Source organism: Ambystoma mexicanum, chromosome 1q (assembly GCF_040938575.1).
Source record: "Ambystoma mexicanum isolate Mex_15411 chromosome 1q, UKY_AmexF1_1, whole genome shotgun sequence".
Taxonomy (NCBI): domain Eukaryota; kingdom Metazoa; phylum Chordata; class Amphibia; order Caudata; family Ambystomatidae; genus Ambystoma; species Ambystoma mexicanum.
The window spans coordinates 380,953,480-381,025,568 of record NC_090922.1 but is presented as its reverse complement, the minus strand read 5'-3'; positions in this window follow the sequence as shown (position 1 = coordinate 381,025,568).

Below are 72,089 nucleotides of genomic sequence, written 5' to 3'. Positions count from 1 at the left end.
CCCGCACCCCTGAAATACATGTACCCTGCTGGGACATGACCAGGGGTGCAGGGTAGTCCCCTGTGGTGTAGTCTGCCTGCAGTGGCCATGGAGGGTGTAGAGGGAACACCTGGGAGGACCCACACTGCCAATTCACGTGCAGGACTCCCCTGCACCCCCGAAATACACGTACCCCACTAGCACAGGGTCTATCGCGTGTGAAACTTGCCCGCACCCCTGTAATACACGTATCCGGCTGGAATCGCGTGTGGAACTTCCTGAGCACCCCAGTAATACACGTAACCTGCTGAAATCGCTTGTGGAACTTCCCGCGCACCCCTGTAATACACGTACCCTGCTGAAATTGCATGTAGAACTTCCCTGCACCTCAGAAATACACGTACCCTGCTGAAATCACGTGTGGAACTTCCTGCGCACCCCAGTAATACACGTACCCTGCTGAAATCGTTTGCGGAACTTCCAGTGCACCCCTGTAATACACGTACCCTGCTGAAATTGCGTGTAAAACTTCCCCGCACCCCAGAAATACACGTACCATGCTAAAATCGCGTGTGGAACTTCCCGCACACCCCGGTAATACAAGTACCCTGCTGAAATTGTGTGTTAGACATCCCTGCACCCCCGAAATACACGTGCCATGCTGAAATCGCGTGTGGAACTTCCCCTGCACCCCTGTAATACACATACCCTGCTGAAATCACGTGTTAGACATCCCCACACCCCAGAAATACACGTACCCTGCTGAAATCTCGTGTTAAACTTCCCCACACCCCGCACCCCAGAAATACACCTACCCTGCTGAAATCGCGCGTAGAACCTCCCCGCACCCCCGAAATACACGTTCCCTGCTGAAATCGCATGTGGAACTTCACGTGCACCCCTGTAATACACGTACCCTGCTGGAATAGCGTGTAAAACTTCCCCGCACCCCAGAAATATATGTACCCTGCTGAAATTGCGTGTGGAACTTCCCGCACACCCCTGTAATAGACGTGCCCTGCTGAAATCGCGTGTGGAACTTCCCCACACCCCAGAAATACATGTACCCTGCTGGGACATGACCAGGGGTGCAGGGTAATCCCCTGTGGTGTAGTCTGCCTGCAGTGGCCGTGGAGGGTGTAGAGGGAACACCTGGGAGGACCCACACTGCCAATTCACGTGTAGGACACCCCTGCACCCCCGAAATACACGTACCCCACTAGCACAGGGCCTATCGCGTGTGAAACTTGCCCGCACCCCTGTAATACATGTATCCGTCTGGAATCGCTTGTGGAACTTCCCGCACACCCCTGTAATACACGTACCCTGCTGAAATTGCGTGTAGAACTTCCCCGCACCTCACAAATTCATGTACCCTGCTGAAATCATGTGTGGAACTTCCCGTGCACCCCTGTAATACACGTACCCTGCTGAAATCGCGTGTAAAACTTCCCCGCACCCCAGAAATACACGTACCCTGCTGAAATCGCGTGTGGAACTTCCCGCACACCCCGGTAATACAGGTACCCTGCTGAAATTGTGTGTTAGACTTCCCCGCACCCCAGAAATACACGTACCCTGCTGAAGTCGCGTGTGGAACTTCCCGCGCACCCCTGTAATACGCGTACCCTGCTGAAATTGCGTGTAGAACTTCCCCGCACCCCCGAAATACACGTGCCCTGCTGAAATCGCATGTGGAACTTCCCGTGCACCCCTGTAATATACATACCCTGCTGAAATCGCGTGTTAGATTTCCCCGCACCCCAGAAATGCACGTACCCTGCTGAAATCGCGTGTTAAACTTCCCCACACCCCGCACCCCAGAAATACACGTACCCTGCTGAAATCGCATGTGGAACTTCACCCGCACCCCTGTATTACACGTACCCTGCTGGAATAGCATGTAAAACTTCCCCGCACCCCAGAAATACACGTACCCTGCTGAAATCGCTTGCGGAACTTCCCGTGCACCCCTGTAATACACGTACCCTGCTGAAATTGTGTGTAAAACTTCCCCGCACCACAGAAATACACGTACCCTGCTGAAATCGCGTGTGGAACTTCCCGCACACCCCGGTAATACAAGTACCCTGCTGAAATTGTCTGTTAGACATCCCCGCAGCCCCGAAATACACGTGCCATGCTGAAATCGCGTGTGGAACTTCCCCTGCACCCCTGTAATACACATACCCTGCTGAAATCACGTGTTAGACATCCCCACACCCCAGAAATACACGTACCCTGCTGAAATCGCGTGTTAAACTTCCCCGCACCCCAGAAATACACCTACCCTGCTGAAATCGCGCGTAGTACCTGCCCGCACCCCCGAAATACACGTACACTGCTGAAATCGCGTGTGGAACTTCACGCGCACCCCTGTAATACACGTACCCTGCTGGAATAGCGTGTAAAACTTCCTCGCACCCCAGAAATATATGTACCCTGCTGAAATTGCATGTGGAACTTCCCGCACACCCCTGTAATAGACGTGCCCTGCTGAAATCGCGTGTGGAACTTCCCCGTACCCCAGAAATACATGTGCCCTGCTGGGACATGACCAGGGGTGCAGGGTAGTCCCTTGTGGTGTAGTCTGCCTGCAGTGGCCATGGAGGGTGTAGAGGGAACACCTGGGAGGACCCACACTGCCAATTCACGTGTAGGACTCCCCTGCACCCCCGAAATACACGTACCCCACTAGCACAGGGCCTATCGCGTGTGAAACTTGACCGCACCCCTGTAATACACGTATCCGGCTGGAATCGCCTGTGGAACTTCCTGAGCACCCCAGTAATACACGTACCCTGCTGAAATCTCTTGTGGAACTTCCCGCGCACCCCTGTAATACACGTACCCTGCTGAAATTGCGTGTAGAACTTCCCCGCACCTCAGAAATACACGTACCCTGCTGAAATCACGTGTGGAACTTCCTGCGCACCCCAGTAATACACGTACCCTGCTGAAATCGCTTGTGGAACTTCCCGTGCACCCCTGTAATACACGTACCCTGCTGAAATCGCGTGTAAAACTTCCCCGCACCCCAGAAATACACGTACCCTGCTGAAATCGCGTGTGGAACTTCCCGCACACCCCGGTAATACACGTACCCTGCTGAAATTGTGTGTTAGACTTCCCCGCACCCCAGAAATACACGTACCCTGCTGAAATCGCGTGTGGAACTTCCCGCGCACCCCTGTAATACGCGTACCCTGCTGAAATCGTGTGTAGAACTTTCTCGCACCCCCGAAATACACGTGCCCTGCTGAAATCGCGTGTGGAACTTCCCGTGCACCCCTGTAATACACATACCCTGCTGAAATCGCGTGTTAGACTTCCCCGCACCCCAGAAATACACGTACCCTGCTGAAATCGCGTGTTAAACTTCCCCACACCCCGCACCCCAGAAATACAGGTACCGTGTTGAAATCGCGCGTAGAACCTCCCTGCACCCCCGAAATACACGTACCCCGCTGAAATCACATGTGGAACTTCACGCGCACCCCTGTAATACACGTACCCTGCTGGAATAGCGTGTGGAACTTCCCCGCACCCCAGAAAAACATGTACCCTGCTGGGACATGACCAGGGGTGCAGGGTAGTCCCCTGTGGTGTAGTCTGCCTGCAGTGGCCGTGGAGGGTGTAGAGGGAACACCTGGGAGGACCCACACTGCCAATTCACGTGTAGGACTCCCCTGCACCCCCGAAATACACATACCGCACTAGCACAGGGCCTATCGCGTGTGAAACTTGCCCGCACCCCAGTAATACACGTATCCGGCTGGAATCGCGTGTGGAACTTCCTGAGCACCCCAGTAATACACGTACCCTGCTGAAATCGCTTGTGGAACTTCCCGCGCACCCCTGTAATACACGTACCCTGCTGAAATCGCGTGTAGAACTTCCCCGCACCCCAGAAAAACACGTACCCTGCTGAAATCACGTGTGGAACTTCCTGCGTACCCCAGTAATACACGTACCCTGCTGAAATCGCTTGTGGAACTTCCCGTGCACCCCTGTAATACACGTACCCTGCTGAAATCGCGTGTAAAACTTCCCCGCACCCCAGAAATACACGTACCCTGCTGAAATCGCGTGTGGAACTTCCCGCACACCCCTGTAATACACGTACCCTGCTGAAATCGCCTGTTAGACTTCCCCGCACCCCAGAAATACACGTACCCTGCTGAAATCACGTGTGGAACTTCCTGCGTACCCCAGTAATACACGTACCCTCCTGAAATCGCTTGTGGAACTTCCCGTGCACCCCTGTAATACACGTACCCTGCTGAAATTGCGTGTAAAACTTCCCCGCACCCCAGAAATACACGTACCCTGCTGAAATTGCGTGTGGAACTTCCCGCGCACCCCTGTAATAGGCGTACCCTGCTGAAATTGTGTGTAGAACTTCCCCGCACCTCCGAAATACACATGCCCTGCTGAAATTGCATGTGGAACTTCCCGTGCATCCGTGTAATACACGTACCCTGCTGAAATCGTGTGTTAGACTTCCCCGCACCCCAGAAATACACGTACCCTGCTGAAGTCGCGTGTGGAACTTCCCGCGCACCCCTGTAATACGCGTACCCTGCTGAAATTGCGTGTAGAACTTCCCCGCACCCCCGAAATACACGTGCCCTGCTGAAATCGCATGTGGAACTTCCCGTGCACCCCTGTAATACACATACCCTGCTGAAATCGCGTGTTAGATTTCCCCGCACCCCAGAAATGCACGTACCCTGCTGAAATCGCGTGTTAAACTTCCCCACACCCCGCACCCCAGAAATAAACGTACCCTGCTGAAATCGCATGTGGAACTTCACCCGCACCCCTGTATTACACGTACCCTGCTGGAATAGCATGTAAAACTTCCCCGCACCCCAGAAATACACGTACCCTGCTGAAATCGCTTGCGGAACTTCCCGTGCACCCCTGTAATACACGTACCCTGCTGAAATTGCGTGTAAAACTTCCCCGCACTACAGAAATACACGTACCCTGCTGAAATCGCGTGTGGAACTTCCCGCACACCCCGGTAATACAAGTACCCTGCTGAAATTGTGTGTTAGACATCCCCGCACCCCCGAAATACACGTGCCATGCTGAAATCGCGTGTGGAACTTCCCCTGCACCCCTGTAATACACATACCCTGCTGAAATCACGTGTTAGACATCCCCACACCCCAGAAATACACGTACCCTGCTGAAATCGCGTGTTAAACTTCCCCACACCCCGCACCCCAGAAATACACCTACCCTGCTGAAATCGCGCGTAGAACCTGCCCGCACCCCCGAAATACACGTACCCTGCTGAAATCGCGTGTGGAACTTCCTCGCACCCCAGAAATATATGTACCCTGCTGAAATTGCATGTGGAACTTCCCGCACACCCCTGTAATAGACTTGCCCTGCTGAAATCGCGTGTTAAACTTCCCCACACCCCGCACCCCAGAAATACACCTACCCTGCTGAAATCGCGCGTAGAACCTGCCCGCACCCCTGTAATACACGTACCCTGCTGGAATAGCGTGTAAAACTTCCTCGCACCCCAGAAATATATGTACCCTGCTGAAATTGCATGTGGAACTTCCCGCACACCCCTGTAATAGACGTGCCCTGCTGAAATCGCGTGTGGAACTTCCCCGTACCCCAGAAATACATGTGCCCTGCTGGGACATGACCAGGGGTGCAGGGTAGTCCCCTGTGGTGTAGTCTGCCTGCAGTGGCCATGGAGGGTGTAGAGGGAACACCTGGGAGGACCCACACTGCCAATTCACGTGTAGGACTCCCCTGCACCCCCGAAATACACGTACCCCACTAGCACAGGGCCTATCGCGTGTGAAACTTGCCCGCACCCCTGTAATACACGTATCCGGCTGGAATCGCCTGTGGAACTTCCTGAGCACCCCAGTAATACACGTTCCCTGCTGAAATCGCTTGTGGAACTTCCCGCGCACCCCTGTAATACACGTACCCTGCTGAAATTGCGTGTAGAACTTCCCCGCACCTCAGAAATACACGTACCCTGCTGAAATCACGTGTGGAACTTCCTGCGCACCCCAGTAATACACGTACCCTGCTGAAATCGCTTGTGGAACTTCCTGTGCAACCCTGTAATACACGTACCCTGCTGAAATCGCGTGTAAAACTTCCCCGCACCCCACAAATACACGTACCCTGCTGAAATCGCGTGTGGAACTTCCCGCACACCCTGGTAATACACGTACCCTGCTGAAATTGTGTGTTAGACTTCCCCGCACCCCAGAAATACATGTACCCTGCTGAAATCGCGTGTGGAACTTCCCGTGCACCCCTGTAATACGCGTACCCTGCTGAAATCGTGTGTAGAACTTCCCCGCACCCCCGAAATACACGTGCCCTGCTGAAATCGCGTGTGGAACTTCCCGTGCACCCCTGTAATACACATACCCTGCTGAAATCGCGTGTTAGACTTCCCCGCACCCCAGAAATACACGTACCCTGCTGAAATCGCGTGTTAAACTTCCCCACACCCCGCTCCCCAGAAATACAGGTACCGTGTTGAAATTGCGCGTAGAACCTCCCCGCACCCCCGAAATACACGTACCCCGCTGAAATCGCATGTGGAACTTCACACGCACCCCTGTAATACACGTACCCTGCTGGAATAGCGTGTGGAACTTCCCCGCACCCCAGAAAAACATGTACCCTGCTGGGACATGACCAGGGGTGCAGGGTAGTCCCCTGTGGTGTAGTCTGCCTGCAGTGGCCGTGGAGGGTGTAGAGGGAACACCTGGGAGGGCCCACACTGCCAATTCACGTGTAGGACTCCCCTGCACCCCCGAAATACACATACCCCACTAGCACAGGGCCTATCGCGTGTGAAACTTGCCCGCACCCCAGTAATACACGTATCCGGCTGGAATCGCGTGTGGAACTTCCTGAGCACCCCAGTAATACACGTACCCTGCTGAAATCGCTTGTGGAACTTCCCGCGCACCCCTGTAATACACGTACCCTGCTGAAATCGCGTGTAGAACTTCCCCGCACTCCAGAAATACACGTACCCTGCTGAAATCACGTGTGTAACTTCCTGCGTACCCCAGTAATACACGTACCCTGCTGAAATCGCTTGTGGAACTTCCCGTGCACCCCTGTAATACACGTACCCTGCTGAAATCGCGTGTAAAACTTCCCTGCACCCCAGAAATACACGTACCCTGCTGAAATCGCGTGTGGAACTTCCCGCACACCCCTGTAATACACGTACCCTGCTGAAATCGCCTGTTAGACTTCCCCGCACCCCAGAAATACACGTACCCTGCTGAAATCACGTGTGGAACTTCCTGCGTACCCCAGTAATACACGTACCCTGCTGAAATCGCTTGTGGAACTTCCCGTGCACCCCTGTAATACACGTACCCTGCCGAAATCGCGTGTAAAACTTGCCCGCACCCCAGAAATACACGTACCCTGCTGAAATCGCGTGTGGAACTTCCCGCACACCCCTGTAATACACGTACCCTGCTGAAATCGCCTGTTAGACTTCCCCGCACCCCAGAAATACACGTACCCTGCTGAAATCACGTGTGGAACTTCCTGCGTACCCCAGTAATACACGTACCCTCCTGAAATCGCTTGTGGAACTTCCCGTGCACCCCTGTAATACACGTACCCTGCTGAAATTGCGTGTAAAACTTCCCCGCACCCCAGAAATACACGTACCCTGCTGAAATCGCGTGTGGAACTTCCCGCGCACCCCTGTAATACGCGTACCCTGCTGAAATTGTGTGTAGAACTTCCCCGCACCCCCGAAATACACGTGCCCTGCTGAAATTGCGTGTGGAACTTCCCGTGCACCCGTGTAATACACGTACCCTGCTGAAATCGTGTGTTAGACTTCCCCGCACCCCAGAAATACACGTACCCTGCTGAAGTCGCGTGTGGAACTTCCCGCGCACCCCTGTAATACGCGTACCCTGCTGAAATTGCGTGTAGAACTTCCCCGCACCCCCGAAATACACGTGCCCTGCTGAAATCGCATGTGGAACTTCCCGTGCACCCCTGTAATACACATACCCTGCTGAAATCGCGTGTTAGATTTCCCCGCACCCCAGAAATGCACGTACCCTGCTGAAATCGCGTGTTAAACTTCCCCACACCCCGCACCCCAGAAATACACGTACCCTGCTGAAATCGCATGTGGAACTTCACCCGCACCCCTGTATTACACGAACCCTGCTGGAATAGCATGTAAAACTTCCCCGCACCCCAGAAATACACGTACCCTGCTGAAATCGCTTGCGGAACTTCCCGTGCACCCCTGTAATACACGTACCCTGCTGAAATTGCGTGTAAAACTTCCCCGCACCACAGAAATACACGTACCCTGCTGAAATCGCGTGTGGAACTTCCCGCACACCCCGGTAATACAAGTACCCTGCTGAAATTGTGTGTTAGACATCCCCGCACCCCCGAAATACACGTGCCATGCTGAAATCGCGTGTGGAACTTCCCCTGCACCCCTGTAATACACATACCCTGCTGAAATCACGTGTTAGACATCCCCACACCCCAGAAATACACGTACCCTGCTGAAATCGCGTGTTAAACTTCCCCACACCCCGCACCCCAGAAATACACCTACCCTGCTGAAATCGCGCGTAGAACCTGCCCGCACCCCCGAAATACACGTACCCTGCTGAAATCGCGTGTGGAACTTCCTCGCACCCCAGAAATATATGTACCCTGCTGAAATTGCGTGTGGAACTTCCCGCACACCCCTGTAATAGACGTGCCCTGCTGAAATCGCGTGTTAAACTTCCCCACACCCCGCACCCCAGAAATACACCTACCCTGCTGAAATCGCGCGTAGAACCTGCCCGCACCCCTGTAATACACGTACCCTGCTGGAATAGCGTTTAAAACTTCCTCGCACCCCAGAAATATATGTACCCTGCTGAAATTGCATGTGGAACTTCCCGCACACCCCTGTAATAGACGTGCCCTGCTGAAATCGCGTGTGGAACTTCCCCGTACCCCAGAAATACATGTGCCCTGCTGGGACATGACCAGGGGTGCAGGGTAGTCCCCTGTGGTGTAGTCTGCCTGCAGTGGCCATGGAGGGTGTAGAGGGAACACCTGGGAGGACCCACACTGCCAATTCACGTGTAGGACTCCCAAGCACCCCGGAAATACACGTACCCCACTAGCACAGGGCCTATCGCGTGTGAAACTTGCCCGCACCCCTGTAATACACGTATCCGGCTGGAATCGCCTGTGGAACTTCCTGAGCACCCCAGTAATACACGTTCCCTGCTGAAATCGCTTGTGGAACTTCCCGCGCACCCCTGTAATACACGTACCCTGCTGAAATTGCGTTTAGAACTTCCCCGCACCTCAGAAATACACGTACCCTGCTGAAATCACGTGTGGAACTTCCTGCGCACCCCAGTAATACACGTACCCTGCTGAAATCGCTTGTGGAACTTCCTGTGCAACCCTGTAATACACGTACCCTGCTGAAATCGCGTGTAAAACTTCCCCGCACCCCAGAAATACACGTACCCTGCTGAAATCGCGTGTGGAACTTCCCGCACACCCCGGTAATACACGTACCCTGCTGAAATTGTGTGTTAGACTTCCCCGCACCCCAGAAATACATGTACCCTGCTGAAATCGCGTGTGGAACTTCCCGTGCACCCCTGTAATACGCGTACCCTGCTGAAATCGTGTGTAGAACTTCCCCGCACCCCCGAAATACACGTGCCCTGCTGAAATCGCGTGTGGAACTTCCCGTGCACCCCTGTAATACACATACCCTGCTGAAATCGCGTGTTAGACTTCCCCGCACCCCAGAAATACACGTACCCTGCTGAAATCGCGTGTTAAACTTCCCCACACCCCGCACCCCAGAAATACAGGTACCGTGTTGAAATTGCGCGTAGAACCTCCCCGCACCCCCGAAATACACGTACCCCGCTGAAATCGCATGTGGAACTTCACGCGCACCCCTGTAATACACGTACCCTGCTGGAATAGCGTGTGGAACTTCCCCGCACCCCAGAAAAACATGTACCCTGCTGGGACATGACCAGGGGTGCAGGGTAGTCCCCTGTGGTGTAGTCTGCCTGCAGTGGCCGTGGAGGGTGTAGAGGGAACACCTGGGAGGACCCACACTGCCAATTCACGTGTAGGACTCCCCTGCACCCCCGAAATACACATACCCCACTAGCACAGGGCCTATCGCGTGTGAAACTTGCCCGCACCCCAGTAATACACGTATCCGGCTGGAATCGCGTGTGGAACTTCCTGAGCACCCCAGTAATACACGTACCCTGCTGAAATCGCTTGTGGAACTTCCCGCGCACCCCTGTAATACACGTACCCTGCTGAAATCGCGTGTAGAACTTCCCCGCACCCCAGAAATACACGTACCCTGCTGAAATCACGTGTGGAACTTCCTGCGTACCCCAGTAATACACGTACCCTGCTGAAATCGCTTGTGGAACTTCCCGTGCACCCCTGTAATACACGTACCCTGCTGAAATCGCGTGTAAAACTTCCCTGCACCCCAGAAATACACGTACCCTGCTGAAATCGCGTGTGGAACTTCCCGCACACCCCTGTAATACACGTACCCTGCTGAAATCGCCTGTTAGACTTCCCCGCACCCCAGAAATACACGTACCCTGCTGAAATCACGTGTGGAACTTCCTGCGTACCCCAGTAATACACGTACCCTGCTGAAATCGCTTGTGGAACTTCCCGTGCACCCCTGTAATACACCTACCCTGCTGAAATCGCGTGTAAAACTTCCCCGCACCCCAGAAATACACGTACCCTGCTGAAATCGCGTGTGGAACTTCCTGCGCACCCCTGTTATACGCGTACCCTGCTGAAATTGTGTGTAGAACTTCCCTGCACCCCCGAAATACACGTGCCCTGCTGAAATTGCGTGTGGAACTTCCCGTGCACCCGTGTAATACACGTTCCCTACTGAAATCGTGTGTTAGACTTCCCCGCACCCAAGAAATACACGTACCCTGCTGAAATCGCGTGTTAAACTTCCCCACACCCCACACCCCAGAAATATATGTACCCTGCTGAAATTGCGTGTGGAACTTCCCGCACACCCCTGTAATAGACGTACCCTGCTGAAATCGCGTGTGGAACTTCCCCGCACCCCAGAAATACATGTACCCTGCTGGGACATGACCAGCGGTGCAGGGTAGTCCGCTGTGGTGTAGTCTGCCTGCAGTGGCCGTGGAGGGTGTAGAGGGAACACCTGGGAGGACCGACACTGCCAATTCACGTGTAGGACTCCCCTGCACCCCGAAATACACGTACCCCACTAGCACAGGGCCTATCGCGTGTGAAACTTGCCCGCACCCCTGTAATACACGTATCCGGCTGGAATCGCGTGTGGAACTTCCTGAGCACCCCAGTAATACACGTACCCTGCTGAAATCGCTTGTGGAACTTCCCGCGCACCCCTGTAATACACGTACCCTGCTGAAATTGCGTGTAGAACTTCCCCGCACCTCAGAAATACACGTACCCTGCTGAAATCACGTGTGGAACTTCCTGCGCACCCCAGTAATACATGTACCCTGCTGAAATCGCTTGTGGAACTTCCCGTGCACCCCTGTAATACACGTACCCTGCTGAAATCGCGTGTAAAACTTCCCCGCACCCCAGAAATACACGTACCCTGCTGAAATTGCGTGTGGAACTTCCCGCACTCCCTGGTAATACACGTACCCTGCTGAAATTGTGTGTTAGACTTCCCCGCACCCCAGAAATACACGTACCCTGCTGAAATCGCGTGTGGAACTTCCCGCGCACCCCTGTAATACGCGTACCCTGCTGGAATCGCGTGTAGAACTTCCCCGCACCCCTGAAATACACGTGCCCTGCTGAAATCGCGTGTGGAACTTCCCGTGCACCCCTGTAATACACATACCCTGCTGAAATTGCGTGTTAGACTTCCCAGCACCCCAGAAATACACGTACCCTGCTGAAATTGCGTGTTAAACTTCCCCACACCCCGCACCCCAGAAATACACGTACCGTGTTGAAATCGCGCGTAGAACCTCCCCGCACCCCCGAAATACACGTACCCCGCTGAAATCGCATGTGGAACTTCACGCGCACCCCTGTAATACACGTACCCTGATGGAATAGCGTGTAAAACTTTCCCGCACCCCAGAAATACACGTACCCCGCTGAAATTGCGTGTGGAACTTCACGCGCACCCCTGTAATACACGTACCCTGATGGAATAGCGTGTAAAACTTTCCCGCACCCCAGAAATACACGTACCCCGCTGAAATTGCGTGTGGAACTTCCCGCACACCCCTGTAATGCACGTACCCTGCTGAAATCGCGTGTGGAACTTCCCCGCACCCCAGAAATACATGTACCCTGCTGGGACATGACCAGGGGTGCAGGGTAGTCCCCTGTGGTGTAGTCTGCCTGCAGTGGCCATGGAGGGTGTAGAGGGAACACCTGGGATGACCCACACTGCCAATTCACGTGTAGGACTCCCCTGCACCCCCGAAATACACGTACCCCACTTACAGGGCCTATCGCGTGTGAAACTTGCCCGCACCCCAGTAATACACGTATCCGGCTGGAATCGCGTGTGGAACTTCCTGAGCACCCCAGTAATATACGTACCCTGCTGAAATCGCTTGTGGAACTTCCCGCGCTCCCCTGTAATACACGTACCCTGCTGAAATCGCGTGTAGAACTTCCCTGCACCCCAGAAATACACATACCCTGCTGAAATCACGTGTGGAACTTCCTGCGCACCCCAGTAATACACGTACCCTGCCGAAATCGCTTGTGGAACTTCCCGTGCAGCCCTGTAATACACGTACCCTGCTGGAATAGCGTGTAAAACTTCCCTGCACCCCAGAAATACACGTACCCTGCTGAAATCGCGTGTGGAACTTCCCGCACACCCCTGTAATACACGTACCCTGCTGAAATCGCCTGTTAGACTTCCCCGCACCCCAGAAATACACGTACCCTGCTGAAATCACGTGTGGAACTTCCTGCGTACCCCAGTAATACACGTACCCTGCTGAAATCGCTTGTGGAACTTCCCGTGCACCCCTGTAATACACCTACCCTGCTGAAATCGCGTGTAAAACTTCCCCGCACCCCAGAAATACACGTACCCTGCTGAAATCGCGTGTGGAACTTCCTGCGCACCCCTGTTATACGCGTACCCTGCTGAAATTGTGTGTAGAACTTCCCTGCACCCCCGAAATACACGTGCCCTGCTGAAATTGCGTGTGGAACTTCCCGTGCACCCGTGTAATACACGTTCCCTACTGAAATCGTGTGTTAGACTTCCCCGCACCCAAGAAATACACGTACCCTGCTGAAATCGCGTGTTAAACTTCCCCACACCCCACACCCCAGAAATATATGTACCCTGCTGAAATTGCGTGTGGAACTTCCCGCACACCCCTGTAATAGACGTACCCTGCTGAAATCGCGTGTGGAACTTCCCCGCACCCCAGAAATACATGTACCCTGCTGGGACATGACCAGCGGTGCAGGGTAGTCCGCTGTGGTGTAGTCTGCCTGCAGTGGCCGTGGAGGGTGTAGAGGGAACACCTGGGAGGACCGACACTGCCAATTCACGTGTAGGACTCCCCTGCACCCCGAAATACACGTACCCCACTAGCACAGGGCCTATCGCGTGTGAAACTTGCCCGCACCCCTGTAATACACGTATCCGGCTGGAATCGCGTGTGGAACTTCCTGAGCACCCCAGTAATACACGTACCCTGCTGAAATCGCTTGTGGAACTTCCCGCGCACCCCTGTAATACACGTACCCTGCTGAAATTGCGTGTAGAACTTCCCCGCACCTCAGAAATACACGTACCCTGCTGAAATCACGTGTGGAACTTCCTGCGCACCCCAGTAATACATGTACCCTGCTGAAATCGCTTGTGGAACTTCCCGTGCACCCCTGTAATACACGTACCCTGCTGAAATCGCGTGTAAAACTTCCCCGCACCCCAGAAATACACGTACCCTGCTGAAATTGCGTGTGGAACTTCCCGCACTCCCTGGTAATACACGTACCCTGCTGAAATTGTGTGTTAGACTTCCCCGCACCCCAGAAATACACGTACCCTGCTGAAATCGCGTGTGGAACTTCCCGCGCACCCCTGTAATACGCGTACCCTGCTGGAATCGCGTGTAGAACTTCCCCGCACCCCTGAAATACACGTGCCCTGCTGAAATCGCGTGTGGAACTTCCCGTGCACCCCTGTAATACACATACCCTGCTGAAATTGCGTGTTAGACTTCCCCGCACCCCAGAAATACACGTACCCTGCTGAAATTGCGTGTTAAACTTCCCCACACCCCGCACCCCAGAAATACACGTACCGTGTTGAAATCGCGCGTAGAACCTCCCCGCACCCCCGAAATACACGTACCCCGCTGAAATCGCATGTGGAACTTCACGCGCACCCCTGTAATACACGTACCCTGATGGAATAGCGTGTAAAACTTTCCCGCACCCCAGAAATACACGTACCCCGCTGAAATTGCGTGTGGAACTTCACGCGCACCCCTGTAATACACGTACCCTGATGGAATAGCGTGTAAAACTTTCCCGCACCCCAGAAATACACGTACCCCGCTGAAATTGCGTGTGGAACTTCCCGCACACCCCTGTAATGCACGTACCCTGCTGAAATCGCGTGTGGAACTTCCCCGCACCCCAGAAATACATGTACCCTGCTGGGACATGACCAGGGGTGCAGGGTAGTCCCCTGTGGTGTAGTCTGCCTGCAGTGGCCATGGAGGGTGTAGAGGGAACACCTGGGATGACCCACACTGCCAATTCACGTGTAGGACTCCCCTGCACCCCCGAAATACACGTACCCCACTTACAGGGCCTATCGCGTGTGAAACTTGCCCGCACCCCAGTAATACACGTATCCGGCTGGAATCGCGTGTGGAACTTCCTGAGCACCCCAGTAATATACGTACCCTGCTGAAATCGCTTGTGGAACTTCCCGCGCTCCCCTGTAATACACGTACCCTGCTGAAATCGCGTGTAGAACTTCCCTGCACCCCAGAAATACACATACCCTGCTGAAATCACGTGTGGAACTTCCTGCGCACCCCAGTAATACACGTACCCTGCCGAAATCGCTTGTGGAACTTCCCGTGCAGCCCTGTAATACACGTACCCTGCTGGAATAGCGTGTAAAACTTCCCCGCACCCCAGAAATACACGTACCCTGCTGAAATTGCGTGTGGAACTTCCCACACACCCCTGTGATACACATACCCTGCTGAAATCGCGTGTAGCACTTAACCCCACCCCAGAAATACACGTACCCTGCTGAAATCGCGTGTGGAACTTCCCGCGCACCCCTGTAATACGCGTACCCTGCTGAAATTGTGTGTAGAACTTCCCCGCACCCCCGAAATACACATGCCCTGCTGAAATCGCGTGTGGAACTTCCCGTGCACCCGTGTAATACACGTACCCTGCTGAAATCGTGTGTTAGACTTCCCCACACCCCAGAAATACACGTACCCTGCTGAAATCGCGTGTTAAACTTCCCCACGCCCCACACCCCAGAAATACACGTACCCTGCTGAAATCGCACGTAGAACCTCCCCGCACCCCCGAAATACATGTGCCCTGCTGAAATCGCTTGTGCAACTTCCCGCACACCTCTGTAATACACGTAACCTGCTGAAATCACATGTTAAACTTCCCTGCACCCCCGAAATACACGTACCCTGCTGAAATCACATGTGGAACTTCACGCGCACCCCTGTAATACACGTACCCTGCTGGAATAGCATGTAAAACTTTCCCGCACCCCAGAAATACACGTACCCCGCTGAAATTGCGTGTGGAACTTCCCGCACACCCCTGTAATGCACGTACCCTGCTGAAATCGCGTGTGGAACTTCCCCGCACCCCAGAAATACATGTACCCTGCTGGGACATGACCAGGGGTGCAGGGTAGTCCCCTGTGGTGTAGTCTGCCTGCAGTGGCCGTGGAGGGTGTAGAGGGAACACCTGGGATGACCCACACTGCCAATTCACGTGTAGGACTCCCCTGCACCCCCGAAATACACGTACCCCACTAGCACAGGGCCTATCGCGTGTGAAACTTGCCCGCACCCCAGTAATACACGTATCCGGCTGGAATCGCGTGTGGAACTTCCTGAGCACCCCAGTAATATACGTACCCTGCTGAAATCGCTTGTGGAACTTCCCGCGCTCCCCTGTAATACACGTACCCTGCTGAAATCGCGTGTAGAACTTCCCCGCACCCCAGAAATACACATACCCTGCTGAAATCACGTGTGGAACTTCCTGCGCACCCCAGTAATACACGTACCCTGCCGAAATCGCTTGTGGAACTTCCTGTGCAGCCCTGTAATACACGTACCCTGCTGAAATCGCGTGTAAAACTTCCCCGCACCCCAGAAATACACGTACCCTGCTGAAATCGCGTGTGGAACTTCCCGCACACCCCTGTAATACACGTACCCTGCTGAAATCGCGTGTTAGACTTCCCCGCACCCCAGAAATACACGTACCCTGCTGAAATCGCGTGTGGAACTTCCCGCGCACCCCTGTAATACGCGTACCCTGCTGAAATTGTGTGTAGAACTTCCCCGCACCCCCGAAATACACATGCCCTGCTGAAATCGCGTGTGGAACTTCCCGTGCACCCGTGTAATACACGTACCCTGCTGAAATCGTGTGTTAGACTTCCCCGCACCCCAGAAATACACGTACCCTGCTGAAATCGCGTGTTAAACTTCCCCACGCCCCACACCCCAGAAATACACGTACCCTGCTGAAATCGTACGTAGAACCTCCCCGCACCCCCGAAATACATGTGCCCTGCTGAAATCGCTTGTGCAACTTCCCGCACACCTCTGTAATACACGTAACCTGCTGAAATCACATGTTAAACTTCCCCGCACCCCCGAAATACACGTACCCTGCTGAAATCACATGTGGAACTTCACGCGCACCCCTGTAATACACGTACCCTGCTGGAATAGCGTGTAAAACTTCCCCGCACCCCAGAAATACACGTACCCTGCTGAAATTGCGTGTGGAACTTCCCACACACCCCTGTGATACACATACCCTGCTGAAATCGCGTGTAGCACTTAACCCCACCCCAGAAATACACGTACCCTGCTGAAATCACGTGTGGAACTTCCCACGCACCCCTGTAATACACGTACCCTGCTGAAATCACGTGTAAAACTTCCCCGCACCCCAGAAATACACGTGCCCTGCTGAAATTGCGTGTGGAACTTCCCGCGCACCCCTGTAATACATGTCCCTGCTGAAATTGCATGTAAAACTTCCCCGCACCCCAGAAATACACGTACCCTGCTGAAATTGCGTGTGGAACTTCCTGCGCACCCCTGTAATACACGTACCCTGCTGAAATTGCGTGTAAAACTTCCCCGCACCCCAGAAATACACGTACCCTGCTGAAATCGCGTGAGGAACTTCCCGCGCACCCCCGTAATACACGTTCCCCGCTCGGCGTTTGCTGTTTGCCAGCCCTGTATACTGGTCCAGGGTTAGCGCAGCCCTTTGCGCTGAATTGTGAATTTTGATGGCTTTTGCTTGCGCGAGCGTGTTCTTGGGGGCGTAACTGGCGCTGCTGCAGGGTCGCTGCACCACTCTGCACCACGGCTGGTTTTGTAGGGTAAAATCCATGAATACGCTGTGCGCGGATATCGATTTCAGTGCACGCGGCTGGCGCAGACATTCGCACGCGCGCACTGTGCGCAAGCCGTGTGCGCCACTTTTGTGTGAAATTCTATGAATTACCCTGAAAGTGTCCATGTCCACTAGGTACCGGCTATGTGGTAACGTTGTTTGAAATTGGCATAGATTTGAAAGGGAAAAAAATGTGCTTCTGGTAATATGGCCATAGGGTTCTATCTTTGCCTTCTGCATGCTGCCATGGAATGGGACGAGGGGCTTTGTACAGAGCCATGCCTTCCCTTTCCATGGTGGCCATCTTGGAAAAGGATTTTCCTTCCTACAGCAGAATGGCGTGCATGTCCTGGTGTAGGAAGAAACATACTTTTCTTTTAGCATCGCAGGTTACTGCTTTGGCAACACAGGGTGCTAATGGACTTCATACCCCATTGCAGGGGCTGGAACGGGGGATTAAGTTCCGGAGCTCTCATTATCTGCGCTTGCTTCAATTGGCCCGATAACTTGGCTTGGCGGGACCTTATCCCCTGTTCCAGTCCCTAGAACTGGGGATGAACACCACATGATTCCCACTAGCATAACACAAAATGTTAATGAAAATAATGGAAAATCTTATTGAGTCTATGTACTTTACTGAGAAATGTAAAGTAGATGGAGTCTATAAGATTTTTGTTTTGTTTTATTTTTTAAATGTGAAAGGTGGTTCCTGAAGGAACCTTTTCTGTTGTTTTTGGATTTGTTTTGCTTTTTTTGCAGGAGAATTTAGAACGTAAGGTGGGGAGGGAAATGAGAGAAGGGATACGAAGCACTGATATGAAGGGGCAGGTGGACAAGGGAAGATATTGTGCGTGTTTTACATCTAAGGTAGGGGTCAGTGTTTCTCATGCTCCTTAATTACAGCTTCAAAAGCACTTCAAAATGGCTTCCCTCTGCAGGGTGGTGTGTTGCAGTATATACAGAGGACTGTTGTCTTCAAAAGATATGGATCAACATCCTCTTTTATTGCTTGCAAGGTAGCTGGTGGGAGTTTGTGTCCCACAGACGTAGGCTCTGTGGTTATAGTATTGGTTGATGAAGATGAGATGGAGGAAGACAGCCTACTAGTTGCTAAGAAGGGAACAGCCTTTCTGAGAGCATTGTGGTGGTTGGAATGGTTGTGGCGGTGCATGGAGGTGGTCCCGTAGGAGTACTGTCCAGGTCGTCCGCGACTGCACTCAGTGCATTTCACTTTGGTAGCTTCAGCCTTTGGCACATTCCCAAAAGTGGTAAATAACTGCCACACCCATCATTCTCTCTTGTTGCTAGAGGTAGGCACTTCCTCTACGTCAGTCTTCTTGGTCCTCTTCATTGTCTTTGGAAGTACTGCACTTTTTTTTGTGTAAGTCCTCCAGCTAGTGGTGGTGGTGGCTCAAGGGGAGGAGGGATGACAATCTTTTAAGTGTTCAGCAATTGCTCTATTTTTGCGTCCAGGCTGTTTATTTTGTACAGTGTTTGTTTCATTTTCTATGTGCCCATGCACTTGTGGAGGAGCTGCTGCTTCTGGGGCATTTGCTTCATTTGCTGTATGTACTGTTAAAGAAAAAAATATCTGTCAGGTATATGTGAAGCAATGGGGGTCGTTACGACCTGGGTGCAAAGGGATACCGGGCACCGGTAATGACACCGGTGCCGGTAATCCCTTTGCGCCCTATTCCGAGGTCCATTTGCTGGTCCCTCCCTTAACGCCTGGTTTTACCAGGCATTAAGGACGGGACCCGCAAAGGGATACCGGGGTCAATAACGGTACCGCAATTTACGGTACCGTTGTTGACGCCTTCCCCCTTCCCATTGAGCCCTATGGGGGCTCAAATGTGAATGGGGAATGGCTTTTCAAATGGGGATTTACCGGTCCTGCCAAGGTCAGAATAGACCAGTAAGCCCCATACCACCAGGTCGGTGGCGGTACTGGTGGTGGTCAGTCATAATTTCGAAAAAATAATGTTGAATGACAAAAATGTAAAAAAAAAATGTTTTAAAAAAAATGTTGAAATCCGTTTTTTTAAATTATATATTTAGTTTGGGGTCCGGGAGTAAAAAAAATTGGTAAAACAAAAAAATAAATTAAAAAAGGGGGTTTGGGGGGGAACCCCCCCACCCCCCCCATTTCGAAAAAAAACGTGTTTAAAAAAATGTTGACATTTTTTTTTTTGACATTTTTTTTCTCAAAAAAATGACTTTCAACATTATTGTTTTCGAAATTATCACTATAAACCGTCACCGGTATTGGTGCTAGTCATGGCGCTCATAGCGCCATGACTAGCACCAACCTCGGAATGAGGGCCACTGTCTTCACTCATTTCATCACGAGGGAAATTCTCTTCAAGCCATTCTAGGGTGCTTTCCATTTCTGAGTAAAAAAATGAATACTTTTTTTCTCGTATTGTACACTGAATAAAATGTGCAGTTATAAGAAAAAATGTAGTGCACTTACCCCATACTAGTACAGTTCTGCTGTCAGTAATTTGTAGTTGTCCCGCTAACAGTTGCTTCTCAGTTTGTATGTAAAGCAGCACTGAGGTAATATTGTTGGAAGCACAGGTTATTTTTCTTGTTGGTACATTCCATTATGTTGCATACCCTATGCAATTGCTCTGTTGCTTTTATAAGTACAGAGTTTGTAGACCTACTTCATTTATCCTTCTAATTCACTTAAATGTTGCTCTTTCTACATGTTCAGTGTCTTTGCTGAATGGTACAACAATGTAAGAGAACCCCTGAGCTTTTGGGCAGTTTGGATGCTACCCGAGGTCCTCATACAATCATATAGTCCGCAGACCCTGGGGCTCAGCATGGGGCCGGGGGTTCAAAATGTTGTATGGTACATCTATACAAATTAAGGGTATCCTGGTAAAAACCTATGAAATTCTGTAAAAAATAAAAATGTTAAAGGGATGATTTCGTTAAGTTGCGCTAATAAATCCTATCAAATTCAGTGAAAAAACTTTGTTAATGGGTCGGTATGGTTAAGTTGTGCTAATAAAAACCTATTAAATACAGTGAAAAAACATTGTTAATGGGACGTTATGGTTAAGTTGCACTACTAAAAACCTATCAAATTCAGTGAAAAAACATTGTTAAAGGGACGTTATGGTTAAGTTGCGCTACTAAAAATCGATCAATTTCAGTGAATAAACTTTGTTAAAGGGACATTGTGTTTCAGTTGCTCTAAGAAAAACCTATCAAATTCAGTGCAAAAACTTTGTTAAAGGGACGTTATAGTTACTTTGCACAAATAATAACCTATCCATATTATGATTATTACAAGTAAACCCGAAAAACCCCAAGCAACCATAACTCACGCCACCACTGTGCAATGCTTAGACTAACACCCATGATATCAAAGATGACATCACAAATGGCATTGATGACATCACTGATGACATCACATGTCTGGCTCCCTCTTTTTTTTCTTTACTGACATATCTAGGCAATGTGGTTTTCTACACTAAGAGTCAGCAACTAAAAATTCAAAAGGTACTATATTTGTAGACCTTACCCTTCACATATGTTTTTACACTACTTTCCTTAGAGTACAGTCACATCATATGATACATATGCATAGGGGAAGAAGCAGGCTTGAAACACAGGAATAATTTCTGTGCATGAAGATAATCAGTAAGGTTATGAACACTTTCTGGTAGTACTGCTGTTTTTTTCTTACTTTACTTTTCCTGTATATGCTCATATTTGCATACGTTGCTCTCAAACTACTTTTCTTAGGGTCCAGTCACATCATATGATACATATACATAGGGGAAGAATCAGCCTTGAAACACAGCCATCATTTCTGTGCATGCAGATAATCAGTTAGGTTATGAATACTTTCTGTTAGTACTGTTGCTTTTTTGCTTACTTTACTTTCCCTGTATATGCTCATATTTGTGTCCGTTGTGGTCTCTTTATGTTTTGTCTGTAGTAATATAATTATGTAGTGAGTGGGGCTTTATTAGCTACTTATAACATGCTTCACAGTATGCAAAAACTCTAATACGAAAGCATTTATGATTTTACTATCTAACATGGCAAGATTATGTATATTCCACCTCTATGTTGTATGCTGCACACAATGACTGTGTTTCTACATGAGTAGGTTCCTATACTGGAAAGAACTCCATAATACAATGCTGTTTATAGCAATGCATTGTTTAATGAACTACATTGCTCATGATATTTATCCCAATGACCTCTGACACTTTTTAGCCACATTACAATAAGAATCACTTGTAGATCCTTTTCATGAAAAGTAAATGCATATGTTATGTGATGCCTTAGTAGTGCAGAGTGGTCGCGCGAGTTATGGTTGCTTAGTTTACCATAACTGGTGAATTTCTGGGGGTTTTCGGTTTTACTTGTAATAATCATAATATGGATAGGTTGTTACTAATGCAACATAACTATAATGTCCCTTTAACACAGTTTTTGCACTGAATTTGATAGGTTTTTCTTAGGGCAACTGAACCATAACGTCACTTTAACAAAGTCTTTTTCACTGAAATTGATAGATTTTTAGTAGGGCAACTTAACCATAACGTCCCATTAACAGTGGTTTTTCACTGAATTTAATAGGTTTTTATTAGAGCAACTTAACCATAGCCTCCCATTAACAAAATGTTTTCACTGCAAATGGGCAATTACCGAGATATTCCGGCCCACCGGACACAGTAATTGCCCTTTCGCGGGTACCTGAACCGATACATCCCCATTCCCATTTGAGCTCAAGGGGAATGGGGACATTGGATGAACTGGCACCGTCTACAATGGTGCCGGTGCATTCGACTTGCTGTGCTGCGGGTGCCGCTCTGCCCGGGCTGACAGGCACCCGCGAGCACAGCTCGTAGTATGGCAGTACGCTAGCAATGGTGCCGATAGCGCTAACGTCACTGTTGTTACCTTACCGCCATACTTGTAATGAGGCCCATTGTGTCCCAGTGGATGTATCAGAAGGTGTGATTGTAGAGATGGATGGTGTGGATGTTGCAGTAGTGGCTGCCATTGAAGATGTCGACGCCATTGCAGGTGCTGGATATCATACAGAGTTAGGCCAATGAACTTGTATCTTGGGTGTTCATGGGCCTTCCGATAATCCTCATCCACCTCATCCCAACGGACAGAGACCAGGTGCTGGATCATGATTGAGGTAGACAAGTTCTGTGATGGCACAATACAAGGTCCAGAGCAAAGCAGCTTCTTACAGAGCTTGCACTACTCCTGTTTGATTTCCTTGGGCGAATGGTGTGCCTCACGAGGTGTAGGGACAATGGAGGGCAACAAAGGGATGGAGTCATGAGGAATTTGCTTTCAAAAGCTCTTGGACTTCATAGATAATCTGCTTAGTATCAAGGAAAAAAAGCAATGAGATAAGGTAAGGAAGTTGTTGTTTGGTGTGGTGAAGGCATGCGACTGGGCCCACCAACCAATCAGAAGGCGCAGTTCATATTCACATCAACGAAAAGCATGCCATTTGCAGCTGCGCATACAATCCACACAATTTGATTGGCTGCAGGCGCATGAGCGATTACATCATTGTGCCTGGGGCAGCCAAGTGAACGCGCAGCGCCACCTGATTGGGTGATCCTGTATACACGGCTACGAGTCAAGTGTTGCTGCATAAGCGAAGAGTGCAATTTGATTGGCCAATAAATTATGCGTGAATATGTCAGCATGACTGGACATTGCTGTGTTAATGTAACTCGTGCATTGATTGGTTACCTGGTGATTATGTGGCTATACATCTTAGCCATGTAGACAAATCACGGCATCTGATTGGCTTATGGGCATAGCCGTGGGTATTCATCACTCCCAAAGCCACCTCCCCTGTGAGCCTCTAGGAACTTTTAAAGAGCAGTATGCACCTTTTCCCATTCCTTTCTTACCATCCCTTATTCCTATGCCTTTGTCCCGTCATCTGTAGTTTATGTATTTTTATTTTAGCTTAATTTTTTTTTTACATTTTTCATTTTAAGTGGCAGATACCTTTTTGTGTTTTCTTTTTGGCAGTTTTATTTATTTCCTCCCCGGTCCTGCATTTGAGTGTGTCTGCGACCAGCAGTGATAAGGATGTGGTGTGGGTATTTACTGCCTCATCCCCATGGAATAAGCAGTTTGCAATGAAAACTGTCTCTTGTAGCTGCCAGTATTTCAGATTGAAGAAGTAAGAAGGAGGCTGAGGAAGTACAATGTGTTTTCTGTGGGAAGGTGTTGCAGAGAGGATCTTCCAATAAAAGTTTGAAAAGCTTGGGCACCTCCACTTTTATTCAGTTCTGCATCTGTGTCCATTGGGACAAAGTGGAGGACCCCTACAAGTAGGCCCATTTTCCTCATATGGTCCGAGCTCATGGTCCACAATCTGTGCGACATTATATGCCGGCCGAAAACACTTCTGTGTCATCAACGTCATCTGGTACTGCCTCTTCACTGCCTGTCACTTCTGTTGCTACTGCCTCTATTCCATCCACCACCACCCAACCTCATCCAATCCTGCCTACACCTGATCTGCAGCAGTGCAAATTAATGTTCTCTGAAGGCCACAACTGAATCATGGTGGGAGATGCCACCCTAGATGGCAGGGCACAGGTCATTGCTGAACATCAGGCCAGCTGCCACCACTAGGCATTTTTATTAAGTGGCAATTCCCCGCCCCCCCCCCCCTCTTTTTGTGAAGAAATGAAACCCCCAAAAACATTAAATTAAAAAAAAGTTCCCTTTTTTACACCTTTTTATATGTGTCAACCCTCATGTCCTGCCCTTCCCAGTTCAAGACTCCTCCTTCAATCACACCGAAAACAGCCTTTTAGGGGTCAATTCTTGTTAAAAAAATGTTTTATTAGAGAACACAAACTGTTTAAATGGATGAATAATTATTCGATCATCCATTTAATACAGTTTATGTGAGAAAAGTGTCATATATGCAATATTTTTTTATATCTTCGGCTACAATGAATGTCTGTGGGCTAAGTGAGCCTTTTCCATAAAATATAGCTGTGGTTATGAATTGATGGATTAAACAAAATTATTATATATCTGTGTGATAGGTAGTCATTTTCAGTGGCACTCATGCTAACACTTATGTGTAGCCTAAAAATAATCTACTGTGCAAAACAACATGAAATCAAAATACCTCAGACATATGTTTCATTGTGAATATTATTGTGTATATTATTTTCTTTACAATGCTAAGGTATGCCTATATGCTCAATGATATTGGTTACTTACAAATATTATTGTTTAACACATTTTAGATCAACATAAAGAATAAACTCATATAATCGGAACATCCTGTACTTTCTTCAGGCTGCTGCTCTTCGGCATCCTCATTAAGTGTTTCCTCCGCTGTTGGATAATTATCTTCAAGCAAGCCACTCTTGGTAGTTCTCCATTATGGAATAAGAGCAAAAAACTGTTTCTGTCACCTCACTTGTTAGAATGTACAATGGAAATACATTACCTGATAGAAGAAGTTGGGATTCTCTGCATTTACTTTCTGATTGGGAACTTATTGTTTCTAAAGTGGGCAGCTGTCAATAGGAAGTCAAGTAGCTCAGCTGTTCTTCAGGTATTGAACCTATAAAACAATGTCATGTTTTGAGTGACGTTTCTATGCACCTATAAAAGTGGAAGTTTTATTGTCTCATAATCATAAGTGTTTTTCTACACTAAACTAAATCATTTTAGCAAGGTTGGAGATGTTTGTAAGAAATATAAAAAACAAAATAAAGTATCTTTTCAGAATGTAAAAACACAAATGCTCTTTTATGAGCCACCCTTATAAATTATGAAATATTATTGAAAATGTAAATTGTGTTGCCTATGTTTTTTGTAGCCACAGGTAAAGTCGCAGTTGTTAATCCACCATACCCTGGCTACAATGGGTCTATGGGGCCAGTGAGCCTATTCCATATCGTAAGTAGCCGTGGTTATGAAATTATGATAAAAAAATGTTTTGTATATTTTTATATAGATATTTATTGAAGGGGCTGTTTTCAGGTCAATCTAGCTATCTATTTATTCTGTATAATTTGGAACAATTAGATTTAAAATGTTAGGCCACGTGGAGGGTGCATGCATGAATGGTTGCAAATGGCCTAAGCCCAAAGCGATACATAAGAAAATGTCACTGGTTAGCTGTAATGCATGCACGCCTTATCTCTGATTTACTAATCTCTGATATTGGCCCTCATTACGAGTTTGGTGATAAAAAGCAGCCATTAACAGCATACCGTTGATAACATGTCTGTCTTGGCCCAAACCCCCTAACAGCGGGTGATTAAGAGTGTGCGAGCACGCACACCCCTGCATGCCAGTAACGGCCCTACCGGCATACCGGTAACGACCCTCAAACCCCCATATAGCGGCATGAATGAATGCACACATAACGGCTCTGGCCTCAGCAACCCCCAAATAGCGGTAACGGTATTAATACAGTGCTAAGAACGGGCCCGTTATTACCGGACCCGGAAGTAACGTCATTGTGCCGGAACGGGAAATGCTTAGGCGGCCATCTTTAAAAACACAATCCATTGCCACCCTCCACATACAGGACCTTCACCACCAGAACTCCTAGTACACCACGGACAAAATGTCAAAGTCTACCCAGAAAGGCACTGCCCGCCTGCGTAAACCACGGTTCAAGGATGAGGAGCTGAACATGTTAGCTGACACTCTAGTGGCGAATGCTGATGTGGTGTTCTGCAGGACCTCAGGCGTCCAGCCCAGCTGAAAAAGAAGGCCATCTGGGAAGAAGTTGCCAGAAAGTAAGTGCAGTTGGCACCACCGCACGCACAGTGCACGATTGCGAAAAAAGATGGGATGACCTCAGGCTGAGAGTACGGAACATCTTGTCGGCCAATCGGAGCCATGGACTGGCAACAGGTGGAGGACTTCACTCACCAGTGAAATTGTCCAGATGGGAAGAGACTTGCAGCTCATTCATAGATGTGGAGTCTATTGAAGGAGTCGGTGGAGCTGAGTGTGGCGTGCCAACATCGGCAGATGAAGGTGAGTGTCCCTACAAACACACAACAACTAATCATCACCATTGACCTCCAAATGTGACAGCAATGCCAGCCAATACATGGACCATCATGCACACTTACATATATCCATATACACATGCTGGGCCCACCACTATCACATCCCAATGCGTGATGCATGCTGTGCCCATACACGAATACAAACTCGACACACACATGACCTGTACGTGTTGCACAGCACGTCACTCCCAACACACATCAAGGCCCAACAGCAGCCACAATGGTGTACATGTGAAACATGCACGATTCCAAACAGCAGCCCCCAACCTTGCATGTACCCAGTCCGCTGCTAAGCCAGGCATGCAACTGATCACATGGCGCCACCTGCACAAAGACAAATGCATGCATGATGCAAGCACCACCATCAGTGACGCCCTGCCACTCTCTGTCCCCCACACGTATGGATGCAGACAGCGATGAAGCACAGGGAAGTGCACAATGCACAACACCAGCCAAAATGGCAAGGAGGCAAGGTGATGGCACTGGACCATCTACATCCAGTGGACCAAGGATGGGCAAAGCGGCACACGGGATAGCAACCAGTGCCCTACCAGCCACACTGCAAGCCACACAGGATGAGCGGACACCTGCCCCTGCCCCTCTGGACACACAATCGACACAGGCCGAGAACACATCTGGCATGGACGATGGAACACAGTCTGCTGCTGCAAGCACAACTGGGCACATCATAGTGTCGACGAGGTAGCTGACCCTGACAATGACGGCAATGCAGGACTGGTCCACTCAGAGCCTGTAGATTGAAAACCAAGCTCGCAGGCCACCCCACAGGACACACCTCACCGGGATTCATCAGAACAGGGCAGCCATGGTGAGTGGTCTCTGGCATTGCACAGCCCCATATTGCATGCAGTACCACCACATAACCCACCAGCCACCACCCACACTGCCATACGGGACGTTGAGGGACGTCTGTCCAGGATGGAGGGCTGGCAGGAGGAGATGCAAGGCTATGTGAAGCAGTACCTTGCTGAAGGGGAGAAAACACGCTGTGTCATCCATGACAGCACTGCAGATGTAATCCAGGTCATCAACTCAAGTGCACAGCAAGTGTGCGATGGCTTCAATGCCTTGGGACAGATCCTCACCCGGATTGCTAACAGCATGGAGCAGCGGCAAACGCTGGCTTTGGGGTCACAACCATCTGGCTCATCCACATCGACCACGCCAGACCAGTCTGTGCGCAGGTCCCTGCAAAGTGCACGGCACTCAGATATCGAACCCCCACCTCCAAAGGGGGCTCCACAGTAGCAGGGCCACCCTGCAGGTTCTCTTAACAAATACATGCAGACACATGTTGTGCCATTGTTGACTTTGGGTGTTAGGGGGAGGGTGGAGGGTGGTGGTGGGTGTAGTACTGGGGGTGTTGAGGGGTGTGGGGGTATTGTGGGGGTGCGTGGGGGGAGCGGAGGGGTGTTGGGGGCAGGGATTGTTGAATCATGTTGTTGAAAAATCTCACTAATACACCTGTTGTGTACAAAACATCACATGAGTGGACATTGCTAATTTGTTGTTTGTCAATGTATTGCTTCATAGTGAACTGTCCCCATATACCCACACACCCAGTGCCCACAGTTCCCAATACATGGCACCCTCTGCATCCAAGTACATCAGAATGATTGGTCTATGACCAATTGCCGCACTGCGCGACCCTCAACTGTATCGCATCCTGGCCTATGTCCAACATCTACTCCTTCCTCTCCTTCTACTTCACCAGGTGGTGGCAGCTCCATGTCAGGTGGCAGGGGTATGTTCCGCCGGATGCACATGTTATGCAGCATTGCACATACCATGATGATCTTTCCCACCTTCTCAGGCCCGTATGTGAGTGCCCCTCCCGACCTGCTAATAATATATACATACATATATATATATATATATATATATATATATATATATATATATATACATATATATATATACAAATATATATATATATATATATATATTACATGGCCACGGTAGTTATGGTTATGGTTAAGTTGATGTTGCCATAGGAAGAGCACTTTTTGGGTGGCTTATAACTTCGCTCTCCCAGGACGGATCCTCACCACCAAACTTTGCAAAAAAAGTAGTTGGGTCACTCTGAATTTTTTTGCAAAGTTTGGTGAGGATTCGTCCAGGGGGGGCAAAGTTATATGGGGGGTCCCAAAACTTTTTTTTTTCCCATAGACATAATGGGAAAAAACTTTGCTCACGCCTACAGCCCAAACCGCTGGACGGATTTACACCAAATTAGCGGCAGGAGCGGCGGCTTGGTCCCGAAAGCGTGCTTTGCTTTATTTGGTGTAAATCCGTCCAGTAGTTTTTAAAAAAATGACAAAAATGTAAGTGAAAAAAATTAGTGATATCTGTGTTCGCTTCACGGACACACTTCCCTGTTCGCTCCGCGGACAGGACGGTGATTGGGCAAGCAGCTTGCGTGATGTCCGCGGACATCTGACGTGCTCTCTCATTGGATGCGTGGAAGCGTGCAGTGTGTCTGGCTTCAGAGACGCCCGCCATCTTTGTTCCTCGCATGAGAGGCTTGGTATCCCGCCTGCACAGTAAGTCCCCCAACCCCGCTCATGCCCGTGTCTGTCTCCTGTTCCTCCCACCCCCCCACTCATGCTAAGTGTCTTCCGTTTTCCTCCAGCCCCCCGCTCACGCCATCGGCACACGGTGGCCAGCGGAGGGCCGAGGAGCGGGATCTGCCGCCTGCACACGAACACTGTGTGTCTTTCTCCCTCCCGCCCACCCCCCGCTCATGCCCCACTCGTGCCCCGCTCGTCTCTCCCAACCGCCCACCCCCCGCTCTTGCCCCGCATGTCTCTCCCACCCCCGTGTGTCTCTACCACCCCCCGCTCATGTCCGTGTGTCTCTCCCCACCCGCCGCCCACCCCCACTCATGTCCCGTGTGTCTCTCTCCCTCCCCCCACCCCCGCTCATGCCCCGTGTGTCTCTCCCCCTCCCGCACACCCCCCGCTCATGCCCCATGTGTCTCTCTCTCCTTCCCCCACCACCCACTCATGCCCCGTGTGTCTCTCTCCCTGCCCCCCGCTCATGCCATGCGTGTCTCTCCCCCTCCCGCCCACCCCCCGCTCATGCCCCGCATGTCTGTCCCCTTCTTCCCCACCCCCCGCTCATGCCCCGTGTGTCTTTCCCCCTCCCGCCCACCCCCGCTCTTGCCCCGTGTGTCTTTCCCCCTCCCGCCCACCCCCGCTCTTGCCACCCCGCTCTTTCCCGTGTGTCTTTCCCCCTCCTGCCCACCCCCGCTCTTTCCCCCTCCCGCCCACCCCCGCTCTTGGCCCCTCCCGCCCACCCCCGCTTTTGCCCCGTGTCTCTTTCCCCCTCCCGCCCACCCCCGCAATTACCCCGTGTCTCTTTCCCCTCCCACCCACCCCCGCTCTTGCCCCGTGTCTCTTTCCCCCTCCCGCCCACCCCCGCTCTTGCCCCGTGTCTCTTTCCCCCTCCCGCCCACTGCCCACCCCTGCTCTTGCCCCGTGTCTCTTTCCCCCTCCCGCCCACCCTCGCTCTTGCCCCGTGTCTCTTTCCCCCTCCCGCCCACCCCCGCTCTTGCCCCGTGTCTCTTTCCCCCTCCCGCCCACCCCCGCTCTTGCCCCGTGTCTCTTTCCCCCTCCCGCCCACCCCCGCTCTTGCCCCGTGTCTCTTCCCCCTCCAACCCACCCCCGCTCTTGCCCTGTGTCTCTTTCCGTCTCCCGCCCACCCCCGCTCTTGCCCCGTGTCTCTTTCCCCCTCCCGCCCACCCCCGCTCTTGCCCCATGTCTTTCCCCCTCCCGCCCACCCCCGCTCTTGCCCCGCGTGTCTTTCACCCTCCCGCCCACCCCCGCTCTTGCCCCCTCCCGCCCACCCCTGCTCTTTCCCCCTAACGCCCACCCCCGCTCTTGCCCCGTGTCTTTCCCCCTCCTGCCCACCCCCGCTCTTGCCCCGTGTCTTTCCCCCTCCCGCCCACCCCCACTCTTGCCCCGTGTCTTTCCCCCTCCCGCCCACCCCCGCTCTTGCCCCGTGTCTTTCCCCCTCCCGCCCACCCCTGCTCTTGCCCCGTGTCTCTTCCCCCTCCCGCCCACCCCCGCTCTTGCCCCGTGTCTCTTTCCCCCTCCCGCCCCCCCCGCTCTTGCCCCGTGTCTCTTTTCCCCTCCCGCCCACCCCCGCTCTTGCCCTGTGTCTCTTTCCCCCTCCCGCCCACCCCCGCTCTTGCCCCGCGTGTCTTTCACCCTCCCGCCCACCCCCGCTCTTGCCCCGTGTGTCTTTCACCCTCCCGCCCACCCCCGCTCTTTCCCCACATGTCTTTCACCCTCCCGCCCACCACCGCTCTTGCCCCACGTGACTTTCACCCTCCTGCCCACCCCCGCTCTTGCCCCGCACCCCCGCTCTTGCCCCGTGTCTTTCCCCCTCCCGCCCACCCCCGCTCTTGCCTCGTGTCTTTTCCCCTCCCGCCCACCCCCGCTCTTGCCCCGTGTCTTTCCCCCTCCCGCCCACCCCCGCTCTTGCCCCGTGTCTTTCCCCCTCCTGCCCACCCCCGGTCTTGCCCCGTGTCTTTCCCCCTCCCAGCCACCCCCGCTCTTGCCCTGTGTCTATCCCCCTCCTGCCCACCCCCGCTCTTGCCCCGTGTCTTTCCCCCTCCCGCCCACCCCTGCTCTTGCCCTGTGTCTTTCCCCCTCCCGCCCACCCCCGCTCTTGCCCCGTGTCTTTCCCCCTCCCGCCCACCCCCGCTCTTGCCCTGTGTCTTTTCCCCCTCCCTCCCACCCCCGCTCTTGCCCCGTGTCTTTCCCCCTCCCGCCCACCCCCGCTCTTGCCCCGTGTCTTTCCCCCTCCCGGCCACCCCCGCTCTTGCCCCGTGTCTCTTCCCCCTCCCGCCCACCCCCGCTCTTGCCCCGTGTCTCTTTCCCCCTCCTGCCCAGCCGTGCTCTTGCCCCGTGTCTCTTTCCCCCTCCCGCCCACCCCCGCTCTTGCCCTTTGTCTCTTTCCCCCTCCCGCCCACCCCTGCTCTTGCCCCGTGTCTTTCCCCCTCCCGCCCACCCCCGCTCTTGCCCCGTGTGTCTTTCACCCTCCCGCCCACCCCCGCTCTTGCCCCACGTGTCTTTCACCCTCCCGCCAACCACCGCTCTTGCCCCGCGTGTCTTTCCCCCTCCCGCCCACCCCCGCTCTTGCCCCGTGTCTTTCCCCCTCCCGCCCACCCCCGCTCTTGCCCCGTGTCTTTCCCCCTGCCGCCCACCCCCGCTCTTGCCCCGTGTCTTTCCCCCTCCCGCCCACCCCCACTCTTGCCCCGTGTCTTTCCCCCTCCTGCCCGCCCCTGCTCTTGCCCCGTGTCTTTCCCCCTCCAGCCCACCCCCGCTCTTGCCCCATGTCTTTCCCCCTCCCGCCCACCCCGCTCTTGCCCCCACCCCCGCTCTCTCCCCCTCCTGCCCACCCCCGCTCTTGCCCCGTGTCTTTCCCCCTCCCGCCCACCCCCGCTCTTGCCCCGTGTCTTTCCCCCTCCCGCCCACCCCCGCTCTTGCCCCGTGTCTTTCCCCCTCCCGCCCATCCCCGCTCTTTCCCTGTGTCTTTCCCCCTCCCTCCCACCCCCGCTCTTGCCCCGTGTCTTTCCCCCTCCCGCCCACCCCCGCTCTTGCTCGGTGTCTTTCCCCCTCCCGCCCACCCCCGCTCTTGCCCCGTTTCTTTCCCCCTCCCTCCCACCCCCGCTCTTGCCCCCTCCCACCCACCCCCGCTCTTGCCCCGTGTCTTTCCCCCTCCCGCCCACCCCTGCTCTTGCCCCGTGTCTTTCCCCCTCCCGCCCACCCCCGCTCTTGCCCCGTGTCTTTCCCCCTCCCGCCCACCCCCACTCTTGCCCCGTGTCTTTCCCCCTCCCGCCCACCCCCGCTCTTGCCCCGTGTCTTTCCCCCTCCCGCCCACCCCCGCTCTTGCCCCCTCCCGTCCACCCCCGCTCTTGCCCCATGTCTTCCCCCTCCCGCCCATCCCCGCTCTTGCCCCGCGTCTTTCCCCCTCCCGCCCACCCCCGCTCTTGCCCCGTGTCTTTCCCCCTCCCGCCCACCCCCGCTCTTGCCCCGTGTCTTTCCCCCTCACGCCCACCCCCGCTCTTGTCCAGTGTCTTTCCCCCTCCCGCCCACCCCCGCTCTTGCCCCGTGTCTCTTTCCCCCTCCCTCCCACCCCCGCTCTTGCCCCTTGTCTCTTTCCCCCTCCCGCCCCCGCTCTTGCCCTGTGTCTCTTTCCCCCTCCCGCCACCCCCGCTCTTGCCCCGTGTCTCTTTCCCCCTCCCGCCCACCCCCGCTCTTTCCCTGTGTCTCTTTCCCCCTCCCACCCACCCCCGCTCTTGCCCCGTGTCTCTTTCCCCCTCCCGCCCACCCCCGCTCTTGCCCCGTGTCTTTCTCCTTCCCGCCCACCCCCTGCTCTTGCCCCGCGTGTCTTTCACCCTCCCACCCACCCCCGCTCTTGCCCCGCTCATGCCCGTGTCTCTCTCCTGTTGCCCCCCACACCCTCGCTCATGCCCCGTGTCTGTTTCCTGTTGCCCCCCACCCCCTCGCTCATGCCCCGTGTCTGTCTCCTGTTCTCCCCACCCCCCGCTCATGCCCCGTGTCTGTCTCCTGTTCCTCCCACCCCCGCTCATGCCCTGCGTCTGTCTCCAGTTGCCCCCCACCCCCTCGCTCATGCCCCGTGTCTGTCTCCTGTTCTCCCCACCCCCCGCTCATGCTTCGTGTCTGTCTCCTGTTCCCCCCCACCCCCTGCTCATGCCCCGTGTCTGTCTCCTGTTGCCCCCCATCCCTGTTCATGCCCCGTGTCTGTCTCCTGTTGCCCCCCACCCCCGCTCATGCCCCGTGTCTGTCTCCTGTTGCCCCCCACCCCCTGCTCATGCCCTGTGTCTGTCTCCTGTTGCCCCCCACCCCCTGCTCATGCCCCGTGTCTGTCTCTGTTGTTCCCCCACCCCCGCTCATGCCCCGTGTCTCTCTCCTGCTCCCCCCACCCCCCGCTCATGCCCCGTGTCTCTCTCCTGTTGCCCCCCACCCCCCGCTCATGCCCCATGTCTGTCTCCTGTACCCCCCACCCCCCGCTCATGCCCCGTGTTTGTCTCCTGTTGCCCCCCCACTCATGCCCCGTGTCTGTCTCCTGTTCCCCCACCCACTCATGTCCCGTGTCTCTCTCCTGTTGCCGCCCACCCCCCGCTCATGCCCCGTGTCTGTCTCCTGTACCACCCACTCCACGCTCATGCCCCGTGTCTCTTTCCTGTTGCCCCCGACTCCCCGCTCATGCCCCGTGCCTGTCTTCTGTTCCCCCCACCCCCTGCTCATGCCCCGTGTCTGTCTCCTGTTCCCCCCACCCCCCGCTCATGCCCCGTGTCTGTCTCCTGTTGCCCCCACCCATGCCCTGTGTCTGTCTCCTGCATTCTCCCACTCCACGCTCATGCCCCGTGTCTCTCTCCTGTTGCCCCCCACACCCCCCGCTCATGCCCCGTGTCTGTCTCCTGTTGCCCCCCAGCCCCCGCTCATTCCCCGTGTCTGTCTCCTGTTCCCCCCATCCCCCGCTCATGCCCCGTGTCTGTCTCCTGGTCTCCCCACCCCCCGCTCATGCCCCGTGTCTCTCTCCTGTTGACCCCACCCCCTGTTCATGCCCCGTGTCTGTCTCCTGTTGCCCCCCACCCCCGCTCATGCCCCGTGTCTCCCTCGTGTTCCCCCCACCCCCCGCTCATGCCCCGTGTTTCTCTCGTGTTACCCCCCGCCCCCCGCTCATGCTCCATGTCTCCCTCGTGTTCCCCCCACCCCCTGCTCATGCCCCTTGTCTCTCTCCTTTCCTCCCCACCCCCGCTCATGTCCCGTATGTGCCCTGTACCCCCCCGCTCATGCCCTGTGTCTCCCTCGTGTTCCTCCCCACCCCCTGCTCATACCCCGTGTCTCCCTCATGTTCCTCCCCACCCGCTGCTCATGCCCCGTGTCTCTCTCATGTTCCCCCACCACCGCTCATGCCCTGTGTTTCCTTCCTTTTCCCCCCACCCCCTGCTCATGCCCCATTTGTACCCTGTTCCCTCTCATGCCCATGTGTCTCCCCTGTGCCCTCCCAACCCCGCTCATGCGCCGTTGTGCTCTTTATACACCCCGCCTTCCCTTTCCATGATGGCCATCTTGGTAAAAGATTTTCCTTCCTACACCGAGACGCCGCAGGCGTCCCGGCGTAGGAAGGAAAATCTTTTTGTTTTTTTTACCACCCGGCATTCCCACTTTGAGGACCTAAGATGTTAGTGGTCTTCATCTATTGAAAAGGATGTTATGGTCACGTTGTACTAATAAAAACCTTTAAAATTTAGTAAAAAAAAAATGTTACAGGGACGTTATGGTAAAGTTGGGCTAGTAAAAACCTATGAAATTCAGTGAAAAAACTTTGTCAAAGGAACGTTATGGTTCCAAGTAAAACCGAAAAACCCTTGAAATTCGCCAGTTATGGTAGGCTAAGCAACCATAACTCGCGCCACCACCGTGCACTGCTAAAACTAACACCCAGGACATCAAAGATGACATCACAAATGTCATTGATGACATCACTGATGACATCACATGTCTGGCTCACTCTTTTTTCTTTTGCTGACATATCTAGGCCACATGGTTTTCTTCAGTAACAGTCAGAAACTAAACATTTTATTTTATTTGTAGACATATCCTTCAAGTAGGTTCTTACAGTAATTCTGTTGGAGTCCAGTCACATCATATGAAACATATACATACGGGAAGACACAAGCTTGAAAGACAGCAATCCTTTTTGTGCATAAAGATAATCAATAGACTTATGAGCACTTTCTGATAGTTCTGTTGTTTTTTTTTATGGCTGTACTTTCCCTGTGGGTCCAATCACATCAAGTGATACATATACATAGGGTGAATAGCAGCTTTGAAACAGAGCAATCATTTATTTGCATGAAAATAATCAGTTAAGTTATGAATTGTTTCTGCTACTACTTGTGCTTTTTTGCTAACTTCACTTTCCCTGTATATACCCATATTGGTATGTGTTCTTGTGTCTTTGTGTTTTGTCTATAGTAATGTTTTATTAGCTACGTATTACATATTTCACAGTACACAAAAATCTATTAAGAAAACAATTATCATTTCATTATTCAACATATTAACATTACGAATATTATACCTTCATCTTGTACACTGCACACCATGTTATGTTTCTGTATCAGTAGCTTAGTATACTAGATAGAACCCCATAATAGAATGCTATTTATATCAATTCATCGTTCAATGCACTAATTAGGGTATGATATTTATTGCAATGATCCTTGACACTTGTTTCGCAACATTATAATAAGAATCCCTTGTACACATATTTCATGAAAAGTACATACACATGTGATGTCATCAGTGATGTCATCAATGACATTTGTGATGTCATCTTTGATGTCCTGGGTGTTAATCTTAGCAGTGCACGGTGGTGGCGCGAGTTATGGTTGCTTAGCTTACCATAACTGGCGAATTTCAAGGGTTTTTCGGTTTTACTTGGAACCATAACGTTCCTTTGACAAAGTTTTTTCACTGAATTTCATAGGTTTTTAGTAGCGCAACTTTACCATAACGTCCCTTTAACAAAGTGTTTTCACTGAAAATATATATATATATATATATATATGGTCCTTAAAATTACTGTTTTTGAGTACACTGAGTGTTTCAGCACATTTGGAGTGCTGCTTTGATGTTATCAAGGAACAAAGCATTTCCTTCATCCGTTGGGTGTACTCCATCACGTCTATACAGGCTAGAAATATAGAACTGGATGTTGTTTTTTGATATCTGTCATTGTTTTTGGATTCTGATGAAATGCTCAATCGTATGCCCAACAACCACCAGGATACCCAACCCGACCAAGTATGTGCAGACACTCCAACCGACTGAGGCAAAAGCTGCTCAGGAAGACCAAAGACAACAGATGCCCTTCTCCTCTGACACAATCGCCTCCCTACATAACATCATGATGGAAGCTCTCACTATCACCTAAACCCCATTTACCAAGCTATATGAATCCTTGCTTGATACCTTGATACCTTGAAGGAACAAACAACTCTCCTAGCAATGACAGACATGAAGCTGATCGGCTTAGACACATTCACAAACATATACATGAAAGACTCGACAAAGAAGCTGAGATCTCAATCGTGTTGCAAAATAGACTTTGTGGCCTTGCATGATGTGAGGAATCTGGCAATTCAACACTAATGGTGGCAGTGTTAGATAATTGTAAATGGATGTGCAACCTGAACTCCGAGAAGGGGAAAAGAACAGAGGTTCATGAGTGTATCATCACACACGCGACTGACATACACTTGCCTCAGGACTTAGTGAACCACATCAGTGACAGCGCAGTCCTACATGCAGCCCGCACAACAATAACCCTGCAGGAACACGACCCACAGAAGAAACAAGCCCCGCCCTCAAAGAGGCCAGTAACCATGCATTGCCCGAAATCCTCAAACCTGACACTGATCAGCGACACCTTAATATTACAAGCAAGTGACTCACCTGCCATACTACCCCTGCAGAAAATAATAATATGACAACCTCCCCCTGGGAATCTGCCAACACATCCTGAAGGCACTTTGCTATATTCAACAAAACCCCAGCCAAGAATACCCTGACAGCCCAAAAGATCTCTAAAAACCAACCCAGCACCAAACCAACAAGATCCAACAGGTCACAGGCCTTCTTAAGAAACATTTGAATGCCCCCATCACATGAATACTGAAATTAAGCAAAAGGCACCTATACACCCGACAATGTGATGACTTTCACAAACATTGACCAAAAGGTCTTCGCCGTCCAAAACATCAGATCAATGAGCCCTATTTCAGAATGTTCACTAGATCAAGATGATCAAGATCAAGATGACATTACCCTGTTCATCCAGTACTAACTAAAAATCCAGGCCCTCAAACAAAAAACATCTTACTATCTTGCTTTTATCGATCTAGCGCAAGCATTTGACTCTGAAAAATGATGGCACAAACTAGACAGTTGGGGGATGCCCCAAAGACATCCTAAAGGCGATCATAGCCATGTACTCAGATACATCCATAGAAGTAAGATTATAAAAAAATGGTGAATTGACTCAGAAAACTCCGACTCACAGAGGCCTCAAACAAGGATGCCCACTAGCAGTGATACTATTTAACTTCTACATATCGGACTTACACCTATCCCAAAACATAGTATCTGCCTATCTGCCGAAAATCCAAAATGAAGGGGTTCCGTGGATCCTCTACGCCAATGATATGGTCCTCATGGATACAACCCTGATAGGCCTGCAACGTAGATTAACTAGCCTGTTACATTACACTGACAGAAATGACATGAAGATAAACATCCAGAAAACAAGCATAATGGAACTTGCGACTTTAGACAAATGCATATGCAAAAAGAAGGGAGGTTTAGTCTGGACACTAGGTGCTGAAAGACTGGATTAAGTGAATTTGGTAATTTACCTAGGAGTACGCTACAACAAATCAATATGCAACGCTGAATGGACCATGATCTTAAGGACCAAGATCAAATGCCTACTTGCCTAAGTCAAAGCTATAGTCAAGCTCTATGGAGCATAAAAGCTGACACCATTATTAATCTCCTACAAAGAAAAGCTATTACCAATCATCACATACAAAGCAAACACATCATGAGCCCTCCCATGGCAAACATGAATACTCTTGAAGGACTATTCTGGAGAGGAGCAATCAACCTTTTAACCAGCCTTCGGATTGCACTGATCAGATATGAACTTGGAATTCAATCACTCGAATGAAGTGCGCGATGGAAAACACTCTCACTTTACAGGAAAAGCATGATGACCAACTATATACAAGCCCTGGAAATAATTAGGAACTCAGGGAAACGGAGCGTAGACCCGATAATAAAAGAACGGGAACAGAACTGCACACTCTGGATTGAATCTATCGGTACAACTTTAGAAATACTAACTACGAACCCGGATGTAGTCAAGAAGAAATTGAAAGAACATGATTGGATCTCAACGCAAGATCAGAGAACCAAACACAAGCTCTACATACCTTGCAACTCCAAAAGGCGATGGGCCTCATTACACGGATGGCGCTAAGGGATGACCGGCACCGGTAAGGGCACCGTTGCCGGTAATCCCTTAGTGCCATACTACAAGGTCCCTCAGCAGGTCCCGTCCTTAACGTGTGGTCAGACGTCCCGTCCTTAATGTGTGGTCAGACCACACGTTAAGGACGGGACCCGCTGAGGGACTTCAGGGCAAATAACGGTACCGCTAATAGCGGTACCGTTATTTGCTCCTTCCCCATTCCCATTGAGCCCTATGGGGGCTCAAATGGGAATGGGGAAGGGCCATGGTGAATGGGGAATTACCGCCCTGCCAACCTTGGAATGGGGCGGTAATTCCCCCATTCACCAAGGCAGAATCAGTAAAATACTGGCGGCAACCATGGCGCTAATAGCGCCATGGTTACCGCCGTCGGTGTAATGAGGCCCGATGCCTCAACACAGTTGCCCCATTCATATCTAATGTCCCCATCGCACCATCACAAAGATCTATTCCTGCGCTTCAAGCTCAACACATTACCTGCAGACAAAGTCCTCAAATACAGATCTCGAGACAGAACCAATTTACCCGGTGTCGATTCTGCCACAATAGAACTTCCACAGAATCCCTATACCACGTAATAGAATGGAAACAACTTTGCAGGAAATAGAACAAAGCAACTAAGAGATATCCTGAAGAAAACATCTTCTCTTTCCGGCACAGAATAGTGGGACTTACTCCTCATGGGGAAGAACATATCAATGATTTTAACTTCAATGAAATTCCTGCAGGAAATTGGACTAGCCTCCCTGAAACAAACACAGACACATCAAGAATCCTAACATACCTAACCATGTAAATGAGCACCACAAATACTCCACTTGATACTCAAACTGACTATCATCTAACTTTGAAAGGTTTAAGTTAAATCATTCAATTAAAAAGTAAAAAATAAATACACTAATTATGTATTTTTCTTTAGAGCATTGGTGAAGAATGTCATAAAAGAATCAACAGGAACGTGCCAGGGGCAAGGATGATCGTTTGCTGGAAAGTAAAGCATTTAAGTCTCGAAATGTTGATACTGATGTTTCATGTTTTTTACAAACATGCTCTAATGGAAATATACAAAAGCCTGTTATTGATGACATTTTGGAAAACATCCAAATTCAGACAGAAGTCATGTCAAATAATGAAGTGAATGGAACCAAGCACATTTCAATTTACACTGATAATAGGAACAGTTTATCAATACCATTAGCATGTAGGAAAACACAACAACTTTTTAAGAACAAAAGAAAAACGGAACTTCTTTAGGTGTTAGAAATATACAAATATTAATTAAAAAGTTTCCTCTCTTGAGTCTATACAAATCTTTTAAGAAGTTTAAAATTAGAATCCAGGCATCCAGTGAAGCGTTTTCTGCAAAAGACGAAATTGAAGGATTAATCAGTAAAGCTTTCCAGATGAAAAGATAATTGTTCATCTTCGAGTTCAACAAACTGAAGAATTTATTTAAGGTCACCAGGCCACTCTACACAAAGGAACAAACAGTTTGAGTATTTACACAGGGCACGTTTTGTGAAGTCTTCGGCAGAGAGTCGAAACACACTTCTCATAAAGAAAGATTTTTTGATGAAGAGAATTACATTCAACAAAGGAATGTAAGCCTTGCTATTGATGAGAGTGGACATGGCTATGAAGTACAACATAATGGGATTTCTGCAAAAGAAGAAATCAGAAAGACAGTAACTAATGAAGTAGAAACTTCAGGAGAGTGTGCAATAAAAGCAAAAAAAGAAACTCGGGTAGGGACGTGCAATTCTTTGTGCTATATTGACAAGTTTTCTTATAAAGTCTTAAAAAGATGTTTGCAAGTTTTGCACAAAAATGATAGTGTTCATGAAAAATAGGACTTCTGGGTCACTCTCTAACTTGTAATGAGTTGTTTTATCATATATGGATGCTGCAACATAGCAAAATGAGTTGTCTTATTGTTAAATTGTATCAGTGCAAAGCACCATGCACATCCCTTGAACTTTTAAATAAAACCCTGATGACTGGAACTGAAGAAAGTGTACTTTCTACTCTTCAAATGATAAACACGACTAATTTAAAAGATTATTTATATGCGAATGAAACACTTACAGGAAGTGAACATTATGATCCTATGCTTTCAAAAGATAACATTTTTTCAAGATGTATTGCAATGTTCTAGTTCTCTTCAAGTGAAAGATCTGACATTGTTTGTGTGTCCTGTCGAAGAACATTCTACAAACAAGTACAACTAGTGTGTATTGAGGAGAAAGTAATAGACACTGTCGAAGATGTTTGGAAAGACCTTTACCTGTATTTGTTTGTAGAAAAGTGATCTGACACAAATGAGGCACTATATGTTTGTAGACACTGCATCTGATTTTACCAAAGAAAATGCATTCCTCCTAGAAGTGTCTTGATGACATGGCAGTACCTGAAATTCTTGTTGTGCTTCAAAACTTGAACATGTTTGTAGTGATTGGATTGCAAACTCTTCATCCTTTCCAGGTTAGTGTTAGGTTACAAGCAAAGATGTCAAAACTGCCTAAGAAATTATTAGTGCAAGGTGTGAGAGGCAAAGTTGTGTATATACCTCTCAATTTGTAATACAATCCAACACCCTAGGAGTGAAAGTAACATTGCAGAATCTTTGTTTGTTTTAGTAAATTATATTGCCTCAAAAAATAAGCAATTAGGACAACAGCTTATGGACATCAGAAAGGTGAAAGAAGCTTTAGAGTTTCTAATGAAGCACAATGATTTATATAAATAAAGTCAGACTGTACCAGACTTGTCTATACTTGATGCTGAGTCAACAAGCAAGAGCAGTGAAGGTCAGTTCCAACATCTAACTGTTGCAGAAGATAATAGTTTGTATGAACATTACACTATTCATCCTCTACATTCACATGAAGTAATGGGCGACAGTCTAGAATTATACCAGATGAAAGCAACAAAAGGTGTGCCAACCAGTGTTTGAGAAGAAATGATAGAATCTCTTTGTTTCCCTGTGATTTTTCCTATTGGAAAAGGAGGCAGATGGGATGCTCAGAAGGTTCCAATTTCTTCTTCAGAATATCTTTATACTCAAATGTAGTCTGAAGATTCCCGATTCTGCATAAATATTGAATATATTTTTTACTTACTGTATGAAAGAGAATTTACAGCATGATGTTATGCCGTTGCTTATACACTTCACACAGCAAGTAGATTTCAAAATGTTTCTTCATGTGAGATGCTGCAACAGGTGAAAGGAAAAAATGAAATTTTAAAAGAAAACATGACAAAAATACTTGCCACAATGAGAGGAATTAATGCATATTGGTTTAGGAGACATGCAGAGGTAAGATTGATGATCAGAAATGTGGGCACTCTAACTTGGTTTGTGATTTTAAATTACACTGGGTATGGTTGTGAAAGCAATTCACATAAAGAGTGGGTAGTACATATGACAAAGACAGAATTGTGTGCCTTGGACCCTGTAAGTGTATTGCAATTCTGCCTTAACTAATTTTTAGCCATGTTACACTATATATGTAATAAAGAAAATGGTTCCCTAGATACCGTGGAACATTTCTTTTGGAGAAAAGAGTACTAGGCATGTGGGGCTCCACATATACATACGCTATTGTGGATTAAAGATGCTCCACAGCTTGGTAAAGAAAGTGATGGCTGTGTGATGGAGTTTATAAAAAAATAAGTTCCATCCATGCCCATGCTCATTATGTCAGTGCTGATTTATGGAACAAGATGGAAAGGTTTCAAAAGCACTCATGTGGAAAGTGCTGTCAGAGAAAATATAAAAGTAAAGACAAGTACTACACTCAGTGCAGATTTGGATTTCCCAGGCCTATTACACTAGTTGGTTGAGCAAATAGTTTAATGTCATATGTTCGACATCATGTTACTGGTAAGTCACCCAGGAATGCGTACCATTTAAAAAGAGATAAGGAATGGCACGTCATTAATTAATGAAGCATGCCATTGCTCAGCTTGGAATGCAAATACCGATGTACAGTATATTGTAGATACAACAGCGGTTACACAATGTTACAGCATAAATGGGAAAAGCTGAAAAAAAGCAATGCAGCTGATGTATGGGCAGATGTTTCAACAAATTATAGTATTAGTCAGAAACTTCTAAGCTTTACTCTCAGGATGCTCTCTCTAGAGAGTGTTGAAGCTACGAAGATGAAAATCAGCTAACTAGTTCGCCTCTGTATGGATATAGCATTAGTGTAGTATGGTTAAGTTTTGGCCCAGCTACCACAAGAAATTGGTTTCTGAAGTCTTTGAGTTTAATTCAGTAGTCAGCTGAAAGAGTACCTGATAGTACAGAAATGTTTAAAACCAACTTGATTGATACCTATTATTCAAATAACCCATCAACGTTGGAAGGTCTTTGTATGTAGAAGCTGAACACTACTCATATCAAAATATTAAAGCAAACAATGACAGGGGATAGTTTATAGTACATGGATGTACCGGTTGTCTAGTGAGACATGAAAACCAAGTCGCATCAAATACATGAAGGTGTCTTGCCAAACTGCAGAGAAAAGGGAATAATTTTATGTTTTCCATCTGCAGTTTTTCTCCCCATGGCGAGCAGAGAGTGACTTGCTTGGAAGTTTTTAAACTTTTGAACAATCATTTTCTGCAAAAAAAGAATTACTCACATATGCAAAGTTCAAACAGTACTTAGAGTTGCAGGGAAAAGAACTACACCAAGAAGAACTTGTGGCAGCTGAATTGGCAAACGAAACTCCTGAGAAAAGTCAAGATTCTGCAGTAAGAAGTAAGAATCTTTTAGGCAAGCCAATTAGTCAAACTGATGTTGATCTTGCCATGGAAGAATAGAAAGTGCAATGGAACAGACTAAAGTTCCAGATGCAAATTATGATACATTAGTAAGTAAAGTTAATGTAGTGCAGAAGGATTTTTTTTTTTAATCAAAGTTTCTTACACGGTTAACAACACAACAAGCATGAATGTTCTTGTGTACGATACATACCTCTATTGATGTATGTTAGTGGGCATGCGAGAGGAAGGCAATTATATTTTAATTCATGCATTCAGACCAATGATACAACATTTTACTGATTACTCTCTATAATGTATTGTAACTACTCCAATAGGTTAAGCAGCATTCAACATAGGTAGTGTTACTTTACAGCGATTGTTGATGCAACCAGTGGAGCATGGCAATAAACGTGAGTATTGAAAACCTATATCAAGTGCAGCACAAGAAGTAGGGAATGTTCTAAGAGTATTAAATACCTTGATTGTAGATTAAGTAAGCATGGTTTCTACTTTGAGGCTAGCTTTCATTCACTTATGAATGCAAGAAGTCTTGAGAGCTGATTATGATATTTTGTTTGGAGGGAAACATGTAATTGTTTTGGGAGATTTGTTACAGTTAACTCCAATTAAAGGCGAACCAGTCTTCACGATGCTGCAATCTAAAGATAATCAAAAAACTATAGGTAGCATTGGTAATTTAACCCTTTGGAATTATTTTGATTCAAGGAACTTTTGAATAAGATACATATAGGTATCCTTGAGGAGAATACGAAAACAGACTTAAAAGGGAGACTGAATTCTAACGCATTTCATGCAGGTTTTACTGGACCTGATGTCATGTTGACTGTTCAAGAAAAGAACATTTTGTGTATTGCTTTGATGTGTACACTCAGCTGGTGGCAAATGTTCACTCTGCAATGCTGCTCTCTGAGAAGCAAGACATTGTAGGGATAAAATTGGGTGATGTTTTAGATGGCCATTGTATGCCACTAGAGTTAGTGTTACGCTCACCTGACTCCCACGGAGGCGCAGGCCTGGTTTGGAGTGCTGTTGCCTCTTCTATGGTGAAGCGCAGGTCTCAGAAGATGGACAGACCGGACCCTCAAATCTGGCTTGTCTGGCTCGCAGAATTATCCTTCTGTGTGTGAAAGGGGAGTATTAACAATCTGCGGGATAATGTGTAAGCCTCCCAATCCCTTCTCACCCTCCACGAAACCCTTCTGCGATTCCCCGTGAAGTCTCACCTTAGGGTCTGAAAGGACGAGCTCTCCATCCTGCTATTGATGCAGGGGCGCGTTGTAATCCAGTTACTTCACTGGATCTTGGATTGTAGAGAGTTCAAGTTTGCTTGACCTTCCTGGTAAAATACTGTGAGAATTCTGTTTATAAGTATGAGCCCGAAATAATAATTGTCCGTTGTCTCTATTTCAGGTGCAGAACAAAGATTCCGAGATGAGCAATGGAACCGGTGAAGGAAACTCAGGTGAGTTGTTTGATGAGAGGTTCCTTTAGTGTCCTTGCATTAATGCACTAATCCTTGTGTCTTTTTTCCCCATATGGGCCGGGGTTCGGAAATGCCAGAGATATGGCACCGACCCGAAGTGAGATGTGCAGTTCCAGTAGATATCAGGTAAGTCTTTAATGAGCGTTCAGGTAATGTCTTAGCATTCGCTCACTAACGCTGATGTCTCTTTTTTCCCCTTAGGGGCCGGGGTACGGAAATGCCAGGATGCGGCACCGACCCGAAATGAAGTGGGAATGACCCAACAGGTAAGTCTTATGATGGAAAATGAAGGTTTTCTTATTCTCTTCCCTAGTTTACCTTTGTTCTTGTCTTTTTCTCCCTAGGCGCTGAAATGTGGCTGCATATCCAGATGGTCGCTGATGAACATGGAGGCGCCCAGTAAAGGTGAGTGGAATGCGGCGCTGCAGCGATCGATGCGATGTGCTTTTAAAATGAATGTCTTCCTTTTCAGGATCGTCAGCAAAATGTCTCCGGGATGCGGATTTAGCAGGTAAGGACTCTTCTTTCTTCTATTCTCTTCTCTTCTCCCTTTGCAGGTGTTCCAGGATGCTGGCGGGCGTGGCAGAAGTCAGGATGCAGGAGCAGACACGGTGAGCGTCCAGCTGCTAGATGCCGAACAACGCAAAGCGTGAGTTATTGCTTGGGCGTTGCTTAAATAGCCTTCAAAGTAGTGCCAGGTATGTATCCTTCCTCTCAGGTATGTATTCTTCCTCCGGCCACACCCGTGTGGTTAAGTAGTCCCCAAAGATAAAGTAGTCCCATTCAGGCCTCTAGATGGCCTGGATGTTGCAGCATGGTCTGCATCAGGTAAGTTTACACCAAGCACCTTTCTACACAAAGTCATCTTTTATGAGCCTGACGCCTATGGCGCCAGGACTGTTGTTCAATATGAGCCTGGCGCCAAAGGCGCCAGGACTGAGTCCAAAGGGCCCCTATTTGGGGCTGCTGAGATTTCCCTCGGGGATATAATGTCTGCCTCTGGGGTAGCTGGGCCTGGTCTGGCTCCTTGGAGGTAGGCATCATGACAGTTAGATAAAAGAGCAAAAGCATGATTCATTCAATTAGACCATTCAATTTCTAAAGCAGCAGGTCTAAAATTGGCTTTCAAACTGTGCATCACTGCACAAGTAATGTTAAAGAGGAGCTTGAATGTAAAAGTTGGTCTAGTCAATGGAGCAATGGGAAAAGTGGTTGCATTTCCTACACTTCCTCACAGTACAAATATTGAACAGTTTCACCCAACCTTCATTGTAGGGAGCATAGATTCCTCGTTCATTGCTAAAAGAAATGGAAGTGAACATATTATCAAATGCCTGGTTTCCATTTCCATAGGTACCATGACTCTCTCAAGTTGCTGTTTCAAAGATAGCAGCATTGGAGAGGAGTATTCACATTTTTTAGAGTTTGCTTTTGGATGTGAATATCAATAATTATACATTCTATGTGCAACATTGATGCAGAAATAGCAGGAAGAACTGAAGTTGGGGTTCTCCCATTACATGGGCGTGTCACTTGATGCACATGTTGTTAATAGCCAATGTAGCCATATAATGTAGATTTATTGGAAAGTTCATATCCTTAGTGGGTCTGCCATCCAGTAAGATTTCTTTAAACTTTTGTGTAAATATTTCATTTATTAATGAGAATCATGTATAGAAAATGATTCTATTAGCAATACTTAACGTACATATTAGCGATTTATTTAATGAAATGCACAATAAAGTTATGAGTTTTAATAATATTGTTTTAGATTGTTAGTATAAAACAATTTAGATGTAAAAGTAAGCTTCAACCACACATTTTAGTTGAGTGAGTAGAGTTTTTTTTTTCTCTCCAACAAGATGTTTCCTCTACAATAATATGATTAATAATCACATCAATTGGTTGAGTACTAAGAATACCTTTAGTATTCATAAAGTACTATTATGAAGTAAAACTAAAACTTGGCAGTTTTGTGGCATTACATTCTCACCTTAACGTACATGAAACAAAACATTTTTACGTGAATTTCAAGGGGTTTGTTGTAATGTATTGCTCATCTTAATGCCCCTGCAAATAAAGTATATTACCTGCATTTAAAGTTTTTTATGTCATTGCAAATATATTGTATGTGTTATATATTTTCTAAAAATACTTTGAAAAAAAAAACAAATGCTTAATGTTGCCAAAATAAAATTGATAACAATTCACAAACCAAAGTAGTTTTAACAATATTTGTTACCTACCTTTTTCATTGCTCTTTCCATTTAGACAGCTTACTCACCAAGACATTGGTCAATGAAAATGGAATATATGTCACACCAAACTCTTTAAAAATATTCAGAGTTGGGTCTATTTTTGCAAAGTGTTGTGCAAATTCGTCAAACGGTGCCAAAGTTATAAACCACCCAAAAACGGCTCTTTCCAAAGGAAAATCCAACTTAACCATAACAACAGAGTCGCTACCGCAGACCCTGTAATAAAATTCATCAGTGGCAAATTTGAAAATATGCATATTTCTTGAACAGAGAAAACCAAATCAAGTTAATAGTGGTGACTGCTTGAGTACATTTTATTAAGAATTGTTATAATGTTATTGGCAGCAAATATTTGGGAAAAGAGTTCATCTTCATGAGAGTGATTGTCCCTATTCATGTAAGTGGTTTAAATCTCTTCCCAATTATTGGGTAGCTCTTTTCTAAAATACCTTAAATGCATCAAGGAAATGTGCTGATATTTGTCCAATCTATAAAAAGGGTGATAAAAAGGGTGGCAGAGTGCTTCTGTTGACTTATCAACATATCTCACTACTTGACTCTTCCCTTTAATTATTTGGTGAATTAATGTGGATGAGACTAGAAGAATGGATTCAAGAGCATGTTATTGAACCTGAAATAGAGGTGGGTTTCTGCAGGTGCATGTGATTGGACTTCCAAACTCTAAACCTATACTTGATTGCTCCAACATCAATGTATATTAAGGAAGAGTCTGTGTGCAACTTTTATGGACATTGAACAGCATTTGACACTGTTGGAAGGACACATAATGGGGCCGATTCATGGAACAAACGTGCGCCGAAAATCTACGCGCAAGCAGGCGCAAGCAGGCTCAAGCAGACGCAAGCGGAAAAAACAGGCGCACGCGTGCGATTCATGGAAGTCCCTGCGCGTGTACACTCCGGGATGTGCGCCAAACCCGTGCATGGCGCACAAGTCACTGCAACATCCCGAAAGGTGTGCGCGACGCGCACAGTGAAAGCGCACAACCTCGGCGCATGCACCAGAAAGTGGGCGGGACACGGGGCGTAACGCGCGGAATGGGGAACAACGCGCGAAAATAAGGGCGTAACTGGGGATGTACTGCAGGGAAGCAGACGGAACGCCCACATGTACTCGAACCACATGTATTCATGGAATCGAATAGGGCAAAGCCACGCACAGCCAAAGACACGCACAAGCCGAAACACGTCCACCACATGAAGGCAGGCGGTAGCGTCCCTGCGCATTACAAAAGTGGCAACATACAGCAATTGGGCCTGTGCGAGCGGGGCACGTGTATATCGGGGGTTCGCGTGAAGTTTTTCACGCGATCGGGCCTGGGGGAGCGGGCTACGTGTATTTCAGGGGGTCGCGTGAACTATTTCACGCGATCGGGCCTGGGGGAGCGGGCTACGTGTATATCAGGGGTTCGCGTGAACTTTTTCACGCGATCGGGCCTGGGGGAGCGGGCTACGTGTATTTCAGGGGTTCGCGTGAACTTTTTCACGCGATCGGGCCTGGGGGAGCGGGCTACGTGTATTTCAGGGGTTCGCGTGAAGTTTTTCACGCGATCGGGCCTGGGGGAGCGGGCTACGTGTATATCAGGGGTACCACTCACCGTCTGCCTTGCGTGTAGAAGAACGCGTAGCCAACACCCGCTGTGAAGTAATAGCGTGTGAACCCCAATGGATGGAAAACACACGCACCGCATGAAAAGCACGTACAGAACAGTGTAAAGGCACGCGGGATCTCCAAGCCCTGCCAGGGCAATGCCCGTGCGCAAAACGTCACAGACGCGCTTACGCTGTAAGGGCCTTTGGTACAATGAAATCGCGTACGCGTGCTGACGCGCTTACGCGCTAAGGGCCTTTCCTCGATTTTCACGCTGAGGTGCAGGATTTTCACGTGCCAAATCACTCCGTATCAAGCTGGCCACACGAAAACACACGGAAGACCACGCTCCTGCCCAGAAGGCCGAATTACTGCCCCCCAGTGCCCCGAGCAGCCTCCCACGTGCCATCTGCTGCTGCCTGCCTGCCTGCTGCCACCGTGCCCTGCCATTTGGTGCCTGCACATCAGCCATCTGCAGGGGTCCAGTTACTGTGTCCACCCCTGCTGGAACAGAAAACTTCCAACTCGGATAACATCGCTCCACAGCCCAGCCCCAGGACCAAGTTGCCCACCCACTCCTGCCCCTGGGGTTGCCATGTCGGGCACATCCACATCTGGCACCAGTGGCAACCCCCGGCCAGAGGGGCAGAGGGGCACCAGCTTCACTGCCACCGAAGTTGGTGTCCTGGTGGAGCAAGTCCTGGGGCAGTATGATGCCCTCTTCGGATCGTCCCGCGCCAACAAGGAAGGACGGGAGAGGATCTGGGCCGACTGTGTGGTTGCCATCAACGCGGAGGGGGTGGCAACCCGCACCATCCAGAAGGTCAAGAAGTGCTGGGAGGACTTGAGGTCCAGGACCCTCATAAAGGCCCGGCGCCTCGTGGAGGGGGGCCGGGGCCGCATGAGTTCCATCCAGGTGAGGGTCCTGGAACGCGTACACCCAGCGCTCCACGCCCAGGTCCTTGAGAGGGAGACCCATCTGGAGTTGAGCGGTACGTGGCCAAGCATTGCTGTGTGAGACAGGGCATGTTGCAGTGTGCTGGTTGTCTGATACTTGCCTGTATGCGTGACATAGATACATTGTAATAAAGTTTGGGTATTGAGACACATTTTCTGTTGTGTTTTTGAACTAGCTACATCCTGCCTTTCTGCGATTGTCATAGATTCCAGATGCCAACTGATGGCTTCTTCAATCGTCAGCTGCATGTAATTGTCAACGCCTGGATTACAGTGACTATTTTTTGATACGATCGCCCAGGGCCCATGTGCCCGTACGCTGTACTAGCGATTAGGAGTAACATAACATCCTTTATGGTGGTCTATGCCCAAGTTGATGTAGAAGGCCTGGAATTCACTGTGTGACCCAAGTGGTTCTTTTACCGAAAACAAACACTTTGTGTACGCAAAAAGAACAACGTGTGCCTCACGATAAACATTTTGGGTCACAAGCGAAGAAACAAATTTGCAATTTGATTGAATATGGCAATAGTCGGATGTTCTCGGAGCATTTATTGTGAAATCAAAGTACTTTAAAAATTGTACAATGTTATTGTTTTTTTTTAAAGTACGTTTTAATATTCTGAATTTTGATGAGCTGTGTTGTTAGTGGATGTGTATTGATTTTCGGTTCTGCGTCACGTGACGTAGGTGATTATGGGCGCGTTTGGCTACGCTGAAGAGGAACTTCTCTGAGAAAGGTGTAGAATATCACTAGGGTTAGTGATGTGAGGGTCATGGGTGGGGCATATGATTTACTGACGTCAGGGCAGTTTACCTTAGGCAGATGCAGCAATGGATAAGAATAGCACAAGATGGACGCGGCCTGCTGCCAGATTTCGTATGTTTTTAAAAGAGGAAAAGTGCCGTAAGGTGAATTGGAAATGTTTGCAATAGATCAACTTATGTATAAAAATACATGGCCGAACGCTCGGGACAATAATATTTTCTGAGCATTGCACTTGTGAAACTTATGAAATAATGTCTGGTGAGGTGAGGGGTGATGATGATGGGTGGGATATTTCTGACCTGATTTCGAATGAGTTTACAAAGTTTGGTGGGATTTTGTGCAGAGCTTATATGACGATTGTATGTGCATTCATTTGACAGTTTTGAAAAAATAAAACGTGGGTGGATTTCCAGCAAACTTGCATAAGGCGTGTTGGCAAGGATCTAAAAGCATGGTTTTGCAAATGTGGCAGTGTTTTCTTATTTGACAAGTGTCATAATGTAGTTAAAAAATAGCGGTATAGCTTTAGTGACTGAGGGGTAGCCTGTGGCCATGGGCAGTGGCCAGATTGTCCGGGTCATGGAATAAGGTCATGATCCAGACAATCTGGGTACTGGCCATGACCAGAAGGGACAGAACATAGGATTAAAGTGGCCATGACCACCTGTGACTGGCTTTGTGGTAAAGTTAATCGAAATTAGGATAGATTTGAAAGGGAAGAAAAATATGCTCGTGGTAATATGGTCATAGGGTTCTCTTTTTGTGTTCTGCAGGCTGCCATGGAAAACAAACAGAGGCCCTGTATGGAACCCCCGCCTTCCCTTTCCATGGCGGCCGTCTTGGAAAAGGATTTTTCTTCCTAAACCGGGATGCCACAGGTGTCCCGGTGTAGGACGAAAAATCCTCTTTTTTAGTACCCCGGTTTCCTGCTTTGGGAACCTAGACTGCTAATGGCCTTCATCCCCCATTTCAGGGGCTGGAATGGGGGGATAATGGTCCAGAGACCTCGTTATCCACCCTTGCTTCACTTGGGCTGATAACTTGGGCTGCTGGGCCGGTATCCAAAGTTCCAGTCCCTGGAATGGAGGATGAACGCCCCAATATTTCCATTTGAAAAACACAAAATGCAAATGGCAATGTTGGAAAATCTTATTGAGTCTATGTACTTTACTGAGAAATATAAAGTAGATGGAGTCTATGCATTTTTAACTGCGAAAGGTGGTTCCTAAAGGAACATTTATTTTGTTTTTGGATGGATTTTTTTTGGCAGGAGAGCTTAGAACGAAAGGTGGGGAGGGAAATGAGGGAAGAGGCACCAAACACTAATATGGAGGGGCAGGTGGACAGGGGAAAATGTTGTGCGTGTGTTATTTCTAAGTTAGGGGGCAGTGTTTCTCATGCTCCTTGATTACAGCAGTGGTGGTGTCTCTTGGGGAGGAGGGATGGCCTTAGCTGTTGCCATTTTAAGATAAATAGCAGTTTTGCTAAAAGTATGTACTGTGTACTAGATTGTTAATGGATAATGAGTAGGAATAGGTGTTGGAGCTGTGCAAGGGAAATTTTTAAGTTGAAAATTCCTAGATCAGTAGAAAATGTAGTTCTGAACTGTCCGCGAAGCAGAGATCTTATTGTGAAGTGCGGACGGGTTCTCGGACACGCCATCATGCTGCGCGCCAGCGTATGGTCATGTGGCACTGTCTGGAAGGTCCGCTATGAAGTCAGATGTTCATAGACGGCTACAGATGCAAAACTAGTTGAATTTGTTGCAAAAAGTGTATAGAAATGTTAAAAATTATTCCAGAAGGTGGGAAGTGGCAGAGGTTTAAGGTGACACTTTGTAAATGGGACACAAATATTGCTATATTGGGTAAGTATGATATTATTAAGTTGTAGGAAAATAGCATGCACTGGTAAAAACTATATAATTCACTGAAAAAACCTTGTCAAAGGGACGTTATGGTTAAGTTGCACTAATAAAAACCTATGAAATTCAATGAAAAAACTTTGTTAAAGGGACGTTATGGTTAAGTTGCACTCATGAAAACCTATGAAAGTCAATGAAAAAACTTTGTTATGTTTAGCCATGCAACCAAGACCAAAGTTGTAAGCTCTGCAGTTATAAGTCACCATGGGTTTTATATAGTGTGGTGGTTGTGGGCAGGACGTAGAGTTTTGGGTGCATTGCTGCAGGATGTAGGACATACACCGAAGAGTATAGACACTGCCCACAACCACTGCAGCATATCACATTCATACATCACACCCATACAATCAATTATGTATCTGGTAGGTCTGGGCAGGGCCCAGAGTCCTGGGTGCAAATTGAGTACATGCTACAGTTAAAATGTTTCATTTTATGGGTGTGCTAATGATTTATAAGCCACCATGGGTGTAATATGCTGCGGTGGTTGTGGCCAGGGCCTAGAGTCTTGGGTGCATGGCCGTAGGCCGTAGGCCATTGGCCATACTCCCAAGACTCTAGGCCCTGGCCACAACCACCGCAGCATATCACAGCAATAGATACACCAGTAGTATCGCATATCGATCAGGTGGTTGTGGGGAGAGCCTAGAGTCTTGGGTCCTTGGCTGAAGGCCATGCACCCAAAACCAAATTTATACGTAATGAAGTTTTAAGCCACAATGGGTGTGATATGCTGCAGTGGTTGTGGGCGGGTCCTAGAGTCTTGGGTGCATGGCCAAAGGCCATGCACCCAAGAATTAAGTTATAAGCACTGAGGTTATATGTCAGCATGGGTGTGCTGTGGTGTGGTGGTTGTGTGCACAACCTAGAGTCTTAGGTGCATGGCCGCAGACCAGTTATAAGCAGTGAAGTTATAAGCCACCATGGTTTTGATATGCTGCGATGGTTGTGGGTAGCACCTACAGTCTTGGTTACTTGGCCGCAGGGTGTAGGTGGTAGGTTATACATCGAAGACTATAGGCCCTGCCTACAGCCACTGCACCATATTACTGCCATAGATCAGACGTATAGATTTGAATATGTATGACATGTTTGAAATTACTTACTGTGTACTTTGTTGAGATTCCATATATTTGTTACATAACTTTAGTACTTGGCGGAAATATCTTTTTTTAATTTCTGTGATAAAAGAAAAGAGCATGTTAGTGTTTGTATTTTATAAAGACTTATTACATTGTACAATAGACATTTTAGCTTTTTTTGACCCTCATATTTGCTTTACAAACCAGTGTAATGTGCATTTTGCTCAGTTTCTGTGTTTGTTTTTCAAATCCTTGGATTTGGGGGAAAAAAATCGGATTAAAAAAAAACCTTTCTTTGCTATGCTACAAACTATTTCTTTGTTTCCTTTGAGTGTTTACTTGTTGTTTCTGATTAATGTTATGTATGTTGGCTTGTTGCAGATTTTCTAAACAGTTAGATACCTGTTGGCGTATTCTAACTGTGTATTTTTTGTTACGGCTCTGTGCTATTCATTTATCTGTGTGGTTGTTACACACTCTTGGGCAGTTAGATACCTGTTGGCGTACTCTAACTGCTTATAGTATTGCACTTGAACTTGTTGTTAATGGTGAAGTACACATTAGTTATTACATTTTGGCTTTAAGAAGATTAAATACGCATTTGTAAGATTAGCTGGCAATCTCTGCTTTAGAGTAATAGTACTATCATTAAATTCGAACCATCCACATTTCTTTTTAATATATGCAGTGGAGTGACCTGCATTGGTTGTGGCTCCTATGTGGTAGATTATACCTATTGTTGTAAAGGTTTTCTTACCAAGTGACCCTTGACCATGTGTGAATCCAGTCAGCTTGCAGTTGTTTTTGGTACCATCTGCATTGTAACATAGAAGCATACGTATTATTTAGTTACTATGTGTTTGTAAGGTGGAGCGATTATCTGAATTGCACATAGTACATTATCTGCCATGGTTTGCATTTTGTAGAAGCTGCTGAAATGGAATGGATTCACAATTAGGTATGGATACATACACAAACCGCTCATTTGGAATTTGTTCCTGTGCCACATTGTTAAAGAAGAGTGCATGTATGTTTCCACATGTATGTACATTAGAAATTCTTGTGGATCTTCTTGTGAGTTTATAGTGAATCTCACCATTCCACCACAGTAGTCCAATTCTTGTGTTATTCCGTCAACACTATTCGTGTTGGCAGGATTGTGTGTTGCATTTCTATGAAGGACTAACATTTGCAAACACAATTGGTCTGTACTGTGTAAGTAAATATTGTTAACAATTGGTGGCAATTGAAACAGAATATTAATTGCTGCATTTGCATAGCAACTTACACCAGTTTCATTGGAAAATTTGAACGGACCAGCTAGTTCTGTCTCTGGGTGATTTGTTCAGAGTTTCTGTTCCTTCTTTGCAGAAGTACCTGATTTACTTTCCCTAATAGATTCTTCTTTGCTTATGGTAATTGATGAAGTTTTAGTTTCTTTTGTTTTCTTTGAAGGATTTGCTGTCAGGTTCTGTTGCATTTCTGTTTGAATTAATTTTCTTTTACCACGTTTTACTTTTTCTGGAACAGGATATGGTTTCAGATGGGGTGTACAGTGAACACATTCTATTGTATTCTAAAATGCAAGGAATATCAGCATTCAGTTTGCTTGCATCAAACTTGATTACAAATAGACCGTCAAGTGTACGTAAGCGTGATAGTGCTACGTAGCTCATGCCTTCTTTAAAGACTGTGTTTCCTATATCTATCAATGCTTTGTCTAGCGTAAGACCTTGGGATTCATGAATGGTGACTGCATATGCAAGAGTTAGAGAAAATTGTTCTCTACGTACATACATGTCTTTGAAGAGAAGGAATCAAGCAGTTGAGCGCCCTATCCTTTTCACTTCTGAAAGTTTGTCAAAGCAAATATTGACAAACTCAATGTTGTTGCCACGTGGGTATGTTTGAAAGCCAACAACTGTACCCAGTGCCCCATTAACTAGCCCTTGCTCCACGTCAAGGTTACGTTTAAGCATTACTCTACAATGTAAGGATCATTTTAATATTTTTTCCAACCCAGCTGTATTGGAGATTGAATTTTCTAAGGTATTTAGTCTTGTTGTGGTTTGCTCACACATGGATACGTCTAGTTTGTCTGTGGAGCAAATTTCCATTATTGGTTGCATTTCTTTTTTTAACATTGTTTCATTGAATTTGAAACAGCTTGCAAGAGTTGGCATTAAGGCCATACAATTGACATTTTTGTGTGCTAATTGTTCCATAACATCAGTAGCACATGTGTTATCGCCATAAAGTGAATGAATGTGCCGGTTTTTCAATATCGGTTGTGCTTCTTGCGATAGTACACCAACTCTAATACTTTTAAAAATGTTGGCGTAAGTGAGATCTGCAGATTGACACATGTTTTGTGTTAATTCTCTGTATTGGAAATGTTGCCAAAGGTTCACATTTCCTATGCTGCCAGCAGTTTTACGGAAGAGTTTGTGTCCTAAGGTTTTAAAAATAGGTTCACCTTTCACTGGTGTCAATTGTAGAAGATCTCTGAAAACGATAATGTGTTTCCCTGCAAAGAGTTGTTCGTAATTTGTTTTAAGTACTTCTTGCAATCTGAGGTGAATCAAAGCCAACATTAGGTTGGAGACCATGCTCACTTCATCTATTAGTAGCATTTTCATTTGTTTTAATACTCTGCATAGTTCCATTACAGCTTCTGCAGAAAGTTTGTAATAGTCTAATTTGTTTTGGTGTTCTATTGGAAGGAGTAGTAATCAGTGTAAAGTGACACCGCCTATGTTGTAGGCAGCGAAACCTGTGGGGGCAGTTAAAACCGCTGACAGTTTGTTGTTTGTCAATTGTTGAAGGAACTTGCTGATGATTGTGATTAAGAATGTTTTTCCTGACCCAGCTTCACCACTGACGTACAGCAGTATAGGTTTGTAATTTTGGCAGGTACATTATTTATTTTTGTGTTGTACACCATGTGCAATTTCTTTTGTTACTTCCTCAAAAATGGTGCGCTGATCTTTGTTAAGTTTTGTTTGCAGTCAGTTAAGTCTTCTGTAGCTTCTTCATACTGACACATGGTGTTTTCCACTTCTGTTTTAGCTAATTCTGCCTCATTTGCTATTAGTGGCTGTCCTAGTGGTTCTTGACTTCATGTTACAGAAGGTTGACTACTGTTGGAAGTGTCCTTATCTAGTTGGGCCTAAAGTTCTTCTTCATGTTGCTGTTCATTGTGCAACATTGTTTTGTACTGTGTAAAGTTCACATTGGTGATAGTACTTTCATTTGCTTTGAAAGCATCTTCATAGCAGTCATAGTTATCTAACATCTCTTACTCTTTTCTCCATGGTTTAAAAAGTTGTAGCAGGGACATGTAATATAGTTCTTTCTGTTGAGGAGTTTTTAATGACAATTTGACATGATTAATTAAGCTTCGTTTGGTAAGTTTCACTAAGCTGCCTTCACAATCTGTCACTCTATACCTACGTTTGCTTTCATCAGGTTTTATATTATTTTTGTATACAAAGTTTTGAGCTATGTGGTACAGACACATGGTTTCCAAAGAGGTACTCCTGTTCAGATAGTATGTGTTCAGTAAGATGTTTTTTAAAATGCCTTCGATGTTGGGATCATTTCTGGTAATTGTTTCTATGTCCTCATATGATTTCAGAACTCTTTTTCTAGATTTAGCAGGACCAACACTTAGCCATACTATGTTTTCTGATTTTCCATATAAAGCAGTACCGGTTAAACGATGTGCCACTTCATAGGTGCCACATTCTCTATGAGAGAGCATTTTTATGCCTAGGGTGTACAATTTCTGAGATAGTGTTTTGTCTGATGATAGGTCATTCCAGAGGTCTTGAAGCTCTGTTTTTTCTGCTTTTGTTAAGTAGGCTGTAACATATCGTGCAACTGCAGTGGAATTGTCTGAAATGTACTGCAGGGCAATGATTGCATTATAATCATTGATATATTTTGATTCTTCTGTTCTTTTTATGTAATACGTGTTCTTAGGTGATTTACCTTTAACACTATGTCGAACTTTAGACATGATGTTGTTCACTTCACCTGTTTCTGTAACTGGTCTAGAGAAACCAAAAGCGGCATTTGGTGTAGTATTTCCCTTTGCTTTTGTATTTGCGATGACAATATTTGCCACATTTGTGTCTTTGAAATTGTAAAATCTATCCATGAAGGTCACTATGTGTCCATTGTTTAGGGATTTCACAAGTGACATATTTTTGGATGAACTGCAAAACAGTGGCATCACTGTCCTGACCAAATTTAGGTGCACCTTTGATCCATAAAGCATGTGAATATGTTGTGCTCCTCTGGCTTGGTATTCTTTTCTCCAAAAGAAGTGTTGCACTTCTCCGAGGGGAGGAACAGTTTTATTACAAATAAAGTGTAGCATAGCAATGAAACGATGATGGAAATATATTGGCACATTAATAGGCTCTACAGAGCAAAGTTCTCCAGGTGTTAGTATATCTATGTTGGCTTTGTTGTTGTTTGATATGCATAGGAACTCATGTAAATCTTCTCATGCATACTCTGCACAACTTAATGTAACAAACCAAGTGGGTGGTCCAAGGTTTCTGATCATACAACGTACATCTCTGTGCCGTCGGAACCAGTATTCTTTCGTACCACGCATGTTTGCAAATAGATTGTAAAACCTCATCTTTTCTAGCACTTTTTGTATTAATTGTGTAGCTGACATATTTTGAAAGTGGGTTCCAGAAATCAATATGTGTGCAACTCCATAACATAGGGTTGCTAGTTCTCTTTCAAAGAGTAGGTGGTATATGTATTCCACATTTTGTCTAAATCTGGGATCTTCAGAATACATTTGTAATGAGCGGTATTCTGATGCCGTAATCTGAGTTGGACTATCATTGTATCTTCCACCTTTACCAGTAGGAAATAGCAGTGGAAAAGCACGTGCTTCAATACTTTTTTCCCATATGCTCATTGGTGACCCTTTGGTTTGTCGCATTTGGTACATTTCTAGCGCATCATCTATGCTCTCATTAGAATGCAATGGATGAATTGTCTAATGGTCCAAAAGAGTGGATACTGCAGCAGGATCCAGAAGTTCAAATTGACCAGTTTCTGATGACTCTTGAATTATTTCCGTTGTTTCCCTTAGGCTTTCTTCAATATTTACTTCTTTGTAGTATTCGTTATTGTCTTTCAGATATTGCAAGGCTTGTCTAACTGTATGTAAATCCACCAGTTGTTGCCATTTTTTTTGTCTTTTGTTGGTAAACCATTTACTAAGACAATTAAAGAATGCTCTATTGGACGTTGAACTCCTAGAGTGTGCACATTTTCTGTCATATCTAATGGCAAATAAACTACTTTGCCACAAATGCCTTTCACCAATTTAGAGGGAGGTAATTTTGCTGTTTTTTCGTTGAAGGCGTATTATTTCTTTAAATGGGTCAACTGTTTGAATTATGATACTCTCATACAAATTGAGTTGTTGCAGGGGTTTTGGTAGTGGGAATAATTCCAAATTATTTGTGATAGCAAGTGAAGGAATTTGGCTGTTGTCCAGTTTTGTAGTGCAGTAATTGCAACATATTAGGGGTTCACTTATTTGGTATTTTTTTTCTGCTAAAAGATAGAGAGCTAATTCAAACCATTTGGAATCTTCATTGTCTTCTATTTTGTATGTTACGTCTATAGTTTTTGTGTTCCTTTTGTAAAACGTTCTGCGGCAACACACACACACACACATGGTTTGGTACTTCAGCGATGTACTTTTACTTTTTAGTACTTCTTTTTTGTATGTGTGTAATAGAAGGTGGCTATGTGCAGAATTGATTCTAGTCTGTTCTGAAACTATTGCTTTTTGTAACTGGCTTTCACTTCCAAAAATATTTTCTCTGGACACGGTTGATTTTTTCTTGTAGGTATTTGGGTGTACCATGTAGAAGAGTGTTATTTAAATTGGCGATTTCTAAAGCTGGACTTTTAGCATAGTTCAGTTTATACACTAGATTTCTTACACTTGAATGATATATTGATATTCTTTTGATATCATGGAAGGTGCTTTTGCAAATAGGTCCTGAAATGCAGGCTAATGAATGTCCTTGTAGTCCTGTGTATTTACCTACTGGACAGATATCCATATTTTGCAGCACTTTCATTTTGATTTTGTCTTTACCGTTCACATACTGATTAAGGAACGGAAATAAAGATTAGAAAGATTTGTTAGGAATGTTACACATTGATGTGCACTGCCATTTGTATACTGGACAGTCTGGTTCAGTCGAATGGAGAGGTACTTCTGAGTTTTCAGGGGATTTTTTTGTAAGCAGTGTTTCTTGTTCCATGATGGTATTATTGATTTTTTCATACCCTTGACCACTGCTATGGATGGCAATTGTGTTTGTTTGATTTTGTTTGTCTGCTTGTTCATTAAAATATGATTCTGTGGTTGTTCTGTGACTCCATTCACCTCCACAAATATTTAAGAAGTTATTTTTGTTGGCATTCCGTTTATTGAGAAGTTTCTTTTGTAGTTTAGTACTTAGTTTTGTTAGTGGTTTCATCCTATTTAACACTAAAATAAATAACTTCCTTTTGAGAAGGATTGCACTGTCTAGGAGAGCTTGTATGATTAATTTTCTACGGTAGGTTTTAAATGTTGAGAATGATTTTGCTCCTCTTCGTATTAGATTCTGATGGACTCTGTGGTGAAACATTTTTGCTAAAATACTTTTGTTACTATGGGTTCTTGTTACTATATCAGGATTAATACGATCATTGTTAGCAGTACTGGTAGCCGATGTTTTGTAAAGCGCTTTCTGTTTCGGGCCACATTTTGATAGAGGAGCCAAAGTTTCGGTAGTTGAAACTTCCTTTGTTTCGCTAAATGACTGTATTAGCTGTTTTGTTGCAACGTTCTCTGCAAACTATGCTAAAGATGGATGCTTACTTTGGACACTTTTACTTTCATTTGCTCTATTTCTGCATTCCTTTCTACGGACTTGCTTTTTGGTAGGCCTTCTTTGGGGTCTGTTGCAAAAAAAAGAAGACATGGTTTGGTCTGTTGTACAATGTATGTGTGCTGTGTTCATGCTTGCATGAGTTTGATGAGGAAGCTCTTTGTGGTGGTGTGTGAATGTGCATTGGGCAATTACAATGACTTGGGAAGGCTATTTTTCTGTTTGTATATTACTACACTGTGCTTTAGATGAGAGTAGAAAGTGAGCTAGTGGTGAGGAGAAGCATTAATAGTAAATGTAATGGTATACAATTGAAACAACTATTTGTTTTGTAGTACTAACATTCTAAGGCTTCTGTATGTTATTTGTGTTCCAAAAACACAGGGATTTGTGTGCCATTCTGCCTGTTATTTTTTGTTTAATAAATGAGGATTTGTGGGTGGAATGGTTCAGAAATCAATGTTTTTTTGGTGCGCAAATTACATAAATAACCCCCACAGTCTCTTTGAGGAACACTAAGAATATAAAGGTAGTACAGCACTTACTTTGTTTTGCGGAATGACCAGGTTTCTTCGGATATGATGTTTGCAGTGTAGATGCTGTTGATTTTCAGGAGAGTAGTCTTCACTGCAATTCTAAAAGGAAGAAGTTAGTAACTTTGTGTGTTTAAAGCACTGATATTAATGTACACGTTCATTTTGCATCTTTCGTTGGAGTATTCACTTTTGATATCTCAACACAGTGCATGTGTGCATTTCATTTCACTATGTGCAGCCTTTATAAGTTATTTGCACTATGTTAGTTGAACCTGTTTCGCAAATGAGTACAATTTTCAGTTCATGAAAATCGCTTGTTTTTTTAAGCTGTGTTGTCCATAGCAGAGAGGTATGTAAGTGATAGGTCATTATAGTAGATGGGAAAAATGTGACTACTATCATATTATAAGTACGAATGCAAAAAATCGGGAGAACCTCAGAGGGAGATGTCACCACAGCAAATCGGGAACGTTTATTTTTCTCATATGATCGCATTGGAAGTAGCATTGATTTAGGCGGTAGACAGTAAAAAATTGTGACATTTTCTAATGGAAAATCGAGTTTCATGACTAAATCAGGAGGGTTGTTACGTATGTATAGGTTATGCGGGAAACAGTAAGAAGTAGTGCGGTTTGTCAATGAAAAATCGGAAGTCTTGCATTTAAAGGGGGAGCGTTGGTATGTATTGGCTATGCAGATTTAGTGGCATTGATTTGTTTAAATGAAATCATAAGGGTTGCACATGTTCTCTGAATACAATATGCATACCTGTACTTTGGTACATGGAGCTCTAAGTAGAAATCTGCAACACTTGCACAGTAATTTTTGAAGTGGGTGCTTTGAAATGATATGAGACTTGCATTCAGTTTGATCAATAGTACATTTGAAGTGCGGAACTCTGATGACAGAGTTAGATGTAGAGATCTTGAATGTGATTGGTGGATGGTTGTGTGACTGCTTAGCTGTGTCCAATGAGGGAATGGATTTGTGAGTGATGTGGAAAGGGTAGAAGGACTGGTTAAGAGTTATGTGCCGCACATAGACCGCGCTTGTCCGCGGGTAGGGTGTGGCACATACAGGGTTCTACAGCAAATCTAGCATGGAAAGGGGACTAGGCATCAACCAATCAGATGTTCACATTGCTCATTTGTGTCGAAAGACGGTGCATGTAGTGAAGATGGCAGAGGTGGAGACAGTCAGGGTGTTGGTGCTTGGAGATATTTTTGTCCATGGTTTACAGCACTATTGCGAAAGTAGGCAAGTAGCACACAATTTTGATGTCAGAGGAGTGGAGGTGGTGTGGAGCGCTGCGACTGATTGCAATGTTGCGGCAATTCTCCAAGTTTGCAGAGATATGCGTAGGGTGACCAGTCCCCATGTGGTAGTTTTGCACTACGGTGCTTGCCATTTGGGCTACATGACTTCACCTACTTTGTTGGAAGATTTAGAACAGTTGGTGCAAGCAGTCATTAATATCTTTCCAACTGTGAATGTCATTTTTTCTGGCTTACTCCCTAGAGGAAAATGGGACACCAGTTCTGTTTTTTGTCCTGATCAAAGTATTGGGAGGTGTACCATCAATCGCGGCATGCGTGCTTTCATGTTACGCGCTGGTATGTTGTTCTGCAGCCACTAGAACATTGTTTCCAGTAATGCGTCTTATTTTGAAGCAGATGGTGTTTCGTTATCTGTTTTGGGAAATGCCACATTCTTTTGGAATGTGAGGCTTGCTTTGGATAAGGTTCTGTAATGATTGTAGGAGTAAAGTAAGAAGAAAAAAAAATCAAAAAAATACAAAATAACAGGTGTCTGTCAGGCATCTGCCCAAAAAACAAAAAACAACAGTTCTTTGCAGAGCCCACCTTAAAGGGGAAAAGGGGAACACTATTTAAATGTACAGCCCTCATACTGAGATCCTGTACCTGTCCGCAGACATGGCAGTAGTCTGCAGGCAGCGCATATTACAAACAGGGTTTCTGGGGTGGAGACACATGCAAATGAGAATGTGCGTAGCTAGGGATTGGTCAGTAAAGTTCAGTGGGTGTGTTCTGAATGGAGAGATTTATTGAGACGTCTTTTTCCTGACAGGAGACCAGACAGCTATGGCTCGGTGTGCTCGAAAACAGATTATCTGGATTTTGGGAGACTCATGATACATTGGTTGAAGGTGCATGCAGAAAGTTGCGGTATATCTGCAGATCTTGGATTTTCTCATGTGGAAGAGTGCACTGGCATGGAGTGCATGGAATGAAGTGGCTGGATTTGCTACCTCTCTGTGCTATTTTACAGACAGAGCGTCACCCTGATATAATTATCATTCATTGTGGAGGAAACAGTTTAGGGCATGTCTCTGGAATTTCTTTGCAATTTGCAATGAAGGAAGGACTTGCAAAGGTCATGGACATGTTTCCAAATTGCCAAGTAGTTTTTTCCCATATTGCACAAAGACAAATGTGGCTGCGTTCTTCTGCATTTGGTCCACAAATGGAGAATGCAAGGCACAATGTCAATAAGGCTGTTTGTGCCTTTCTAAGAGATGTTGGCATGTCCTCATTCCACAATTAAAACATTTAGTTTTGCAGCACTTTCATTTTTCGCAGAGATGGAGTCCATCTTACATATGCTGGCAATCAGATTTTTCTTCGAAATTTTCAAAATACATTGCAACCTTTTTTTGATTCATATTCTCCTATTTGGCAATCTGTTTTTTCGAATGCACAGTTTTTGAAACACACAAAACACCACCAAAAGGCTCTTTTCAGAGCCACCACTTACTCCCAGCGAAAAGTGCATTGGTTTTGCTCCGCCTGCACCCTCCATTTTTGTGCGTCCTACGACTGTCCGCAGACTTTTTGAAAAATGCACGGGGCCTACACCAGTCACTTGATAGTTCCATTGTTAAAATGAAAAAAGGTGGCTCTGAAAAGAGCCTTTTTTGTAATTTTTGTTGTTTTCCATGTTTTTATTTTTTAATACACGACACACTAGGAGAGGAGGGTGAAGGAGGGTAAGGAAGGGACATCAACCATGTGGATAAGAAAGGGCAGGTGGAGAGAGAAAGATGTAGGGTGTGCTTTACTTAGGTAGGGAGCAGTTCTTCTGGTGCTCTGTGACCGTAGTCTCAAAGCACTTTGAAGAGTCTCCCCCCTGCAAAGTACTGCGTCGCAGTACATACACAATATTGTGACCCTCGCAAGGTAAGGGTCAACAGCATTGCGACTGGCCTGTGAGGCAGCTGGAGGGATGCGCTCTCCTACAGGAGTGTCTGTTGTGGTGAGAGGATCAGACACAGAGGATGCTGTGGAGGAACTCAACCTACTACGTTCTTCACATGGTACTACCATGCGAATGTCCGCACTGTGGAACAAGGTTAGGTGTTGCTTCATAGTTGTCGTACCAAAGCTGTACGCACCAGGTCTCCTGCGACTCAGCACCAACTTGCACTGGTTACACCTGACCTCGTTCGCACGTGCTTTTGGTATGTTACCACAAACGTTAAAAAACCGCCACACCCACGACTCCCTGCGAGTACTTGTAGTGCGGAGTTCCTCTACCTCATTCTCTTCTTCCTCTTCTTCCTCACTCTCTATATCCTCACGCCTATTTCCCTCTGCTGGCCCTTAGGGAGGTGGTGGCGGTGGAGGGTTTGGGGGTGGTGCTGAGGCTAATGAAGCAACAGCAGCTATGGATGCCATTAGGATTGGTCGGCTAATCTTCGGTACAGCAGTAAAGGCAGCACAACTCAATCTGCCATAGCCAGAAGTACAATGAAGATGAGCTCGGGGGTGTGGCCTTTTATAGGGGTGGGGGGTGCACCTCCTGACCATATCGAAAACTCAAAAGCGTTGCAAAAATTCTAAACAATACGTTGAACGGTAGGGACATTGTATGGGGCATGTGAAATGGTGATTTTATACTTTAAAATAATTTCCCATGTCTGTATAAGTTCTTTTGAAATGTTGCGGAAGCTCACAAACTGTGCAGATTAGGCCACACGCTCAGCATGGGTGCGGTCACATGATGATGTCGTGAACACATCCGTGTAGGAAAAGGGTGCCCGCTGGACACCAAATGCAGAGTAACGGACGTTCGCATACGCGCGGGTGTTCTACGGACAGTGTTCGAGTCCTGAAACTAATTACAAATGCGACACAAGTGAGACGGACAGTTACGGACAGGCGCGATGTTCGCAGTACTTATGGGTGTGGTGCGCATGTGCGTAGATGTTCTGCTGACTGTACGGCTAAGTACAGTGTCCTTAGGACACCTCCATTTTGTTTGACTACGGACATGCCGCCCACCGCACCTGTTCTACGGACAGTTCCATTTTGGCTGCGGACAGTATGGACAGGTATAGTGTCCTTAGGACACTCCCATTTTGTTCATTTACAGAAATCCCGGATACCTTGTGTGTTCTAAGAACATGTTTTATCTTGCTAGTGATCAGTACGCAGAGGTATAATGTCCTTAGGATGCCCCCATTTTGTTAATTTACTGACAACTTGGACACCTGGTGCGTTGTAAGATTAGTTCCATGTTGGTTGCGAATGGTACGGGTAGGTGTATTGCCCTTAGAACATCCATATTATATTGATTATGGCCAGCCCGAACAGGTGCGGTGTCCGTGGACATTTTAACTCTTTAAAATAATATATATTTGATCCAAATAATTTCACTACAACTAACATAAAAAAATGTTCAATACACACACATACATCAATCAAGAGAAATACTGGGGGAAACAGATACTGAAACGAATATAGGGGAATTAGGATTTAACACGGGGCGGTTGTGAGGGGATGAAGGGATGGATGTTTCATCAAAACGTTTATGTTCCTCTTGAGAGTTTGGGGATTGTTCACTAGGAAATGGAGAAGGGGGACAGGTAGAGGTGGGGCAGTGATATCTTATTTTTCCTCTCACGTACTACTCCACAAATTGCCTTAACCTGTCAAAATTCTCATTTAGTATGTCCATTTTCTCTTCTATCTGTTTCAGGCTGTCTTGCTCTGTGTCCTTTGGTGGACTTTCTTCTTTTTTTACCTGGTCTGTTAAAAATAAATATATATTTGTTAAATGCCCATAAAATACTGACTATCAATTTGCTTATGCAGAGAAGGTGTACCATTATTATCGCTATCTTCTGACATTTCCCCATGCAGAAAATTGTCCTCCAGCCACTCCAAAGTACTGAACACTTCTGTGTCAAAACAACAGAAATACATTATTTTTTCTGCACCTCATACAAAAAAGTACATACACATACAAGAAAAATGAAGCACACTTACTATTTTATTGTAATTTGTCTTTGTTGTGCTGTGTGCGTCCACTGTCGCTCCTGTCTGCACAGTTTCTGTGAGGTAATTACTTTGGAGACGCATCTTTTTGTTATGGTATAATCCATTTAATTCTACATGGTAATTAAATGCATGGTTAATGTTTGTGACGTGTAGGTTCAATTGGTTACTTATTAGTACTTATAATGTGTTCATGTGTTCTTTTTTAAACTTATGCATTTCTCATATGGCACAATAGTACATTTTCAGATACCCCTTCACTGTTTGGGTAGTGTTGATCTCGTCCGCGCCCGTCCGCAACCAGGCGTTCAGTCCGTGCATTTCAAATATCATTAGCGAGGGAGTTCAGTATGTTCTATGTTACATGTATATAAAGTAAGGGAATTATAGTACATATCTCCAAAAATCACATGATAAAAGTGTATATTCAGTAAAAAAACTTTGTTAACAGGATGTTATGGTTAAGTTGCCCTACTAAAAACCCGTAAAATTCACTAAAAAAACTTTGTTAAGAGGATGTTATGGTTAAGTTGCGCAACTAAAAACCTTTGTAATTCACACAAAAAAACTTTACAAACGTGACATGGTTCGAAGTAAAACCGAAAAACCCCTGAAATTTGCCAGTTATGGTAGGCTAAGCAACCATAACTGGCCGCACCACTGTGCACTGCTAACACTAACACCTAGGACATCAAAGATGACATCACAAACTCACGTTCAGACATGTAATAAACAATGATCATTAGTATAGCTTAAGTAAATCCTTGTAAACCTATAAATTGCATGCATATAATCATAACATCATTCATTGGGACTTATATGGAGTACCAGGCATAGGGGTCTTGTTCAGTGTGATAACATCAGTCATGGGGTGGGCGTGTGCGCATCGAAGCAACTATGGGGCACGCTGACATTTGTTAGTTCTAGGGTGCAATATACTGTGACAGAGGTCTGGTTTTAGAAGGGGGCACACTGGGGTGGGCTTGACAGCAGGGTCACACTTCTGGTACATCAAGGGAATGCCCTAAGTGGCACAGGGTTATAGTGGCAGTAATTTTCCAATAGCGGAGTAAGAGGGCACAGTTGGGTTTGTGGAGATGGATGAGCTACATGTCATGGTTTGGGCCGGTTCACACACAGCACAGTGATCTCAGGGGAAGAGTGAGATGTTACATTAGTATATTTGTTTCAATTGTCCCCGGCGCATCCTGAGAAATGGAGCTGTGAAGCTTTCACACAGAGCGAGAAAAGGTGTGGGGAGAGAAGCCGTTTCGTATATCGTAGTGAGGCCTAGTCCAAAAATGGAGTTGAGGGTACACAAAATGGAAGCCAAGTGTCCCCCACAACAGCCCCACTTAGGCTAATGTTAGCATACGGGTAATGGAGGCGTCCCCCGCTATTGTACGAGCAAGTGGTCCACATTGTGCTGAATGTGTGAGGGGGGCCTAAATGACCCCTCACTCCCACACAACTCCAAGACTCTGGAACATCCGACTTGCCCAATCACTTCTACAGTCAGGAAAGAGTTCAAGACCTTCTGCTTAAAGGAATGGCCCCTCCTTAACAACTAGGTCCACACACCCTGCACTCCCGACCTTAGCTGATACTCAGAGAGCTGATCCCACTGTCTTCCCCGCATGCTGCCAATTACCCACCCTCCCCTCTTAGCTCCCTGCTCCTTTTTTCTGTGCTTCCCTTACTGTATTCTTACCCCTATAATTGTAAAGTGCTATGTTGCTTCCCAAAGCTAGATCTGCACTCAATTGAATACCCTAATAAAATAATAATAATAATCATAATCATAATAATATAATAATAGTAATATTATTAATAAAATAATAATCATTTCTATTGAGCAGCATCTGTGCTGAAGATGGAGTGTTTACTGTGGTGATTGTATATTGTGATGCTTGTGCTGAAATGAGGTAAAAGTACAGGACTATGCAAATATTGGTGAACAGAAGGTTCCCACACACACTGCGCCAAAAGTGCAAGCATTGAAATGCAGTCTGGTATTTATTTAGAATGTTCGATCAGCCTGACACATGTTTCGAGCTTTACTAGCTCTTCATCTGAGGCTGTTATTTCATATTCATATATCAGATATACAATGTTACCACATATTGGATCCAAATAAAAGATAAAGGAAAAAACATTTTTTATAGCCATGGCATCATGTTAGGTGGCACAAGGAACAGAGAGCCAAAAACAGCAATTTAAATAATCAGTTGAGAATTACATTTTTCACATAACATAAAGGGTCATTAAGCATATTTATGTATATGTAAATAAATACAAAAGCAGAACAAAAAATTCAAAGGAGATACGGGGAAGAGAAGAAACAAAACAAAACAAACAACGAGAAAGAAGAACCAAGCATTAATAGCAGAAGTAAGAGTCCAGCGCGATCAGAGACATTTTTGCCAAGTAACAGTAAACTGAAAAATACAATGAAAAAAAAAAAAGTAGTACCTTGTATTTGAGGTAATAATTTCAAGTCGTGAGGGCATAGGTTGCCTTTAAGTGCTTCAAAAAGATCAAATTATAATCATGTGATAAGTTGGACCGATAAAGGCAGGAAACCTTTGGTGCATAAGAGAGAAAATAAATTAAAACATACCTCTAATGCTTCGCAGATGCGGTAGAGGCTAGATTTCGAAAAAATGACAAACCGCTGTCAGCAGATGACCTATATAAAATTTGCGAACAAGTAACTTGAAAAGTAATTAAGGAGGCAATTGTAAATTGGATGTAAAGCTGATGGGAAGTTAGGCATATATTATTTTTCTGAAGTGCTAACAAAGATGCTTATTGTCTTGCCATGTACGGAGATAAAGATGATTGTGAGAGAAGGCGTGTTGTGCAGCCGCAGCATGCCGGTATGCGAGACGGCAGCTGTCAGCTGCATCGCAAGAACAAAACAAGGGATCATAGCCAAAGCATCTTACCTGAGTGCAGGACGAAAAGCAACAGGAATAGGCTTGAGCGCGATGCGCAAGCAAAGGGAGACATTTAAAAACAAGGTCTCCGGGTGAATGCACAACTAAACATTGTGAGCTGCAAAGTCAATGGTGGGTTGAAATTGGGCGCCATATTGGATGAGGGAAGCTAGTAGTAAACAAATAAAATGGAGGCAAATGTATGACTACTGTATCTACATTTGGGAACACGGCTCGTGTTAAATGATTAATTGACTAGTACTATATATAATAAGCAATTTAAATGCATGATCAATACGACAGTAGTTGTAATGCCTGCAAAAACATTTTTGGGGGGAATTATCTATTGCGATTAATGGACCGACTAAGGTTACAAAGCCAGAGTCTATATGCCAGAATGAGATGCTAGTGTTAACTCATTGAAATAGTATATGTAAGGAAATTATTGGGTAAATCAGATGTTACCCATGTTCAACCCGAGATGCAAATAAGGTCACAAACTGTAATGGAGCCAAACTAATTAAGTCAACAAGTCCTTGGCAAAGTAGTGTACACAGATCGCGCTGTCCTGTGTCATTTAAATTGATGCACAATAGGGATAGAGCATGATACATTCATTATGAATAAACAACGGAGCAGTGGGAAACACTGGCAACTAATTTGCACTGAAACAGAAAGATGTGGTTACAGAATACCACATGTTTATAAGGATACCTCAAATTCGTGGTCAGAATTTAAGCCATTATACACTGTTCGATATTTGCAAATAAGTCGAGCCTCAAGTTGGCGAAGCTTCAGTTGTAGATTGCCTCCTCGTGGAGGCAATGAGACTTTCGCCAGACCCTCAAAACGAATGTGATCCTTGCTGTCAAGTTGGTGCTGGACTTGCCAATGGACAGTCAAAGGGTATTTTGCTTCCTGGCTGCCAATGGTTGCCAAATGTTCTCTGATTTTAAGGGCTCTAATTGTACTGCCTATATATTTAAGACCACAAATACAAATGATACAAAAGACTACAAATTTTGTGTCACAATTTATGAAGGAATCCACACTGTGCTCGCCTACTGTTCCAAAAGAGACAACTTGAGTTTCAAATGCGTATTTGCACATGTTGCAGCAACTACAACACGGAAACCATTGACTCTGGCTAAGTGTAGCCAGGTAGTTGTAGGACTGAGTGGGTCCATAAACGAGGGGCATAATTTGTTTTTCAAAGTCTTGCCTTTACTGATTGTAATGATAAGTTTAGGATCTAGCCAATTTGAAATATCTTGGTCTAAGTGCAATAGGTGCCAATGTTTATTTAAAACTATCTGAGTTAAATCTAGTAATCAGCTGAATTATCTGAGCAGCTGATGTAGTAGTGCGTGATTTTGGGACTGGCAGTTCAGCTCTTTTCAGCTGGCATACTGCCTCTGCAGTTTTATTAAGACGATTAGTTTTGCACCCTCTTGCTGAGAATCGAGATTTAATCAAAGTGCTTTCCGCAATAAAGTCTTGTAGATCTGAGCAGTTTCTCCGCGCACTAATGAATTCTCCCTTTGGGATATTATTAATTACATGTTTTTTGTGACAACTTTCAGCATGCATGGTAGCATTAATGGGCGTACTTTTACGAAACGTTTTGGTTAGCAAGCCTTTATCATTCAGTTGAATAGTAAGATCGAGGAAGTCAATCTTAGTTTGACTGCTCGTGGATGTAAATTGAATCCCCCAATCATTATTATTCAAAAAGGAGACAAATTGTTGAAGAATGCTAAGTGGTCCAGTCCAAATCATAATAACATCATCAATATATCGTTTCCAGAGGTATATATATGGGAAATAATCCGAGTTAGTAAATACAAATGTTTGCTCGAAATGATGTATGAATGCATTCGCGAGTGCCGGAACAAAGCTAGCACCCATCGCAATGCCAATCAATTGTTTGAAGAACACTTTGTTAAAAAGGAACACATTATTTTGCAAAGTAAATAAAAGGAATTCTTTGACCATTTCAACATGTTCAAAAAAGGAAGCCAAAAATTCTCGAAACAGGTAATTCACACAATGAATTGCTTTCAAATGATCTATTGAGGTATATAAAGCTTTCACATCGAGGGTCACAAGCCAACATTTATTATGTAGATCCAATTTGTCCAAGATTTCAAGTACATGCATAGTATCTCTTATGAATGTGGGAGTGAAAAGTACAGCCGGTAATAGGAACTCATTGATGTAAATAGAAATAGGTTCAAGAACGCCATCTCCGCCACTTACAATAGGTCTCCCTTCTGGAATATTGAGAAAACTTTTATGAATTTTGGGTAGAAAGTAAGCAGTGGGCATGATAGGGCCATCAACCGTGAGGATATGTCTTTCCACATCTGTAAGCAAACCTTGTTTGTGCCATTTCAATATTAAATGGTTGGCTAAGGTTTGAATTTCGTGTAGTTGGTTTTGTTGGAGTACTAGATAGGAGTTGATAGCAGCTGAACTGAGATGATGCATGCCCATAGTAATGTAGTCTGAGCAGTCCATCACGACATTACCACCCTTAGCTGCTTCTTTAATAATAAGAGCAGAGTTAGTAGCCAATTGTTGCAATGCCTGGAATTCCGGTTTGGATAAATTGTA